This window comes from Kryptolebias marmoratus, linkage group LG22 (genome assembly GCF_001649575.2).
Source record: "Kryptolebias marmoratus isolate JLee-2015 linkage group LG22, ASM164957v2, whole genome shotgun sequence".
NCBI classification, from domain to species: Eukaryota; Metazoa; Chordata; class Actinopteri; order Cyprinodontiformes; family Rivulidae; genus Kryptolebias; species Kryptolebias marmoratus.
In genome coordinates, this window is record NC_051451.1 from 18844395 (window position 1) to 18916483 (window position 72089).

The 72089-nt window shown below is 39.6% G+C and overlaps 1 protein-coding gene across 1 annotated transcript; it reads right to left on the reverse strand.

Annotated features, from left to right (window-relative positions):
- Positions 1-9372: 9372 nt before the first annotated feature.
- Positions 9373-33899, reverse strand: oprm1 (opioid receptor, mu 1). The gene is made up of 6 exons (XM_017427151.3): positions 33444-33899; positions 13443-13798; positions 12992-13167; positions 11654-11832; positions 11169-11352; positions 9373-10915 (listed from the first exon to the last, which is right to left on the reverse strand). Exons 1-6 carry the CDS (start codon positions 33704-33706, stop codon positions 10910-10912), a joined length of 1164 nt encoding a protein of 387 aa, XP_017282640.1. The 5' UTR covers positions 33707-33899; the 3' UTR covers positions 9373-10909.
- Between the last annotated feature and the right edge of the window lie 38190 nt (positions 33900-72089).

Genomic DNA, 72089 nt, shown 5'->3' on the forward strand with positions numbered 1-72089 from the left:
AGATCATGTGTTTCTGAGTGTTCCTTCCGAGAATATTACTTACCTCTGATCCTGTTTGCTCCTTGCCAGTTTTACCTTCATTATGAGGACAACTCGATTGGTTGCTTCCTCTCCTACTCATGATCCTTAAAAACTTGGACCTCCTCAATTCTGACACTGATTGATTTGAGAAAAGTGTTTGCCTGAAACTCACCTGCCTGCCCACTCTCCACCTCCACCTCTCTCTGCTTACCTTCTTGGACTCCTGGAAAACAAACAAGGGTCAAGTTGTGGAAAAAAAAAGTCAAATCTAAGCCTATTACTGTTGATTTTGCAGCATCCGTTCTCTCATCTTGTAAACCTTGTTAATAAAACATGTAGAATTTTTCGCCTTTGCTTGTATGTGCGTGTGTGTGTGGTTCTTGTATCAACACTTTGGAGTCTATCTGCTGCCCATCATTATGACAGCAACATACGTCTCAATGATGGTAGAACTCCTAACTTGTAACTGGGTCCCTTGATGACCGCTGTTCACGACTATTAGCTGTCTCCAAAGCTCACCCTCCATGCAGAAATCTCCCTGATGAGAACACCTTGCTGTGAAGGATAACAGTAATTAAACCGTTCCTGCACCGTGGAGATCTGCATGGATTAAGTTCTTAGTGGAACATACTGGCAGAACCTCCGGGCAGCGAGGTCAAGTCCTGTGGCGCAGAGAAGATGTTGCCCTGATTTCAATGAAGAGAAACTACAAGAGCACCCAGAGGACTGCCTGAATCCTGATTAGTTTCCTCCTTTTTGTGCTTTAATGCACAGCTGGTATGCTTTAAAAAGAGTCTGTACTTGTGTTGTTCTTTTCTTCGTGTTTAATTACACCACTTTTATTTTTCCTAACTTGTGCTGCAATGTTTAATGCATTTTTTTTTCTCATTTTGAGTGAAAGTCTTCTTGCATCCATGGCTAAGTGGAACTTATGTCCGTACACATTTTAATTATTTCCAGATGACAGAGGCTTGGGAGAATTATGAGCACGGATGAAATGATCTTTGCACATTTCTGCCTCTGTGCATCAGACGGTTTAAGCCCTCTGTCTACAGAGAGTTATGTAAGTGTCTCCTTGGCTGTGTTTCTAGCATCTTAGAATAAAATGAGCTCCATAAAAATGCATTGAAATGGCAGAAAACATTTGCACAAGAAAAGCACAAGAATAAAAATTGCAAATATGTTATTAGTCCTCGTATCTTCTCTTGATGCTGCAGAACTGACACAGATGGAGGGATATTATAATGGGAGCTGTAGCTGCAATCTCCCAAATTCCTTTCTGATCATGGCTATTCTTCACAGGTTTGAATTTACATTTTGATTGTATAGTATTATGTAACTCCATTTTCCATCAAGTTCCTTTACAACCTCCATTTTTTAAAGAGGTGAGTCCTGGATGTCCTCCTGAAAAAACTCATTCAAACTTCTAAAATACACCCATATAGGTCGTCCCCCTCAGTCATGTTTCCATATCATCCCACTTCTTCTTCTTCTGAGTTATGTTTCAATTAACACCACTTGTACTGTGGTTGTATCATTTTGTTTGAGATCATGTAGACAGTTCACAATATTTAAATAACTAAACAAAAGTCTAGGCAACTTTCATGGCTGAGATTTTGATTTGTTTCCCCTAACATGCATATTTTATTTCCTATAAGCAGCCAAAATATGAATAACTATGTATGCATGGTACAACAGAAAACAAACAAACAAAAAATAAGAATAATGAGCTGGAAAAATGTCATCTTAATATCTAGTATTTTTCATGGAGCAAAAAAATGTTTTAGAATAAAAATATGTAGAAATGAGTTATTATTCCGGTGCAGTGCAGTTTAATTCAACATGAAAATATGTAATAATTCTCCACATTTATTTTTTTTTTACCTTTATTTCAGTCAAATGGGCCCAAATCTAAAAAGCAATTTAAACTGTTAAAAAAAAATCCACTCTGAATATTTTGTTTTATAAAAAAAAACTGCAGTCATTACACAGCATCCCATTGTTTCCTAATGAATACTGTGTGCCACTTAGTGTTGGTACAATAAAAGCAAATGGGATCATGGTTTTTGATTAATTAGTCATTGTATAAATTTGTGCCTAAAATTCTTCAATAAAGAACAAAATGAGGCAACATTGCTTGAGGCAAACATGGGGTTTCCACTTGTCCCTTTTGGGAGCTTGAGTTTAACAAGCTGCTTTAACATCATCTTTGCACACAAAAAAACTCTGCATGCCAACAGACTAACTCACATATAAATAAAAAAAAACAAAAAAAAAAACAACTGACAACAGAAAACTAATCTCACCAGGAGGGAGCACGAGTGTAGCAAACAAACACTATGACTGGAGAATAATGGAAAGTGAAGGCTAAAAATCAGTTTTTGAATGTTTCAACACCTGCCGAAATATTAAGGGCCACAAAAACATCCCCTGACAGAACATAACTTGAGGAGTAAAACCAGTTTCTCTACAATGCAGTAAATGAAAAGCAGCATCAGTTTTAGACAGTGTTTTCTCCTTCTAAAGATTTAGAAAATTACTTTTTTTTTGTCTGCATTGTAACGAATAAAATGGGTGTGTAAATGCAGCACCGCAGACGTGCTGAATGTAAATATAGTCATCAGAAAGTCCAGCAGGGCTCAGCAAGCAGAGTATTTGGTTTACTCCGTTCGCAGCAGACTCTGAAGATGAGAAAAGTTTATTACAGGTTTGCCGTCTGTAGAATAAAAGGTCACTCATTCACGCTTTTCCATCAAAGGTTCCCTCAACTTTAAAGAATGTGTTGCTGTCTGCGCACTCTGTCAGAAACAAAACAGACGCGGTTTTTATCTCGCCTCCGCAGAGCTCGGCCTCGTGTGAAATAGTAGTTACAGAGGCTTGATAATGAAACTTTGACAGCCTATCTTTTACTGAGCAGAGGTGGGAAGTGCAACGCGAAGCACTGGCGGGAGGACGGGGTAATGAAATCGGATGGATGGATGGGAATATTACCTGACAGGGTGGTGCCGGTGCCCAGCAGTTCTGCTGAGTGAAAGCCTGGTGGAAATACACGGAGTAAGCGATATCTCCTGTGATTTAAACCTGCAAGCGTCCAAGTTGGGGCCCGTTTTTGAACCGCCAGGCGCTGGCTGTGCACAGAAGAGAAGAAATTAAAACAAACTGCACCCTGTTGGCTTGTTACAGCGATGGCTGGTTGCTTGGCTGACAGACAGAGGCAGCTTATTGGTCAGCACTGACCGGGATGAGTTGGATGGCAGGTTTGCAGGACTCAGAGGTCTGCCTCATTCATTCATTTAATGGCACAGACGTTGGAGCAGATGCCTTCCTTCTGCGCCTTCTGTTTTTCTGGCCTTTTCCGCGGGACTTTCACCGCAGTGCCACACCTGAACGTCTGTGTCCACTTCTTCCTGACGTGCTGAGAAGCTCGCCAGCAAAATCTGATGTTCCTCGCAGTTAGATGATGAGGGTCAACAAGCCATTCATCAGGTGTGAAATTGCCTGAGGAAAATACTGCTCTGTAACAGCACGGAGATCCTGAGGTAATAAGGCCTGGAAGACTCAAATTGGATTTGGCACAGTTGTGAACAAAATATATTGCCTTGTTTTAGCCCTTGAAGTTTGGGACTTTATGAAGGATTTGCTCTGATCAGACTGAAGTCTGCGATAACAAACGGTGTGAAACTATCTGAAAGAATAGTCCTGCAAGATCCAATGTGCAGCGTCCCCAGACAGCCGAGACTGATAACTTGGCTTTTCACTCCACAAAGTATGAACTGGGTCCACTGAGGGGTTTTAGCTGTTTCACAGTCTGCTGTGTCACTTTCTCAACTTTTCTTTTTTACCAGTTTTCTGTCAGTCTGCAGTTTTACAGCATCTGATGTTCAGAACATGCAGATATTAAACCTTGAACAAATAATTACCCTATCTTTCAGTGAAAATCAGCTGAAGAAGCTGAAAAGTATAACATGTTTTCATGCAAACTTCTATTTTTTTTTCTTTGTGAACTTCTTTTAGCAGTAAAGCATGTTCCAACGTCCTCACCAAAACCTCCTCTCCACCAGACAGCTCCCTTGACCTATAAAACACGAGGTCACTGTTGATGTTTCCGGTGGATGAGTTTGAGTTTAGCCGAGCTTAGGAGAGCTTCAAGACAAACACTCTGAAGGTGAGCTCTGTCTGACAGGAAGAGGCGACAGTCAACAAACTCTTGATAATAATCACTCTGACAGAACTAATCACGCTGCCAGCTCTAATAAGAAGATGGCTCCTCAACAGTAGCATACATTAAATAACCAAACAACTCTTTTCATGAGTGACAAAAGCTGTTTAACTTTTAATAAAGCAAATCCAGTCCCGGGGTCACAAAGGAAAAGCATGAGGGAGGGAGCATGTCTTTGTTCTTATTGTCACCATTTTATTTCCTCTTCAGCAGTTTGTGATAAGAACACCACCTTTATTAAATGTTATTAAACGCCCGCTGTTAGGCAGCCAGGATTAGACTTATTCATCAAGGCTTAAATTAGCATAAGAATAAGAATAATGTGTTAATGTGAAAGTTGTTTTTTTCTTTTTCTGATTCAATGTTTCCGTGTTAAAAATTTATATTTAGAAGACACAAATATAGAATATGGTAAGGAACATATGTAACCAATTTGAGAGAATCCAGCCTTCCTCTGAGAGGAGACGCTTTCCTCCACTTGACTTTTCAGAGCGGATTTCTCATTAGGAGAAAAAAATCAAAGAAGGACTTGTTTAGCTACTGCTGAAATGCACAATTTATTAAGTAATCAATGAGAACTTGGTCAACTGATGGGTTTTTAATCAATTAAGTACCCATTAAATGATCCTTATAGACAGCTTCTGCAGCCTAATTTACAAAATCCTTCATAGATTTTTTTTTTTCTCTGATATCCAAATCATTTCCAGTGGTGGGCTAATGTCTAATTTATGTCTAATTTATGTAAGCTGAGCAATAAACCTTGATATTTTGCAACATGCAATTAGACACTTTCCGTCAACTGGGAAATGTATCAGATTTATGAAAGAGGAGCTGAATTTTTTACAGGTTAGATCACGATGAAGGTCGAGGCTACAAATGAAAGATGCACAAATATGACTACAGGCCTTGGATTACCTGAAGGAATATATACCGCCTGCCACCTTTTATGCCACAGTAAGATCATCTTATGATGACAAGGGACAGAATTATAGCTATTTTGACCCAAAACCTTGTAAATGGCATTAAATATTATCTCCTGGGATATTGTGAGATACTGTGGCAGTGCTGGGAGAAAACATTCAGGATGACTCTCAGCTGTGACCTCATCAGATCTGAGCCCAGTATCTGCAAGTTGGACTGAGTTATAGCTATTTTTGTGTTTGCTAATGCCATTTAGTTGCATGTGCGAGTTGTCTCCAGTACTCCGGTTCCTCCCACAGTCCAAAAACCTGCAGGTTAGGTTACCTGGAGGATCTGAATTGATCGTAGGAGTGCGTGTTCACCGTTGTTTCTCCTCTCTCCTGCTGGGAGGGATATGAACCAAATCCCACTCCCCCTCCATGACCCTGAACAGGACCGGGCAGGTGCAGAAAATGGATGAATCAGACTGTAAGTAGACTTATGTTACTTATGTATGCAATCTGACTTAAATAGGAAAAAGCAAATTCTTCTGGAAAGCAGCATAAATGCTGTTCTGAACTGGCGCAAAACAAATAAAGTGAACTGATCACACATTATTTTGATGGCCTGCAAACCAGATGCATTATGGGAGTGTATTAATGCTGCAGTGAAAAAGAAAGAAAAAAATAATTCGATATTTATATAATGATTTTAAACAACAAGGATAACGATGTATAAAATCTTGCATCTGGTAAACAATTACTGAGGATTTTAGCTCATAATTCATCTTTTCTTGTGCATCTATGTCACGTTAATAAGTTCATTACCGATTTAAACAAATGTCCCAAACTGCAGACCACTAACACAACCTGCAGGATAATCTTTTCTGATAAGTCTAAACTTTGCCTGCAGATCATTTTACATGAAAGTAAGGTTTTATAAGCACTTAAGGCATAGATTTCCAATTAGTTTATTTCATCAGATCAAACTGGAAGTCCTTTTGAAAAAAAAACAACAAAAAAAACAAATTCTTGTGTATTGAGCGTGCTTAAACAGACAGTGTGTGTGTGTCAGAGTCATTAGTTAGCTGAGCTTTTCTGCAGAGATAAGGCAAGACTTCGTCTGGGGTATCAGTTGAAAGCCAAATACACAGACACAAATACACACTCACACACGGAACTGGTGCAACGCCTTTAAGCTAAAAATCAGCATTCACTAAAAGTCTCATTGTCACAACCGTCGTCTGGAGATAAATTGTAGTTCGGGGAGGAAGGCAATTTAAAGTCCAGGTGGGGACAGGAATAAGAATTTCTCAGATTGCAGGCATAAATTAAATACCTCTGAGATTCAAGTGGCACATTTCTGAGTGAAAAAAGAGCCGCAAGAGAGTGTAATTGCCACATGTTGAGTATAATTGGATTCATTTGATGAAATTGTTATGTGCAACAAAATGCGTCAATCAGTCAATGCATGGGGATTTTAGTCCAACCCCCACCCTGTTCACTATTAGAATAAGAGCCACAAATAAAATGGGACTGTTCAGAAAAAAACCCAACTCGCTGACTTAGTGACCTTTTTCCTGTTAAAAGTCATAGAAAACATCTGAGTCATTTTAAAATTAATGTGCTCCTTTAATCTTGGAAAATCTCTGTTTTTCAGATGATTGCTCTCCTTTCAAGTCCTGTATTTGTATGTTTTCTGTGTGTGCTTCTCTGTTACCAAAATATCTCATGAAGCACAAGTTTTAATGAAACACTCAGGAAGTAATCGTCTGATGTATCCCTACAACCGAGTAACTTTTGGATTCAGCCCGACTCAAGATGGCCAGCACAACTAATGACAAAAAAAGATATAATTCAGTTAATTTAACAGATATTGAGCTGAAATTTAATGTGTTCGAAGCTGAGAGTCATCCCCACACACATACTTTGGATAAGTTAGCTCATAACCAAACGGTTTGACCAAAACGGCTACATTTGAGTCATTTTTTCACATAAGATGCTCTGGTATGACAAACACTGGGTGATACACATTTCTTTAAGGAATTCAAGGTCTTTACTTTTTTGTTTTTTACTAGCCTGCCCTAAAATTCTGAGCTGCTGAGCACGAATCCCAGCCGTCCTCTCTGAGAGATTCAAAACTGCACTGTGTTTATTGTCGAGAGCAGACATTTGTTCAAGCATTCAAAGAAAAAGACAAGACTGCAGTCCAGATGTTTTATTTTTTTTAATATTATTATTTTGAAGCAAGAAAAGCATTAACATTGCATTAACAATGCACCGACAGCTTTAACACAACAGGTACTGCGTTTCAGAACGTTATCCATAACTGAGAAGTAATCGTCTGTACAATAAATTACACAACATGCATGTTCAAGACTCGATCACGCAGTGCAACAAGTCACGGCGCAGCATTTCACTGCCCACAAGAAGCCACGTCTCGCAAAATGGGCGCTGCAGACCGGACACCAGATGCTTCTTTTTTTGTGCCTTTAAACAAATGATAAGCCCATTTTCTGTCTCACTAAGAATAGAAGCAGACAGAACATAATTATTGTCACCGTCACATGCTACACCTCAGCCAGTTTCCTCCTTCGCCTGTCACGCTTTCAGTTGTTGCATCAACGTGACTAAGTCTGATAAATCGTGCAGATTATCCAAACAAAAAAAGTTAAAGCAACTTCTTTTTGCCGACTATTTATATCCACAATGATCAAGTTTACCTGTGAAATACTGAGCCGTAATCACGGCTCTGTTTGGACCATTTTATAAGCTTTATAAGAAATGTTATTTTCTGACAATGGGGGCACATTTCGTCCTGCTGTTCGGAATAAAACTCTTGTGTAAGTGGCTTAAAATAAGCTCCCATCTTCTGCATGTGGCACAAGGTGGGAGCCACATGCACACTTATAAAATTATAAGACTGGCCTGCTGGATTATTGTTTGAGCTTTTCTCTTCGACAATAACTGTGACAACACAAGATAAAAAACTAAAAAGAAATGGTATGACATCTTTGTTTGGATTACTGACTTCTCTTTTCTTTTTCTTTTTTTCTCACCACATCTAATCCAAACAACTTGCCTCGACTGTACTGTACTGTTTAGCGCTTGCATTATGTAAAAGCACGAGGTCAATTAAGCGCTTCAGAAAGATATAGCGTGTAAAGAAATACAAAGAAAAGATCTGAGCATCTGTTCTGGAAAATGATCAGTTATTTCAGACAAGAGAGAAGCTCTCTGAGCTTTTTATGTTTAATAAATTGTACATTCTTGCCGTTACGGGCACTTGACTGTGTTGTTGTCAACCAAGCGGTAAGATTCAAACCCAACAAACGTCTGTAAAACAAAGCAGCACTTCAGGAAAACATGAATAATTGATTTGTGTTCAAGGGCACGACTGTCTTTTTTCTTCACTTACATAGAAAAATATGTTATGAAACAACACAATGCCACAGCAGTCAGGCAGTTTCACACAAAAAAACAAAAAAACAAAATGTTTTCTAGTTTTGGCCAATAACAAAAAGCCTATTTTTAAACTCTGAAGCAATGAAGTAACTAAAAATCAGTCTGGCTTACATTTTAACCTGTTAAATTGCTTTAATTTCCTGATTTCACGCAAGAAGAAGTAATCATGGCCCCCCAGTCGAAGGTGAAGAAAAAGTGATAATGTTTAATAATGTTTCTGCCCCTGTGTGCAAAGCGGTAGTCCGGATCTTTAGCAAAACATGATGGCTGCCACAGCTAATCAATTAAATCAATGAAACAATATTTTTCGTGTTCACTCTTGACGTGAGTAGAGACGTTTGGCCTCTCACGCGTTCCTTGTTGTCTGACATCACACATAGTGCACATATTTGCACAGAAATAAACTGTGAACATATATTTACACATGACACACAGCATGTGACAACTCCTAGCCATATTAAAGCGAAGCAAAAAAAAAAAAACTGCTGTTTTTCTCTTTACTCTGCAGCTGACAGCCTCAAAAACCGAAAAGAACAATAATCAGCTGCTTATTCTTGTGAAATTGTCTGAAAGCGCTGCAACCAAAAATGGACCCATTGTGTGCTCAGAGTGCCGTCAACTTCACTTGTCACTCAAAGAACAAAACGTGCAAGTGAAATTCTCTAAAACGCCCACTTTAAGGTCGCACACGTGTTGATATATATATATATATATATATATATATATATATATATATATATATATATATATATATATATATATACACACACACACACACACTCTTTAGGCTAACAAAGCAGATTTAGTATAACAGCATCTGTGCGCAATAATTTACAGTGATTTTCACGATTTCTCCTTTTGTATCGATAAAAAACAGCAACAGAATAGGTACATTTGAGATAAATACAAGTGTCTTCATAGAGAATTATAAAAAAATACAGATTCACAGATATTTGTGGCGAGCAACGACAACAACAACAACAACAACAACAACAACAGAAGGCATCTTGCACAAAGAGTACACATACAAACATGAAAGCACAGGCAATTTTAAAGATTATAGCAGATGTCAGTCCTGCTTGGCTCTCTTGTCAAATTCTCCAGAGCTGAAATTAGTCCATTTAAACATCATGTAACGACTGTTAGACTGTGGTTAAGCGTACACTGAGGAACGAGTGTCTGCTCCTACGTTAGCGTTCTTGTGCGCGGTACAAACAGGCTCAGGCGTCCCCTCTTGCTGGTTCAGAGCATCCACGGTTTGGCACAGAGATCCACTGTAGTAAACACGAATGATTTCCTGCCTGTACATTCAGAAGTTTGTTAGGGTTTTTGTAAAAACGAGGAACAGACATCCATCCTTTGTTTTTTTGTTTTTTTTTCTTAAACTTCAGGCTTCTGTTCCACAAGTTTTATGAAAAGTTTCATCCAGTTCAAGTTCGATTGGTTAATTAAGGTAAAGTCTAAAGTGAGGCGTGGAAACAATAACTGGGTTGATGAATAGAACAGGGCTGCACGGCAACTCTTGTCATAATTCTGAAGTGGCCAGCGTGGTGCTGCGTAGAGCCGTGATTGGTGCTAAGCGTCGGAGTCAACCCCCGCTGCATTCAGACAGAGGCAGATTGAAAAGCACAGTTGGTGCAAATGACTCAGAATTGCCCCTTCCATTCAGCAGAGTCAAAGCCACAGGGCTTTTGAGCTGTAACAACCGTAAATCCACATTGCCAGCAACTCCAGCTGTTTCCTGACAAGTGAAAATACTTCTTACAGAAGACATCCTGAGGAAATGTGGCAAAGTGGCATGAAGGCGTAAGAACAAAGACAATTAACAGATTTATTTTTTTTTAGCACAATCCAGGAGATAATTAAGGCAAAACAAATAAAACATCATACTACAAGGTTTTAAAGTAATTCTATAAGCCATTTAATTTGTCTGCTTGCTGGCAAATCTTCAAAACTCAAAATTTTAAAACTGGACCCAAATATTGTTACAGTTTAAGGCGAAGCTATGTTAATGACCCTGCTGCTTAATCGTGTAGCAGTTTAAAAACCCGATGATTTGTGCAGCCACGTTTGGTGACCAACAGCAGGTGTGCGGTCTGGCTCGGTGAAAGTAAAGTAGCGGCGCGTCTCGAAAGCGGCCTGTGCTGTTCGGCTCCAGCCGGGTTTCTGGTGCCGCCGTGTTCCCGTGTGGTTTCTGTGCGTGGGATTAAAGCCCCGTGGTGACCTGCGTGAGTTCTGAGTTGAGATCGTCGTTGGTGACGCCACCACAACAGCGCGAGTCCACCGACGACCCCTCCAAGGCTAGTCATACCTGCAGAGGGCGGAGCAAAGAGTGTTTGTGTCAATTCTAGGCTGTTCTGTCAAGTCAACCAAATATTTTGTTTGTTCTTTTATCCATCTAAAAATGTTAGATTTTATTCTGGTGAAAGATGAATTCTTGGGGTTTAGTTTTGGAACAGATACGTTTTATCTACAAGTTATTTGTCAGATCATAGCTGCTAAAATAGCCGAAATTTTGATATCACACACACACACACACACACACACACACACACAGAGACTACCTGCTGATTGGACCTCTCGCCCGTGTTGGCAGTGTTGTGTTCTCGCTGTGGGACTTTGCGGCTGGTGGCTCCGGTCCTGGATGAGTTCTGCATCTCCAGCACTGAGGAACTCGGGGTGCAGAACTCACGGAAACAGCGCTTAAAGTTCTCATCCAGGTAGCCGTAAAGAACCGGGTTCAGACTACTGCAGGAGAACAACGGTAAAAAAAAAAAGGTTAAAGTTATAACAGATTCAGCTGTGTGTGGTGCGGAAAGTGTATTTTCTTTGGACTAGTTTTAAAAATATCTACCAGCAAATTATATAAAAAAAACACTTGATATTATTTGACAACTTTCTTATAATGCATTTATTCCAACTAATCATTTTTTCCTCTTACTCTTTTTTTTATTCGCTAAAAGATTTTCTTGCTTTATCCCATAGCTGAGCAGCGACCTCTCACAATAATATTTAAGACAATAAGTGACAGCCTCTCCTGTGTTTGTACCTGTTGGTGTAGCCCAGGGCGATGCAGAAGTGCCAGGTGATGATGTACAGCATGGAGCTGGGGATGTTGATCAGAGCCGTGATGATGACGAAGACGTGGATGGGAGTCCAGCAGACGATGAAGACAGCGACCACCACCAGGACCATCCGGGTGATTCGACGCAGGTTTCTGTCTTTCTCCTGTAAGGTTTTTTTTTTTAAAAAGGTAAAAGAGTTTAAGACGGAAAGAAAAATATTGTAGAAAGATTATAAAGAAATTGGAGTGGGGAAAAAAACTGCAAAGGAAACAAATTTCACCCTGAATGTCCTTTATTTCTAATGTAAACACACAACATGGTCTTTCTCCTGAATAAAAGCTGTGTTGACCTTGAGCCCAATATGAAACAGATTCACAATCAAGGAACAAAGTGTCTCTTCTAACGTCCATAAAAACACTAAGGTGAAGGACGGAGGGTCGGTGGGACCTGAAATCAAAGTTTGAGTCTCATTTATTACAAGACACCTTTAATTTTTTACTGTTACTCCACTTTGTTTAGCTTTAGCTATCAGAATAGCTAGTTAGATGTCGAAACTAAATGGATAGATTTATCCATCCATCCATTTTCTGCTGCTTATCAGTGGTTTAGGAGGGAAGCCCAGACATTCCAGTTACCCTATGGAAGAAGCTCATTTGAGCAGAATGTATGCAGGATCTTGTTCTTCATCATCACAGGGGAGGTTTGGAACGTACACAATCCTGAGCTTTGCCTTTCAGCTCAGCTCCTTCTTCACCACAACAGACCAGAGCAACACACACATTACTGCAGGTGATCTTACTTTCCTCTACAGTTAAAACTTAAACATTCAATCAGTTTCCAGCTCAAATAAGATCAAAGCTAGAAACATTTTGGTCACTGGACTTTTGAATCTTGTGCATCATCATATAATGAGAATAAAATGTTCTCTATGTACTTTAGGTAGAATGTAAAACACTTTTTCAAGCTGTGGTATTTTTAATCTTTAAATACCATAAATAACATCTCAAGTTTAAATTCTAAATGAACCAGCAGCAGTTTTTACTCACTTAAAGCCGCGAGTCTTTAGCTTGTGATTAAAACTGAACCACAGACTCAGGCCTAAGTTGATTTCTTAAATTGCTACGTCTTGACAGCAAGTAATGAATCTTTTTATTGTAAGTACGCCTGATGCTGCCCCTGATTACGCTTAAAAATAAAATCAATCAGCTTTTACTTATGTGAAATTAAGAGCTATTGAGAGAAAGTATATAAAAGACACTGTAATTTACTTGATTTGCTTCCTATCTGCCAGATAGAGAGAGATTTTTATTTATTTTTCTTACCTGGGAGCCTGACAGCATTCGCACACTCTTCAGCCGCAGGATCATGAGGCCATAGCAGACGGTGATGATGAGGACAGGCATGATGAAGGCAAAGATGAAGACGCAGATCTTCATCAGGGTGTCCCAGTACCAGGAGGGGTGGGGGAAATTGAGCTTGCAGTCAACAAAGTCGGAGTCTGTGAGGATGACACACACACACACACTGAATGCTGACATGTTCACTTAAATATTTATTACATGCAAATTTTACAAAAAGTAATTTTTTACAACCCTCCGCCCTAAAAACGTGGACTCATCACTTATTGGAGGATGATCATTCAGCAGTTTTACGACACAAAATACTGAACTACTCTGGATTTGGCTGCTTAGCACCACCGCCTCGCTGCAAGAAGGCTGCAGGAATAAACAGTAACCTTGTTGACATCACACGCATGTGCACATGTGTGCTTACGCTTATGAGTCACCACAGTGGAGGCCATGAACATGACAGGCAGCCCGATGGCCGAGGACAAAATCCAGTTGCACACGTTGACAATCTTGGCGTTGCGCGGCGTCCTAAAGTCCAGCGCCTTGACAGGGTGGCACACGGCGACGTAGCGGTCAATGCTCATGGTGGTGAGAGTGAAGATGGAGGTGAACATGTTGTAGTAGTCGATGGACATCACCATCTTGCACAGCACGTCACCGAACGGCCAGGTGCCCATCAGGTAGTTGACGCTCTGGAACGGAAGCGTGCTGGTGACCAAGGTGTCTGCCAGCGCCAGGTTGAAGATGTAGATGTTGGTAGCCGTCTTCATTTTGGTGTATCTGGGTAGAAAACACGCAGAAGTTACAGAAAACTTGTCTTTTTAGGGTGCTCACACATAAAACCACCCACTGTTTGTCACATTAGGAATGTATCTTTGTAGTCATTTAGTATTTAATATTTCAACCTTCCTGCAAGAAAGGAAAACTACAGCAACAAAATCAAATCATTCATAAATAATATCTAAAAAAAAAACAAAAAAACTTCAAGGTCTCTACTGAAAACCTTTTTGTGGCTGTAGACACTAAAAGACTGTTTCCTGTTTTCATTCTCAGGTTTGATTTTTTAAAGGAGTAAGTGACACTGCATGAAGACATCAGTAATCAGATTTTTGAAATCCCTTTTCAACACTGAAAAGGCTTTATACTCTTGGAGGACCTATTATAAGGCACATTTAGGTCTAAATATTTGTTTAAGTCTGATTATAAAAAACACAAGAGACACTTAGAAACATGAGCTGATAAAATTGTAAACAAACTGTTAGCAGCATACAATTTTGTAGACTATATGATCAACCTCAAGTGTTTTTCTACTGTTTTACCCCAAAAGTTAACAATGAAAATGGCAAAAAAGGTGAATAAAAACTCTGAATATATAGTTCATTTGTTTTATTTAACACTGTACAGGCTGGCCTAGGTAAAAAAAATCAGGTACAACACATCTTATAGAGTTAAACAAGCAGCTTGAACACAAATAATATTATTACAAGAGTCAGTGAGGTTTAGTTAAAACAATAAACTCAAATAAAAAAGAGAAGTACTGTCGTGATAATGAGTCTGACTATTATTACCAACCCAGAATTTTGTTATATTATAGATGCTCTACCACCAGAATCATAAGCAGGAACAGTGAGATTGTGATGAAGAAAATTTGTTCCAGGATTTAACGTAGACAGTGGTCCTGGGTTCAAGAGAGCCCTGGAGATGGGTCTTAGAGGTCCCAGGTGGAAACTCCCATGGCGGGGAGAACCTCTGAACGCAGCTTGATCCGGACCTGCAGGAAATCCCAGCTGCTCGCAGGAAACATAAGGTCAGTTCCAGCTTCAGGTTGTCCTTGGCAATGATGTCCAAAATGGGTCTTTAGACCAGAAGAGTGTTTGTAGGTGGGAAATAAGGGCTCCATGATTCCTGATAGGCTAGTCTGTAGTTCCAGTGAGTCTGCCTCAGAGCTTGTGTCTATAAGCTAAAGCAGAAATTTCTTTGTCAACCCTGAAAAGCAAATGTTTCAGATAATTAGTTGAATAATAATCCACACATGGTGGTTGCATTCCTTGACGTCAGGGGTGTCAAACTCCAGGCCTCCAGGGGTTCGCTGTCCTGCTACTGTTTCTGCTCCAACACACCTGATTCAAACGGTTTAATTACCTCCTCGCCAAATCATCAAGTTCTCCAGAAGCACGTCCATAAGTCATGAATTTAAAGCAGGTGTCTGAAAGCTAGAAGAGTAGGAGAGTGGACCCCCGAGGAGCGGAGCTTGACACGTGTGCACTACGTGACGCAACAGTTTTGGAAAATCAGAGCATTCGTGGGCCGGGCTAAGCCCCCAGTGTTTTAATGACCTAACAACACACCTCTGTTTAGGTGTTAATCTTCTCCTTGGTTTTCTTTTATTGTGGAAATACCTTTTTATTACACTTCCTTGGCACCTTTTCTTCTACTTTTATTTGCAATAAAAAGTTTGAGAGAATTAAGACTGAAAAAAAAAACCCAGCAGCATGCGAGACACAGAGGCGATCAGAAGTGATTGGAACACCTGAATTCAGTGTTTTGGATGGATGAGGGAATACTTTCACTAATAAAATGTGAATTTCATGAACCAGTGGACAGGTTTTAATGAAACTCTCAGAAAGTAATCTTCTACAACTGATCCACTTTTGGAGTCAGCCCAATTCAAGATGGCCACCAGAGCTAATGAACCTTAGCTAACACAAAAATGTCTATAACTCAGTCAATCTGACAGATACTGAGCTAAATTTGACGTGGCAGTAGCTGAGAGTCATCACATCTTCAACACATCTCTCACAAAATCTCTCAAATCACAGGAGATCTTGAATAATGTCGTAACTATAAAACTATCCAGCATCAGCATAAAAAAAATCGCTTAAAGCTGACATGAAAAGGACAAATGTGTTCCTTCAACGAATGCTAGGCCTTTAATTAACATATGACATAACAAAATAAATAACCACTTTTTGAAGAGAACCAACCCCTTCCACCCAATCCAAAACAAAGCAGCAAAAGAGTAAAAATCTGTAAAAGTCTCTCCATTTATTTACAACCCCAAAATTTCTGTTTACTGTTTATTGTCCAGTCCATCTTCGTAACGCGTATTATACTCAATCATAGGTTTGCAGATCTCCTGATTGAGTCCCCGTTTTGCTCTGTTGAACATACAGTTCAATAAAAATCCAAGTTATACGTTATCTTTGAATCAGCTCTTTGCTCCAGAACAATCAGTCTGACCTCCTGTCTCCCTCAGCGATTTTACCACACGTGATTTCTTTTTTCAACCCTCCTGCCATCAAGTGAACAAGTCGACTGTATTTCCCTAAAATGCCCACTATTCATTTTTATTTACTTTCAGAGCAACCGGGGCACTTTTGCTTTTTCCGCAGAATGACACATAATAAGTCCTTAGAAGCTTCCCTGTTGGAAAGTAATTGAATTTATTTGAAAACACACTCTGACTATGACACATTAAATCTGCCGGGCCTTTCATACATTAAACTCCAACTGTCACTCCGCCGCTGAGATAATTCACATTTAGTCTTGTCGCAGCACACCTCCCAGTCGGTCAAAATCTTCCTAATAACCAGAGACGACAGCTAGTTTGTTAAATTCTGATTAGGCCCAACGCTGACATCTTATTGTGTTATCCTACAGTTTATTTGCGCTGGGACTGGCGAGACGCCTCGCAATGCAGTAGAAGCTGTCTCGCTTGGCTGAACTTGATGAAGCTGGATGAAATTTCCAACATCCCCCTGCTGACTTAAAGACCCTCATAAACACGCCTGCAGATGATGTTTCTCTCGAGTGTTCTCCGTGCAGCTTATGAAGCAAAATGGCCTTGTCTCATGTCTGTTAGTGAGCTTTCAGCGTTACCAGACGCAACAACAATTTTACCAGCTTTTTTTCTGTTCTTATTGCAAGACTGGTGGTGTGGGTTTACTGTTGAGCTTATAAAACACGCACAGAAACACCTTCTGGCTGCTTTTGGGGATCTCGTTGAAGTGAAGTTTTGTTAAAATGAATTCTTTCTTTCCTATCAGCTGCATCTCAGCTGATAGGTTTATTGGAATTTAATGAAACTTTCAGACAGTAGTCATTTCATGTACACCTACAACTGATTAACTTTTGGCATCAACTTAAATCAACACGGCCACTTTGGCCATTCTGAAAATGGCTATAACTCTGTCAGTTTTACAGATATTGAGCTAAGCTTGGTGCAATAGTTGCTAGGAATCATCCTCAACGAATTATCTGAGCCCTATAACGTCCTGCAAGATTTTACAATATTGCATAAGATCATGCATAATGTTATTTAAAGGGTTTGACCAAAACAGGTATAACTCTATCCGTTTTCAGCATAGGATGATTTGAGTTTAAAACTCTGGCATGAAAGGCATTCCTTGAAGGAATCATAGTCCTGCTGTGTTCCTGAATGATGCAAAGTTGCACCAGATTCATTTATGACTTAAATAAATTTGTGTCTGAAACAGAAGTTCTAAACATAAAACACTTTAGGAGTTTAATCAACGCTTGCAGATAAGGATTCCATAGCAAAAAAATAATTAATGCTATGCTAATTTATTTCCCTAGTATAAACCTTTATTTGCCACCTGTTGCCTGTTTCATAATCAGTGAAATTGATCATAAACATTCAACTATAAAATGAGATGCAACGACTGAAAGAAAATCTGTTCGTATATTCACAACTAATTAATGCGTTTTGTAGAATCTCACCGACTGGAGTCGCATCACATTTCAATAAATACATGCTTGTTTCGAATTAGCCGTGAATATTTGCAGGACAGGCTGATATTTCCTGGACAACCGCAGTCTCTCTTCACCTTTAAGGAGTGAGGCATTTACAAAACGGGTGTTAACGCTGGAAAATGGATCACATTACTTTATTACAATAAAAGTTTATATTCTAGCCAGCGGCAATTATTTGATAAGCATTAGTCACTGAGAATCTACTCATTCTGGGAGGTAACTCTGACAGCTCACATAAACAGAAGACAAAACACTGTCTCGTTATACAGACAACAAACATAAATGATTATAACGCTCAAATTAACTCAAAATTCAGATTACACTGAATTACCCAAAAGCACATAATCACTGCGGTGGCAAAATACGTGGAGCGATGAAGAAATAAATAAGATAAAGCATTTCTCTGAGTGAGAAACTGCGCCTCATAACTCTTCATTAACCAACAAGCTCCCATCTGGAGGGATGAGACACCCTCCCGTTCTTCCTGTTTCTCATTCTTTTCTCACAAATGAGAACATGTTTTACAGAGAAAAACTCAAAACACAGATAAGACTCCTTTACTCATCTGATCAGGATACAATGAACCCTCAGGACATTGAAAACAAGCAACAGTGTTTATATACAAAGGCATCAGTGAGGTTAAAAATGATTAGAAAAAATAAGCTATATCCAAGAAGTCATTCCAGAAATCAGTGTGTGGGAGTTTAAGTGAATCTAATAATGTTTCTATTAAAAAATGAACTGATTTCCAAAGCGTACTGCTTCATTTCCATCTTTTCATGTCCTGTGACCTCACAAACAACAGCCTGAAAATAGATTTGTATCAAATAGGACGACCAAAATGTCCCATTTCATTATTCAGAAACTAAAGATAAAAACCGGCACAATTCTTCCTTGGCGAGGTCCATGCCTGATGGGGTTTTTACTCCAGTTCAAACAGAGATTCAGAGTTTGAACATACGAGGGATGACGAAGCAGGAGCCATAATAAACTCTGCCCTCGCGCCGCATCCCCGCTTCATGAAAATAGCAGATAGCACGGAGCCGTTCAAATGTTCCCGTATGTTAACGAGCTGATAGCCGAGTGTTTTCCCGTCTGAATCTTGAGCTTCACCATGGCAACCACTGGGACGGAGCAGATGATCATCACGTCGCTGGAACACATTTCTTTTTATTTAATGCATTAGTGCGGCCAGAAAGCAACCTCAGAATTACAGAAGCAGCGGCAAGAAATGAATTTTATTTCTTCGAAGTCTACAGAGAAAAAAGAAACACACACACACACACACACGAACTGGTTGCACGTTATTTTTTATATTTTTAGAGTGGGGAAGCATTTTATTTTCTCATTACTTGGAGCTGACGAGTGAGTGTACCATCAGCAAGCAAACATAATCTGTGCTCCTGCATAATTTACAAAAGTCTTAATAGATAAATCAGATGTGTTTATTTTTAGTTATTGCCACAAATTAAAGCATTGAGGCTTTTGCTATTGAGTTGAATGAAAAGTAAAATAAATCAAGCAATGATGTAGAAAGTGGAGCAGCTAATGCGTTGCTTATCATCCTCAGCGGACGTCTCTGTTGGGTTTTGCTTTCTTTGTACAACGTTCGATGAGTCAAAGTAATGTTCTTGGAAAGCTGACAGATACTGGAGACATCGGTAAGTTGGCAGACATTAGTCGCCGTATGAGAACCAGACTGATCTTTGATTTGGAACAGGTCTCCAACGAATCAACAGTATTGCTGGCATATTTTCACCAAATGTCAAAACTGAAACCCACACACTTGTGGTGAACAGTTTGGAACAGAAACAGTTGACTTTTTATGGTTTTTATAATGCAGCAATCTAAACACAATTTGTCATTAGCCCCGTGGAGCTGGACCGGGTGTTTGTAGCCTTGTGTGTGATTCACGGGCCGCTGCCGGGTGCAGATAAACCATTAGGTCCACAGCAGAAGACAGGCTGCTGATGCGAGCAGACATCTGGATGCCTCTGGCTCTTGAGCGTACAGTAACACAGTCCATGCTCTCCGCAACGAACAGCATGTGTTCCTGTGATGAACGGTGACAGGATGTTGAGATCTCCTCGTGTTTAAGTCGCGTGGATGTTGTACGTCTCAGTACACACAGACATAAATGAATCCTCAATAAACATATATTCTCTCGTTTATATGGTCATCCTTTTTGGATGAGCCATAGTCGTGGAGAGGAAGGTGTCTGATTCAGCAGCTTGAGGGTCTCATCTTTGATTTTTGTGAACGTTAACCCATGATCTTCAGAGTGCACTGGGGAAGTTCACAGCCGAGTGTGAGATGAGAGTCAGCTCCTCCATATTTGATGTTATAGTTCTCCACCAGAGGAAAGTGGACTTCTCAGTCCAGGTTGGAGATGAGTTACTACCTCAAACAGAGGATTGTAAGTGTTTTGGTGTCTTGTTCATGAGAGATGGCAGGATGGAGATAAACTGGGGATTTGACTGCAGAAATGAGGATGAGGCCCTGGGCTGTTGTTGTGAAAAAGGAGCTAATAGGAAAGACAAAACTCTCGATTTACTTGTTCATCTATGATCCAACCCTCATCTATGGTCATGAGGTATGATCATGACCAAAAGAGCAAAATCCCAGTAAAGCAGAAGTAAAGTGAAGAGCTCTGTCATCCAGGGTGAGTAGAGACGCTGCTCCTCCACATAGAAATGAGTCAGCTGAGGTGGCTGATTAGCAAGCCTCCTGGATGCCTGTTTGGTGGTTTTCAAGGCATGTCCCATTAGCAGGAAACCCTGACTGGAAGGATTATATATCTTTTCTGGCCTGAGAATGCCTCAGGTGAAACGGTTAAAGGGTTGGCAAGGATGCAAGTGTGCAGGCAGGCAGGCATAATCCTAAAAGTGCTTCATTAAATGGACAACAAAACAAGGTGGCAGATGTAACAAACGATCCAAGAAAACTGGACTTGGAGGAACCAGGAGAAATCTGCCAAGTTCTGAGTGAAAACAAGGCGCTTGTGTCTGCTGGGAGGGCTGAGTGCTGGAGATCGTCTGGAAGGAGAGGATGAGAATCAGGTGTAATAAAGGAGTGATCAGGGGAGCTGAGGAAACCATAGTCATGGAAAAACAAAACATGTGAAAGAAAACATACTGAAAATCCACAAACACAAACATAGTGTGAACACGGAACTAGGATAAAATCAAAAAAACAAAATAATGACGGATGGATGAATGTACTGTGAGTAATATGTATAAGGCAGGTTGAAAACTACTGAAATTACCTCTAATTACTTGACTAATTTCTAATAATCAATCTCCAGAATTTCCAAACTAGAAATCTTGACTGCTTCCTGCCTGCAGTGACTCCTCTCCACAGGACAACACCCTCACTGGCTTTTTCTCTGACTGAATCTGTACAGAATTCGCACCACAGATTAGAAAGCTGAAATGGTATGAAAGAGTCAGAATCACATTATCAGTATTTGTAAAAAGCATAATTCTCCCCATTAGTTCTCACTGAAGGTCTACAAGATAAATGGTACTAATCACTGAGGGGTAACTGCTGGAAATCAGTTCAGCACCAACAAATTCAAAGCTGTTGTTTTCGCTCAGAAAAAGATGACACCGGTAATTCAGGAGAAATGCCACAAGTTCTGAATCCAAAACTAACAGGAGTAAGAAAAGTGACATATTTGAACTGTTGTGGTGAGGGAGCTGACTCAAGGTGTTATATTCGGAGTAACCTCAGTCGTGATGATGAACAGAAACAGACAAAAGTCTTTTATTCTGCAAGGTGACTGCGCTTATTTTCAGTAAACAAGAGAAAACTAAAACTCCAAGAACAACTTTGAAAAATACAGAATAAAGTCTCCTGGTTTAGGCAAAGATTAAATTAAAAAGAAGCAACCATGTCAAACCTTTTTTTTTCTTGTATCTTTCTTTAATGAAACCTAACCTTTCCTTTTTTGGGTGTGTTTTTACAGCAAAAATGTATTTTGCTTTTAATTAAAAAAACAACATAAAAAGGTAGAACAGGCCTGGGTCTGAGATATCAAGTAATTCTTTGACAGGAAGAAAATGAACATGTTAAAACATAAGCGTGAGTGAGCGTTGTGTTATTAATGTCCAAACAGAACATCTAATTAGCTTCAAACAAGCAGAAAAGATTTCATATTCTCTGATAGTTTAAGGATTATGAACTGTTGGTTACATTAGCAATAACTTATTTTTACACCAGAAGTTAGATTTGGTCATATTTGAGTGCCTTAAAAGTTCTCAGTCCTCGCCTCAAGATAGCAGCTGTTTGCTAAAATAATAGGTTTATATTTAAGTCTAAATGCCACAAATGTTTTTATGTTGTCAACTTGTTCCCTGTGGTGACAATGATTATTTAAAAAAAGGACAAAGAAACACAAAGAAAGGAATGAAAAGATCTAAATAACTCCATTAAATGGGGTCCTGCTGGAAAAAGGCGTTTGGCTTTAATTAATCTGTAAACACTATCAAATGAACAGGTTTTACTGCTCTTTGAGTTTTATTTGACAAAGCTTGAATAAAGCTGACAAGGAATAAAAACACATAATTCAGCATTTACAGGCAAAGACGAAAAAATCTTTAAAGAACTGTGCTAAAAAGCCGATAATGGATTCTAATCTCGGTCTGAAATTTTGTTTTTAGAAAAATTGACCTGAACCCAAGCAACCTGAAAGAGAATCGTTTATTCTTTACAAAACTCCCAGCTAGTAGTAAAAAATTTGATTACACTAAAGTCCTCGTCTGAAACGATTTTTCTTTGGTCTTTGTGTCGGTGTGGAGGACAGGAAGGTGTTAGCTGATCAATAACCCTGTCACATTGAGCGTTATTTGAGCAGAGAAAGCTCAGCGAGGGCCGGGTCAAAAGAAAACTAACAGGATGTGGTAACTATTATATTCTAAAGCAAAAATATTTGAGCAGGAAGTTTCTGCAGATCAAGAACATGTGGCCCTGGTAAAATTATTCTTCACAGCGACCCTCAGCTTTTAAATCTTATGTTTCTGCTTCCATTTTAAAGTCTCACTTCAGCTTACTTCATTTTTCATCTTACAAAGTATGGTAAATGAGAAAGTTGGCATACATTTGGCAACTCTGCTACTCGCCCACCGCCTTTCATGCCAGAGTTTGAAACCAAGATATCTGGAAAAATGAGGAAATTTTAGCCTTTTGGTCAAATTTTGAGAATAATGCTAAGTATGATCACTTGCGAGATCCCAAGTTATCTTTCAGTGCTTGGGACTACATGTTGGGAATCACTCTCAGCTACTACCACACCAAAATCTAGATCAGTATCTGTAAAATTGAAGTTTAATCAGTTCTGGATGGAGATCCAATGATTACTTTCTGAGCATTTCATTAAAATCTGTCCAGCATTTCTTGAGATATTTTGCTAACAGACAGACACATACATACACAGACACACAGGCAATTACAGTATCGCCCACATTTCTGCAGTGGGCAATAATGGCAGAATTAAAGAACAGAGATTTGTAAGTTTGCGAAGGACTTCAACGTGAGATTTCCTTCTGGGCGTGAAGCTTTGTTCACCATCTCTGGACCAGACTCTTGTGAAGAGTCCCTTTCTAAGAATGACTAAAGGAGCCCAGATTCAGCCTGACAACCCACATTTCCTGAGCTGACGCTGAACATCTGCTGTGACTCACAGAATCACAAAACTGGAAGACAAACAGTAAAGATGAGTAATTATGCATCCAGAAAGCAGAGAGACAAACGGCCTGGCGAGCTGTTTGTCAGACAGATGGACGGACAGCGTTGTGACAGATGTGATGCTGCTCGAGCCGAGGAACAAAGTGGCGCACGAACAAAGGAGCTCACACCCGTATGGAAATCTATTTGAACAGCAAACAACAAAAATATCAGAAAAGAAAGATCTTGACTCTTCCTTCCTCTGTTTGAGACGATTGTGATTATTTTTCCAAACAAATTACATAAATAATCAAAGGCCTGGCATTCCTTGAACAAATGCATACCCCCAGTTGCTTTTTATGCCAGACATTTAAATTAAGATCATGTTATCTTCAAGTCATTTTGGTCCAACCCTCGAACTGACGTTATGATTGATCTGATATGATACTGTGAGATGTGACAGCACCCATCAGAATATGTTGTGACTGACTCTCAACTACTACCACACATAATATTAGCTTAATATCAGAATAATTGACTGAGTTATAGTCATTTTTGTGTTTGCTAGTATTGCTCACGTGTGGCAGCCATCTTAAGTTGCGTCGACTCTAAAAGCTGATCAGTTGTCGATGTACATCCAATGATTTCTTTCTAAGAGTTTCATCACATTCCGTCACTTGGTTCATGAGATATTTTGGTCACACTACTGACAAATGAACACAGACAGGTGAAAATGTTATTACCTCTCGCCTTCTGAGGCAGGCAATAAATATGTCTGTATAAATCTATTGTTCTACAACTTGGGTTTAACTGCTATTGCTTTTTAAAAGCAGTTTCAATGAAAGAATGCAGGTGGTTGTGGTGTTTCTGACATACCTTTCTGATAGTTCAAGGCAGGTGGAAAGCAAAAGAGGAGAGCAGGTAATGTAGGCTTTTTCACACCGCTGACTTTAATCGCAGAGTTTGCAGCCAAGAAGAGACAAAAAAGAGCAGCAAAGGGCATCAGGCCAAGACACAAACTGTCTGCAACACCTGAAGCGCCTTCTCAACCAGCTGAGCTGCTCAGCACTCTCCCCCCCCCCCCNCATTTCTATCCTTTTTATAATTTAATGTCTGGTCACAAGAAAAAAAAAACAATTCACTCACTAAAATGCACACATTGCAGACCCTCCACATGAGCACCAACAGAAACTACAAGTAATAACATCCATCGGCGTTGCGAGGTGACATGTAGGAACACTCCTGATTGAACGCGATCTAAGGAGATCAGTATCTGTGAGAGCAAAGATGAACTGAACTGAAGACAGCTGCAGAAGCATTGAAACGTGATGTTTCTGTGAGTTGATGGCAGTTTTGTGGGGAAATTGGTTTTAAACATGTGAAGCAGCACAATTAATGGGTCATATTATATGACTATATATATAAATTATATAGATATAAGAAAAACTGTCTGAAAGACATACACTTTATCTTGTTAAACCCCTTAACGAACCTTCACAGGGTTGTCTGGTTCACAGAAATGGTGTAAATCACACACACTGCATGCACTCAACAACCTTATGTTCCTCTCATTTGACATTTTCTGTCCATTTGATTGTGAGTCACTCTTGTAGTGGTTTGCCATCTACAGAAATGAAACGATTTAGGGTCAGATCCAGCTTCTTAGTTTGTTGCCTAGAAACACTACTTTTAAAAGACAAAAGACTCTGTTGTTGAGGGTCTCTTTACACCTTTTGCCCCTTTCGGGAGGTGCAAAGGCAAAAAAAAAAAAAATGGAACACAGATGACAAAATGTGACACATTTCACAATTTCTTAGGTCACCTGTTTACTTCATTGTTCTGTCGGGTTGCTGTGATCCAGAGGACCCGAGGTGCAGACTCAAAAACTCGGGTGAAACTCGTAGTGAGGAAACTAAGACTTTAATAAGAAATAAAGCAAAAAGATGATGAAGCTGCAAACACTTACAAAAGGGAAAACACAGGGAGCACATAAAGAAGACGGGTGCTATAAAACTGGAGAACAGAGAGCGAACAGAACGACTGGGAGAGAAGCAGCAAGTATGCTGGGAGGGAGAATTTCTGACAGACTGCAGTCGGGCTAATTAGCAGATGCAGGACAGGTGAGTTTGGTTTGGTTGGGGCTTACAGATCCTGTATAACCAAAGGAAGAACTGCGTCCTAATCCTTGTCACAAAGTCAAGCTCGTTCATTTTGCATGTTGGACTCCGCCAGGGCTGCGCCATGTCACCGATCCTGTTTGTGGTGCTCATGGACAGGATCTCAGGACGCAGTCGTAGAGAGGAGAGTGTCAGGTTGGGATCTCTCCTTTTTAGGGATGATGGGGTTCTGTTGTTGTCCTCAGGCCCTGACCTTCTGCGTGCACTGGGACAGTTCACAGCTGAAAAGAGAGTCAGCTCCTCTAAGTCCAAGGCCATGGTTATAAACCGGGGAAAGGTGGAATGCTCCCTCCGGGTTGAGATGAGTCTCTGCCTCAAGTGGAGCAGCTCAAGTGCATATCTGGGAGTCTTGGTATATCCTCTCTGACCTGGAAGCAGCTTTCGAGGAGCCCCAGGAGAAGATGGAGAATGCTGCTGGGGAGGGAAAGGGTCTCATCTGGGTCTCCCTCCTGGACCTGTTGCTTCCCGACCACGAATAGGAGGTAGAAGATGGCTGAATTTATGGATGGATGGATGAACACATCGAAGGACAGGTGAGTAATAAGCAGAGACAAACATAACTGAACCAAACAATAATCAGTGAAATGGAGAAAACTAAGTAAACTCAAACATACTGAACTCTGAAAAATATCTAAGGATAGGCTATGATTAGTAAACATAAATAAATTTTTAAAAAACCCGCAAAACTCCAGGATTGTGACATTTTTTGCTTACTCATGTTTGACCCTTTGCAAAAAAAAAAAAAGAAATTCACAGAGATGATTAAATTTCCAATCCTGTTGGGACTTAAATCTGCCAGCTTTGATCATAAATGACACATTTTATGGCAAATAAAGATCAGAAGCAGAAAGAATGACTCAGCCTCTTTGTAAAAGAGCCTGCGTCAATCATCGATTATCAAAAAAACCCACCAAATCGTTTTGTTGTTTTTTTTTTCTCTGTTTAATCAATCATGATTCCATCAGTCTTCCACTTCATTCCGACAGAAAATGACCTTATTTATTTTCCCTGACAGCTTCTTGGTATCTACAGCTTAGTCTTTTTTTCTTCCTTTGTTTATTTCCTTTCTTTCCTTCTTTTTATTTTATATGACAAAACACCCCCCAAAAGAACAAACTGAAAAGGTCTAATTTTCCCGGAGTGTCTGATGACATTAGGAAATTCATTACTCGTAAACACACACAAGAGGGACAGCGTGATTAGCTCTCCCTTCTTATAATCATCTCTTTCGTGTGAGTTTAAACTATGTGCTGCTTTGTTGTATGCAGATACACATATTTAGGGAGGAAGACATTATTATTTTTTCTCTCTCTCAAGGCTTCACACTGTGCTGCTTTTCTTCTGCATCTTTGAGTTTTATTGTTGCCAAAAGTGCAAGTCGGCTCCTGGCTCATTTGTGCCAGATGAGTTTGCCGGCACCCTAAAGCAAACAAGGTAATTGCAGTATAAAATCTGCAGCAATTATCGGGCTGTCTGCGCGTCTTCGTTTAGCAGCTCCATGTGTCATACTGAACAGATGTTACAAAACCAAGGTCAGAGAAGGTCTGAGCAGGCTGGCTGCGATGAGGAATAACAGATTCTATTGTGTTGCAGGCTCAGTGCCTCTGACAGTGAAGACGTCTACCATCCACAGAAATGTTCCCAAAGTCGCACCGTCACCCAGCGCAATCAGGCCTGATTCACACCCATCAAAGGCGGGATCTAAATCAAAGTCAATGATCCTGACTGTCTTCCTTTCCTACATTTTGCACACTCACTGAGAGCTCATCTGCATTAATTAGCCTGATGTCATTCTCTTTGATCCCATACGGCCCACCTCCTGCTAATTGGAGTAGTCTGTAAAACAATTTCAATAATTCAGGTGCAACTTATCCAAAACCCCAAATGATTTATACTGGAAGAGGTGTTGGAGATAAAAAAAAAAAACAAAAACAAAAAAAAACTCAGTCCTAAAATTGAAATGCTGAAACAACACTTGAATAGATTTTTTTGACTTGACCATGTACTTTTTTTCCAATTCGAATACGATGAGGACTCACTCTTCTTCTCCTTCAAGACATGTCATTGGTTTGTTAGTGCGAGCTGTTATTTTGACCTTTAACTCTGTTTGAAAATAAGTTATTGCCTGCTGTTGTATGTAAAAGGGCATGTAAAATCCCTCTTGTATTGGTAGCCTTGGTAACCCAGAAAACTGGGCTTTCTAACGTGAAATTAACATCATTAAATGGTGCAGTTTAACCAAAACTAGGCTCTTTCTCCTAACTTATTCAAGTATTTCTGTGCCTAAACCTCACCACATAAAAATTTAGGTTTATTAGTGATGTGAATATGATGGTAAATCCTGCAAACTGAAGGAATAAGTCTATCTAATCATAGCCTCTTCTTTTTTCCTCACTAGAAACACTGCTGTGTGTTATTTCAGCGACACATATAAAGGTACAATAAGATGTTGCCAACAAGACAATATATGTAACACGCAGTTATATATAAATGTATTATATACACTGTTTGGCCTGGGTTGTCACAGAGTCAAATTTTTCTTGAGAACATGACTATTTAGCTGTTAATCTTGTGTTGAAACACACCAAGAAATATGTTCTGTGACAAGAAGGCTTCCCAGTTTTGGCATCTAAAATATTTCTTGTGTTAAACTCGTGCTGCCCCTAGTGAGAGCCTGCATTTGCAGGGGGAAGCTTTCCGCAGACTTTAAGGATAAAATACTCATAAAGCAGAACAACGACCGCCTGAAGCTTTAACAATTCAGGTGCAGATGCGCTGACAGGGTCTCAGCGCGTCTGTCAGCAGCATTAGGAAAACAAGGCACAAACAATCCGTCTGCAGGAGAATAAAACTAATAAATCCAATGCAGCCCGTTACTTTTTACAGGAGTTGTCTGTTAACTCCAAAAACCTTCATCTCTATTATGTTTCAAATAGATAGCACATAAAGGTGTTTAATATTGATTTAATTGGTGAAGTCAGTGGTCACCAACTGGTGGCCCTCGTGCCATATTTAGCCCATAAGTGCATCAAATGTGGCCTGCAAAGTATTGATATTTTAATAAATTATGAGTAATGAAGGAGTCAGTTGTAGTTCAGCTCAGAAAAGGTTAATAATGACAGTCAATTTGCCAATTTGCTTGCTCACAGAACTCTCATCCCATTGGTTCCGCTCTTATTTTGGGTTTGTACAGGACCTGGCTAGAAACGCTGATTAGCAGCTTGAGAAACTGGATGAGGTGCCATCTTTAATTTGGGATTATATGTCAGAATGATCCAAGTTTAAAATGTAAGCAATTTCTGATGACATACAGTAAATGGGCATTAAAAACACTAATAATATCACAAATGGTCAGCTAATTATAGTCTGTAGTTAATTAGTTTTAATAGTTTGAGGTTACATTTCGATCTTGACATCAAAGAGGCCCCAGTCTTTTGGTCAGGTTTTTCGTGCCCTCTCATTGATTTTACATTTTGAGCGCTATAAAAATTCAACCTCCTTTGCACACCCTTACATGCACCACCGTGTAAACAGCCAACCCAATGAGACAGGTACGTCGAGGACGTCCTGCTGAGTGCTTAAATGTGTCAGAGTTTAATTCCTGAATTATAATTATAATAAAATAAAATGCTTTCTTTGATAATTTTGTCAAACTCAAATCTATCGTTTTCACATATTTAGCATTTGTTGTATTAAAAAAAAAAAACATAGTTGCCATTTAAGTAAAGTGACTTACAGGTAAAGTTAGAACTAAAACCGCTCAAACAAAAATAAGAAAACATGGAAAATAGTTAGAAAAATAAAAGAGCATCCTGGCAAAGTTCAACTATGTGTTAGAACAAAGACCGAATTAAAAAAACGTAGTTAACAAAAGCATTGCTAATTAAAGCTGCCACACATTTGCCTGCTTAGAAATAAAACTGGTTCTTGGGCAAATTTCTTTTGAGAACCCCTGCTGTTAGCCTCGTTACAGTAAAAGGCTCTTTCCTAAACAATTCCAGCTATAATCTTTATCGTTTCTCTTCACATGGAAGTATTCTCCTCCAGGATGACGAGATAAGCTCTGAGCATTTTTGTAAAATAATTTCAAACACCCAGGATTTTTGTTGAACATTGCGTCGGCAGATGAGTGACTGCAGGTTGGTTATCTGAGGCTCAACGGGACACCATTGGGTCAGGCAGTGGGAGGTAAGAGAATTCATTAGTGGGGATCTCTTGTTTTAGATTCATGAACCACATGCTGTTAGCTTCCTTTTTAGCTTTGCGTCTGCTATAACTGGGGTCTGATTCTCAAATGTGCACCTGTCTCTTTTGAATACAATATCACTGAGTCACTGAGACACCGCATCACGTGAAAAAGCAACCAACCAGCATGAGACCACACTTGTTGTTAGGGTGGGTGCAGTCCAGGCCAGCAGGTGCAGCTTTTTATTTTTATTCAGTTTTTTTTTATTTATTTATTTTTTTTATTGAGCTTCAGAAATGCTCCAGCTGCTGAATGTGACCAACTAGCCACAGCTGCTCATCAAGCTGGATGCCGGGTGGGGGGATCAGGCATTTGGGGGGAAGCAGTGGACTCATTTAGCAATCATCTGGCTCAAAACACCTCCCAGTGTTGCTATGGCAACAGGAAGCAATCTGCACTAGCGGCGTATTCCTTGTGGGAACCCAACGCAATTGATTTTTTTTTTTTTCTTTTCTCTTTTCCAATTGAGCATGCACCTCTTTGGTCATGTTTGTTTGCTCACCAGAAGTTTGCGGATGTTTGCAGAGGGGCCCCGAGAGAGGCCGCAAATGGACAGAGATAAAAGAGTAAAGAGAGAGAGATGTTTTTATGGCTTTGAGTTTGTCATTACTCAGACTACAAGGAAAGGAGGGGGGTCGTGTGTCTCACATCCACTGCTGCCTCTATTTAATCTGTCCAAACTGCTTTCAAGGCCAAGTCTATAAAACGGGGTTGAAGAGATCAAGAAAATAAGTGAATATCCATCTGTGTGTGCCATTATCTAAATGGTGGTTTACTCTCACTCTGCCAAGAGGGGAAAAAACCAAACAGGATTCAGGAATAGGGAAAATGAGAAGACAGATGAACAACCCTTATGGATGGTGGGTTTATCCTTAGACTCATTAGCTCAGAAAGTTGCAGAAACCAGGACATCTCTTTGGTCATAAACAGACCCCCGGCTGTGTTCAGTCTGGGAAAGTATTATTATTGTTGGAGAAAATGAAGGGGAGCAGGTGGATCATAGCTGCTCAGAACAACAGCCCCTACTTTGTGTCCCGATCTGCTGCGAAAGGAAATGTTATCTAAAGCTCAGCATCTTTCATCTGCATCGCACACAGATGGCTGCCGTCATAAAGACAATGCTGGCGCCTAAGCTCCATTTTAAAAGAGATTTTGCCTCTTTTTGTTCTGCTGTTCATTTGTCTTTTATTTCATTTTGTCGCCTCGAAGGCACAAAGAGCGGATCGATTGTAACCAAGTCATTTGGGTTGGAGAACATCTGGCACATATGTGAGCATTCTTTGGCAAAACGAATGCAGCTCAGGAGGCATTCAGAGACGAGTTAGTTTGGTGAAGGTGCATTCATGTACGAGGAAACAGTGAGCGAAGCTGTGTGGTGTCTTACAGTAAATCAGGACAGAAATGAGGCTCTTCTTCCCTATTCGACCACAGGAAACCCAGCGCCCTCCTGACTGCTCTTCACTCACTCCATCGGACCGATGAAGTGAGTAATTGCAAGCTGAACGGATTAGGGTGAACACCTTCGTACTTTTCTCCCCTGTCCTCTTCCCATCCTTCTCACTTCCTCACTGATCACCATCGATCTTTCTCCACACCGCCCTGCTCTCGTGGTCAGCTCCTTTCCGAGCGCACTTGTCATTTTCCTGCTGCGCTGCTATATCTTCCCCACCGATCTATAATGCCGTTTCTACCTGAAAAAGCTCCGCCGAGCATCGGCTGGGAGAGGGTGGGGGTTGGGGGGTCATTCCATCAGTGGAAATGTCAGCTTTTCATATGCAATTAGAAATCTGTTTATACCAATAAAATCCACTCCCAAGGGGCAGAATATCATTACAAGACTGGATCATTTTTTATTGCAAGCGTGACTTAACTTTACATGAAAGGAAGCATGAAAATGGAACCTTGAAAAACGTGACAGAGTTTTTTTTTTTAACATGTGGCGTGAGAAATGTGAACAGATTAGGCCTGAGAGTGCTCTGTAGATTTCAAAAGGAAATCAGCTAGGAACATGGAGTAGTTTTTAGGAAATTTCTTATTTTTAACACACTTTTTAATTGAACTTTTCACAAGTTTTACATCAGCAATAAACAAACACTCTTCGCCACAGCACTTACCTCCAACACACTGAGTAAGCAGAAGAAAAAAAACGTTATAAGAAATTAAAAAATCTATGTAATCTACACATATATAAACACATATATCCACATCTGTACACACATGTTAAAACCCATCACTGTGGTGCTCAGTTCAGAATGAAGCAGGTTGATTATTTTCAAGTTGAAGAAAATAAAGGACCTCTCTTATCCAGCTTGTATATGTAGCTGGAGCTGCAGATTTTCAATTTAGCAGCATTGGCCTCTTAAGGTAGCAAAGTTGTGAACACTGTTAAGTCCTTTTTAGCAGGAAGGAGAAAATAAAGCAGGCCACAAAGTAGGACAACTCCAAAATATGTGTGAGTAATTTGCTGTGACCTACTGCACTGTACGCAGACGGGATGCTGTCAAATATTTCTGCAAACCTGGCTTTAGAATAGTGAGCTTGATGAAGGATCTGACATTGCATGAAACTGTGCCGAGCACCGGCTGAAGATCTGTGTACCCTCTTTGAAACGCCGCCCCAAACAAAATCTGACACCCACTATCCCAAGTTTGCCTCCTATAGTTTTCAATACAGTGGAGGAGTCTGGAAGATGAACAATATATATATTGAAGAAGTCTCCCCTCTCACTGAGGGGAGAGGTTGTAGAAAGGTTTCAAAATCAAAGGGTTAAAAAGACCCAGAAATTCTGGGGATGAGTTATGGACATAATGTGGAGAGAGCTGCTGAAAAGAAGCAAAAGATGAGTCAACATACAAATCTCTCCAGGTTTTTAGTTTTACTTGCTAGTTTTATCCAAAAAAGATGGATGAAAGTGTGAGAAAGCTCTTCATTTTGTGTATAAAATCTCAGAAGCAGTTGGAGAGGAACACTTTGCTGACCTTCACCCGTGTGTGCCTGTTGCTTGAACATTTCCAACTATTTCATATTGATTTTATTCCAACTTGCATGAGGAGAAAACACTGAACAGTGTCTTCAGACAGTCTCCATCATGGTGCGTAATGTTTTTTGTTCCCATGAGAGTCACGTGGCGCATCTTCAGCGCCAGTTTAGTTATGGCACTGCGGCTCAAAGTGGCAGAAGAATTCATACAGTTCAAAAGTCGCGTTTGTGTTCGTGTTGTTTTCCACAGCAGCGGCTCTTTCCCACCTCTCTCTCTCTCTTTAGTTGTGTTTGCGTTCTGCGCTCTGGAGTCATTTGCTGCGAGGTTGGAGACATTTTACGCACGAGCGGCAGCCGCGCTGAGAGCTGCGCATTTATCAGGTTTTACTTTGCCACGCATAAACAAACACACACATATGCGCACACACACGTAGACACACACCTTTTCGTCCAGTACAGCAACAGGTTAGAGGAGTCTGTTTGAAACGTGTAAAAAGCATAAAATGTGTGCAACAAAGGCGACAAAGAAAGCCCTTTGAGTGTAATAATATCAACATTTCGGAGCTTTTTTGTTGTTATGTCTTACCTGACGATGATGTACATGACCAGCACATTCCCCACCAGCCCCACCATGCACACGATGGAGTAGAGAGCGGTGATGATGATGGCAATAAAAATGGGGTTGGCGTCGTCCTCCAGGCTGCCGGTCAGCCCGGGCTCTCCGCCGCACCGCGTCTCCGAGAAGCTGTTGCCGTTGTCGGTCAGGTTCCGACAGAAGCCGCTGCCGTTGGCGAACAGGGGCAGCTGGATCCGCTGCTCCACGTCCGAGCTGTTGGCTGCGCTCTCCATGGTCCCGGTTCGGGTGTTGTTTCCACGCTGCCTCTGTCAGGTGGCTGTCGGCGAACTGGGGTGGCTGCGATGTCCCGCTGCCTCTGCCTGCCTGTCTGTCTGTCTGCACGTCGCTTCCTCTGGTGCGTTTCAGGCGCGGGTCGAAGCTCAGCTACAGCTTCCAGTGTTGAAGAATGTGGTGGTGGTGGAGGGGGTGGGCGGGTGGCGTTGTGTGGGTGAGTTTACTTACGACCCTCTGGTGGCACAGTAAATCCCGCGCGGGACAGAAGAGACGTTCTTTGAAGCCCTCCTTTTGCTCTTTTCCTTCCTCCTCCCTTCATTTTTCTTTTTGTTTAAAATCTCTCCCATTAAGCTGCTTCTTAATTATTTTCCTTCTTCACGTCCTTCTTTTCTTTTCTTCCTATTTTACATCCTTTATTTTCTCTCTTCTATGACTCTATCCATCAGTCTTTTCTTTCTTCCCTTTCAATTTTCCTTCCTTTTGTCTCTCTCTCTCCTTCCTTCTTTCATTCATTCCTTCCTTCCTTTCTTCCTTCCTTCCTTTCTTTTTTTTCATCCTTTACACTATCCATTCTTCATTCCTCCATCCATCCATCCATCTATCCATCCATCCATCCATTCATATTTTTCTTTCTCTCTTCCTATGTCTTAATTTTCCCTCCCCTTTGTCTCCATCCTTCCTTTCACCTCCATTATTTCATCATTCTGTCTTCCTCTTTTCCAGGCTTTTTACTCTTCTTAACTTTTTACCTTCTTATGCCTCCATCTTTGCTCTCTTTTCTCTCTTCTTCTCCTTCCTTCCCTTGAATCCTGGCTTTCAGTTTTTCTTCCTCTGTGTCCATCCATCCTTTATCCATCATCTCTTCTTATGCCTTAATTGTCCTTGCCCCTCTTCTAAACCTCTACTGTAGTTTTCCATCGTTCCTTCTCCTCCTATATGCATCTGTTCTTAACTTCTACCTTCTACCTTCTTTCTCTTTCTCTGCTTCCATCCCTCCTTTACTGTCTTCTTTAACCTTTCCTTTTTCCTTCTCTCTTTTTTGTGCCCCTTCTTCCACCTATTTCCTGCACATCCATTCTTATTTTCCCTTTATGCTTGCACCTTTCATCATTTTTCTGTCTTCCTATGTTATTCCTTGCATCCTTCTCCCTTTTCTTCCATCTTTAATTCCTTCTGTGCTTCCATCTCTTATAACTCTCATCAGACACATTCACTCCTTCATTCTCATCTTTGTTTTGTTCCTTTCTTCTCTCACAGTTTTTACTGTTTTGCTCTCATTTGTCCCATTTTCCATGTTTCCTCCTTTCAGGTTCCCTTGAGAGTTTGTATCCGTCTAGTATTTGCTTTATCGTGAACTTCATGCTCATGCAGTCTGCATCGGAGGACGTGTTTGTGTCAAGCTCAGAGGCTTTAATGTTAGCTGTACCTTTTATGAGACACACATATTCACTCGTGTTTTATTGAATATGTGCTTACATTTTCTTTTACTGGTCTGGGTTATTGTCCCTTAAAAGTAGAATGGGACTGTGGGGAATGGTTAACAGATGCCATAAAATCGCAGACTCATCCCTTAATGATTGTCATCACATTTATAAAGTGAGGTCCTTCATAAAGGACCAGTCAATCTGACTCCACCGTATTTCCACTCCTGACAGGTGGAAGATGCATAAAGATAAAATGCAGGACTCATTTGTCTCTGCTGTCACTGAGCTTATAAAGAACTGTGATTTTTTTATTACTATGATTATTTTAATATTGTTTTTTATTGTATTGTCATTTGCACTGTTTGTTGGAACTAAGTGCTGGTTTTCATTATTTTCGTGAGTGGGCACTGCTGGCTGCTCAAAACTTTGCTCCCCGAAGGCAATAAGTGTTTCTTAAAAAGTTCTTAGTGTGCTCTTTTTGCTCATTTGTTTTCAGCACCTTCCTCTTTTCCTCACTTTTTGTTCTTTTCACTTTATTTCTTCCTGGTTCTGTTATTTCTCTGTCCTTCCTTCTGGTTTCTTTTTGTTGCATTTATCTATAAGCTGTACCTTCAGAAGCAAAAATATCTTGAATTTACAATGTACATATCATTACAACTAACAATACAGAAAGGGCACAGTTTGATGGAAACCTTGGGGAATGAAACAACACTTGTCGCCTGGCTGACAGCTGAGGGATTATTTGCAAAGCTGTCATCAAAGCATCTTAATAATCCTTCTCTCTTTGATTTCTGTTTTCTGCCCTATTCTAATAAGAGAGCCAGGAGAGGGAACATAACTCAACATAATCCAATAGGGATTGATTTTAATCAAGTTAATGCCCCTGCTTGTATCATTATAGCTCTCGAGTGGCAGAAAATGGGCAAAGATCATTTACAAAACGTGCTGCAAGGAAACTTTTCAGCATGCATATTACTAGTACTGAAAGTCGCGGTTGGACAGCTGTCTTTAACAGCTGCTTTGGTCAACAAAATCTGCACGGCTTAAAAAAATGTTTGGTGGTGTTGCTTTTTAGGTGAAAGTATTTCCAAATTGGACTTTAAACACGAATAACCTCACAGGTCTCCCAGGTGTTTGCAGAGGCCTTTGCAGAACGACCACTTGCTGCAGGTTTGGACCTTTTGATAAATGTGCTGCTTTGTGTTTGAATCACTGGAGTCACGGGGAAGCAAGGACAGTAACTCCAGTGCAAATGACTCCAAGCCTGGAGTTTTCTGAAACCCATTTGTCTAAAACTCTTAGACAAGGGGCAGAGAGTCCATCACATTTTTAGCAGCCATCCAGAATATAATCTTATACTGTTCTTGACCTTTGAAAATCAAAATATAACCATACATTTTTTTATAAATTCATAGTTGTGGTTTACATACGAGCTAGAACCTTTAACGTTTTCTATCGCTGCCAAAAACCAAAGGCTGAGGATAATGGGAAGTTTGTCGGTGTCTGTCTATTAACCAAAATATCCAATAAACCACAAAGCTAACTTTAGTGATACTTGCCGAATATCCATCCATTTATCTATTTTTTTACCTGCTTTTTTCCTTTCTGGGTCTCGGGGGAGCTGGTGTCTGTCTCCAGCAGCTGTGTGAGAGACACAGGACACCCTGGACAGTTCACAAGTCCATCACAGGACGAAGAGACGACTGAGACAGATGAGCATATCGTATCAAATAACATTTTTCTGAATTGACCAAAACTGCTACAACTCCATCATTTCTCAACATAAGATGATTTCAGTTTAAAACACTGGCATACATTCCTTCAGGAGCTTTAATTGTAACATTATTCACAATGATTAAACTTCTCTCACACACAAACACCTTTATATCTATGAGAGGCAGGCCTCTGCACCTTTCCAGCTGAAATAAATCTCCCTCAGTGACCAGAAGGCTTCTTTTGAGCTCACGGCTGAGTAACCTTTAAATACAGTCAACCTTCACTCTGACAGAGTTTTGTGCTGATAGGTATAATTCTTTGGGGCAAGTCTTTTTTTTTTTACCAAGAGGTGCTGACTGTAAATATAAAAAAGGATAGATGGGGGCTATTTTTTTTAAAGTATATGAGCACCCTTGTATTTCAGCTGGATGAGTAGCTGCGTTTTAAACCAAGGCCGAGTCCTGACTGCAGCCTCAGGTGAGATTTCAACTAAGGCCTTAAGCTCTTTGTCATTCTGACTCTTTCCTAACAACTTTCTGTCGAACAAAGGCCCCTAAAATAATGAAATCCACTGAAAAAAAATGGAAACAATTTGTTGTGAGAGTCTTCTTTTCCACCCTTTGTCAAATATCACTGTGGACAAAACAGCCCAGCTTAGTTTTCTTTGTAAACTTTTATTCAGATGAAAGAAGGTCGAGGTGTTTAATAAAACCGAACCAATGTCAGATAATTGTCAAGACTGTTGTAAATTTTGTGACTCCTCCATAACGGAGACAATTTAAAAGTGTAATTCAGAACGTGTAGAAACCAAATGAAGGAAGGAACAGGGCTCATTGCTGCTGGATCAGTACTGAACGTCACTTTCAGGCCCTGAAAACTATTTTCTGTTCATAAAACTCCTTCCCTTCAGCTGCTTTATTACAGTTTAACCACATGCTGTGGATATTTTTTTGTACGTTTTCTAATTTGAACTCATTATATTCTATTATTCCGTCCCAAAGCCTTGATATTTTTCTAACTCTGTTATACAAATGTTCTTATTTCTCATTTTTCCTTTTTGTTTGTACCTCATACGTAGCATAGCTCACTGGAACCAATTAACATATTTTGCACCACTGTGTGCTGAATGACTCTTAAAATAATTTCATAGCGATTTCCATTTTAACTTTCAGTTCACATGGCTGGATTTTTGTTGTTGACCTTTCACCTTCATCCGCTCGTGGATGTTTGCACGAACTCTCTTTTGATTTTGTGCAAGTGTCTGCATCTCTTTCAGCTCTGATTCACACATTCTGTTCAGAGCCTCTCGAGTTATTTCTATGTAAAATGCTGTGAAATATTATAAATTCCCTAAAGGTTTGCTGCCTTATTTGTGCATCTTCTGTAGGGGATTTTTTTCCCTGTTGTCATGGTGATGATGAATGCTATATTGCACAGAAAAACAGTACCTTCAGGCTCGACAGGTGGTTGTTAAACCACCATTTGTTTCCTGTCAGGAGAACAGGCATGCACTTCAGCTGCCTGCACCAATAAAGTCTGCAATGCCTGCATGGCGTGCAATTCAATCAGGATATTTTTTCCCCAACAACCACATGAAATAAATACTTATGCTGTCAGTTTCTCATCGCCTGATTTATCAAAAAAGCGCTTAGACTGAATTCCAATAACGTTCTGAGAGAGACAGACAGGTGCACTTTTTCAAGCAGTTATTTAGAACACATAGGAACAAATGTCTGATTTTTCTTTTGTTTGTTTGTTTTTGTTTTGTTTTTGGCTAAAAATGTGTCCAACACATACAAGAAAGACAATAAATGTGCAGTCAGAGTGTATGAATCTGTTAGAAGACATATAAAGCAATAATCTAGTTGTCACAGGACACAGTGTACAGTCTCACTCGCTTCCGCAGCCAGTTTTCAAAAACGATTTGATGGAAATCTGTTTGACTCCATGGGGGAGGCACGTATGGCTTAAAAAAAAAAAAAGACATTTTACCCATTTTAAGGAGAGAGAGTGCCCTGGAGTCTCTTGACGTTCTACTTTGTGCTCATCTCATCCAAAACACGCCTCATTTGTGTGCATTAAACCCAGGAAACTTTCCAACACAGACTTTGTTTGTACTAATTAACATGTCTTTAAATGGTGGATTAAAACCTGTGCAGGATCAGGAAAAACAAAAACTCATCTTGTCTCACAGGTCTGATTGGATGTGAGACTCAATGCACTGTGGAACAATAAATAATAACTGTATCAGTTGACCAGAATGTTGATTTAAGTATTCGTGTAGTCATATATTTGCTATTATGCTGTTTTTGAAAAATAGTTCACAACATTTGTATTATGATGCAATGATTTTCTGGCCTCTGTCTTTAATGACAGTGAAAAACCGACCGACTCTAAATGTAGATTTCCCTCCTTGTCATGTTGATGCTCATGTTTGGAACATTGTGGAGCTCTGCCGCTGGATGTCAGAGGTTTGTTTCGCAGTTTCGCTCCAGAATACTTTGTTTGTGACATTTGATTCCAGAGTTTATTATGCTTTATGCAAAATGATGGACTAAAGGTCAATTGTTGCATTTTGTATCTATAGTAGAGATGGCAAACAAAATGTTTAAACAAGGGAAATGCTGGAATAAATGCAAGACCTCTGATAGAGGCAAGTGTCTGGATTATATGGGATTACCTTCATGTGGGATAAACATCACCTCCCTGATTGTCATTGTATAGTTGGCACACTGCTGAAGCCGACCCATGAATCAATATTTTACCAGACTTGCTCTTATTTGCTCTTTTTAGAGTCTGAGTGTATCAGACTCTTTATTGATCCCCCATAGGAGACTGCATGTATATTTGCCTTGTTGAATTTGAGAAAATATGTTTTATCTGCAGAAATTTTATGTAAATTGAGGCATGAATCCAGAGAGTCTGAGCCCTGCATAGCTAATGTTTAATTATCTCAAATGAGTGTTTGGCATTCAAATAAACGCTCAAATTAAAGCGAGTTTGCACCAATAAAGCGTCATGGTGAACATTTTTTCTTCATGCGTAGAATAGATTATGAACATCAACAAACAGGAGAAGAAAAATAAACTTTTTTTGCCAGCAGATTAATTCAGCTTAATTGTAATCAGCTTCTCCGGAAAGATCTGATCTAAATAAATGTGCCTAAGTTCAGACAAACCAGCAAACAGAGTTTAATCATGACTGACATCGGGCCTAACTTTATTTAACTTCATAAAACAATGAAGTGTTTCATATTTTGAGCTGCTGGTGAGATGTAAACACTGAGCTTCGACTGACTAGCTCAACTGCAACTGAGGAAGTACAAAAGTACAGTAAATGTTGGAATTCCTGCCTTTCCAGCCTCTCCTCCCTGCTTTTCCCCCCTCTTTACTTCCCCTCCAGGTGGAGCTGTGGGCAAGCTGAGTAGCTGAGTTGTCCAATTAACACCTACATCCAATCACGCTCATCAGCACCTTCTTAGACTCCAATCAGACCAGAAGTCAGTGCCCAATCACATTTTTACTCCTTGTGGTCATTTGTGGCCAACATTCATATTATTTGTGATTTACCCAAAAACCTACAAGAGAAAACTTTCTTCTACTTACCTGGGGTTTTTTGGTCCTTCCCAGTGCTCCTCTCTCGTTCACCTGACGGCTGGATCTTGTCTTCTAAGTAACTTCATCCCCGTAAGTTCCTCTTGTTTTCTGATGGCTCCCCAAACCACATGATCGCCTACAAATTACCCTTGGAGACTTACCTGCCTGCCCACTCTGAGTCTACAATTCCCTCTTCAATCTATTCGGACTCCTGAAATTCACCTCCATTTTGCACCTGAAATAAAACCAAGAACAAGTAAGTTTATTTATACTTATGTAAATACCCGTGGAAGTCATATCAACTACAAGGATTGATGCGTATCTCCTTCCAGTGAACCTGTCAGATCTGACACTTCATCTCCTGTTGCACAATTGTATGTATTCTGTAAATAAACGCCTTTGAATTTTTATCCTCTGTCAGCTCTAAAGACTCTTTTTGCTGCCCTCCTTTATGACAGGAAGTTTTAATTATGCAGTACACCTACAATGGATCTTTAAAGAAATGCTCTCTGACACTGTCCCTTATTCTTTAATGGAAGCGAGCTGTGAGTGTTGTTAGAGTTCCCCTGACACCATTTCCTGTGATTACTTTATGTCGGAACACCACCTCTGCGATGCTTCCAGCTAATCTAAACAAAGGAAACACAGGTGCTTATTTGTTCCTGAGAAGAAGCCGCCTACTTCAGCCTGTGCACAAATTTTGTCTTCAGCGGAGCACAAATTGTCAAACAAAACCAGGCTTACTTCGTTTGACAATGAGGTGCAGCCCGGAGAGACTGTCCGTTACTCTCCATCAGTGTTGATCTTCCAGTAAAACCATGCAGTAAACCTTCTTTATTTATTCTCTGTTTCCGCTTCTTTTGAAAAAGCGTGGCTCAGTTGGACCGAGCTGTTCACTTTGATTCCTTTAATTTGCAGTCCAATTCAATTAGCCTCATCTGAAGGAGTTCAGGTTATTTTTACAGTTTAATTACCTTCCCTTCTACTTCGTCTTTTACCCGCTGAAGGGTTTTGTTGGTGAGTTTTTTTCTACTGAAACTGGAAGGTTGGGTTGACAATAGCCAGATCAGAAAGTAACAAGGAATTTAGTGTCTTTGGACTATTTCAGGACTATTCTTGGCTTTTTTTTTTAAGTTCATGCCAGAGAGCAGTGGAAAGGTTGCATTCTTAACTTGCCAGTAATATAATTACATAATCATAACATCAGAACAACATTTATCTTTTATTTAGAAATGTGATTTTTAATTTTTAATCTTCAGGCATTTCCGGCACCGATGCTCCTCCTCCTGCGAACTACGGCGCAGAAGGTGGCAGCTGCCACCACAGTCTGAAAAAAGATCTGCAACATTTTACTGCAAACATTAAACTTTTCTCCAAAAACAGAGCCAGCTCAAACACGCTGGTGTTGGTGTTCCATTCCAGCCTGTTGCTCAAACACACACTCAAGTATCTGTAATTGTTCATAATCTCCATTTTGTCACCCAGGATGTTGATGGGCTTGGCAGGAAATCTAATTCTACCAAAGTCAACCATCAAACCATTGGTCTTGGTCATGTATGTATGTAACAGTTCAGCCTACATTCAATGTGTTGCAAAAATCACAACTTCTTTCCACATATTCTTTCTTTTTCGTCAGCTGAGAGCTTTTGGTGGCATTCATGGTGTTTTTCCTCGAGTGGGCCACTGTGACAAAAAAACTGAATCATACCCATTTAGAATCCCCCCCCCCCAGAAAAAACCCCCAGCAGTGCCACTTTAAACACAAATTCATGTGTACTCGAACCAAGAACAGACTGCACAGTCTTTGTGTCTGAGACAATGGTCAATGTGTCATATTAGATAACAGTATCCAGGCATCAAATCTTCCTGTGGCTCTGCTGGTGGCAAAATGACCAATGAGAGCTCGGTTATTGACTGATCACAGCGAGCCATGACCTGCATGATGTTTAGAAGACGGATATTAGGAATGTAAGCAGAGCTATACGGGCTGTGCTGCGCTTAGATCAGTGTGTGATTGTATATGCGGAATTGCTTAGCACCACCAGCCTGACGTAGACATTGCCAAATAGCCTCCTGTAAAGACAAATTAAATTTCAGCATTGTGGTATTTTTTTTTCTTTTAAATCAGAAGGCATGAAAAAGCCCTGGCTCTTGATGATTAAAACACTAAATATGATTCATGTCAAAAAGGCTTAATCGTTTTTCTAACACTCTTGGAATCTCGAAGATTACCTAAAGCACGACAAGTCGCATCCGTCTCCTCACGCAGCTCCCTGAGAGGAATGTTTATCAGCCGCCTCAAACAGAGACGAGAATGTTGAAAACATTTGTTGGTTTCCGTCTTAAGCTTGAGGACATATTCACTCTGCAGCACTTTACTCTCCACTTGTCATTTTTATACGCTTCTTTCATTTCATTAGGCTGATACTCGTAACGTGTTGCATAACTCTGCTGAGCATTTCACAGGTAACTTCTATTAATTTACTGTAGTTTAATTTTACAATAATGCTGCTGTGTTTAACTTAGTTCAGTAATTTTAAAAAGACCTATAGTAACATGCTACATACTACATTGAAATAATTTACTAAATCTAATCATTTATAAAATATGACTTTATTGCTTTGATGCCATGAAATCAGAAAACAGAAATTAAGATGTTTAATCTAAAACTTTGGAGTTGTGTCATATGATTCCATATGCATTTAATAATAAGGTATTTAAATCTCAATAATAGCCTTTACAGTAAGTATATCAAAGAAATCAACTCACTGTGACATTGGATTATTATACTTTAAATAAAAAGATTTGAACTTTATCAGATTGAAATCTGCTGATCCGCATTTTATTTTGAAAGGTCATTGGATAAGCCTTGTGTCGTGATGTGAGCTATGATGTGAACAGCTCCTATCTATTTTTCGCTCTACTTTCCGTGGAAATAAAATCTCCTGGTTTCCCTCTTATAAGCCAGAAAAGTCATTTTTATGTACTGGCATGTGTTTCTATTACAATTCAAAGAATCTGCTCCAAAAAAATACATTTAGAATCACGGTGGAATGTGTTTTCTGTTGACCGAGAGCTCGGAAATGTTCTCATCAACCACGCTGCCTCTAAAGGTTAATATCTCATCTTTGGAGCCTGGAAGTCCAATCCCAAACATTTTCTTGTATCACAGCAGAGGCTGACACTGCTCCGTAACACAAAGGCTACAAAAACACAACAAGATGTTCTGCCTTGGGAATATAAGTCAGTGTTCTTCTTTAAATGATTCTGTAAAGCAATGCAGGGACAAGTGCTCACTTTGAAGCCGCTTGTGGTGATGTTATTAGAAAGCTCGGCTTGTAAAAGTCACTGTGCTGCCGCTCTCCCTCTCTGAATTAATTATTCGTGATAAAAGCTGTTTTTTTTTGTTTTTTTTTCTTGAAAGCAAGTGCTGAGTTTCATTTTGAGGAAATGGTTTTTTACAATTTTCGGCCCTTTTGGTTTCAGCACTCAAATGAAAATGCAATTGAGAACTCAAAAGCATTTTGTAGATGCATATCAAATTATTACTTTCTGAGAGAGTCATGAAAATCTGTCCCGTGGTTCAAGGTATATTTTGTTAAGCCTACAGACAAACACACGCATTGCCTTTGGCAGCAGGCGATACCAAATTGTCGACTGATGGAAAACTGAGAGGAAACCTCTGTTTGCAACTTGAATAGGAGGGGTATTTATTTGATTTAAACCATCTTCAACTCGATGATTGAGTGAGTTTCAAGCGTTGAGTGATCATAACCAGGCCTGCGGCTGACTGAATGTCCAATTAGAAATCCTCCTCTGCACAACAGAGAAGAATTCAGCAGTTGTTTTTGTGAAGTCACTCAGCAGTAAAACTCTTGGGTTTTATTTGCAGACTGCATCTTAAATTCTCAAGCCTTCACTTTAATGATTTATAGCGTCTCATTCTTACTCACGACTCCTCAGTTACTGTATTTGGCCTCTCTGAGGCCCACATAGAGTTATGTAAGTATATGAGCTTTTACTAAACAAACTGAGTACTAAATTAAACGTTCAGCCTAATATGGATGATTAAGATCATTCTAAAGTCCACACAGCTGGACTGAAAATAATAAGGAAACAAGCTGAGCTGTGAGGCGCTCCAGGGATGATTTAGACCTGAGATCAGAGTTCTCTTTAACTGAACTGAGCTGTTTGCCTTCCAGCTCCAAAGAAAAGACCAACATTAGGTTGCTCTAACTTTAGTTCCTCTCACCTCAGGGATTCTGTGTTGGTTCTTCACAAAATAAATCAGATACTGTGGTGCTGGACCCCAGCAGGTCTGCAAATATACCGTCCTCGAACAATCAAAGCGCGAGATTCTTAACTTGCAACTCGGTCAAACTGAAATCGGATCATTTTAGGCTGGTTTGCAGCTTTTCCAATGCAGTTTCTGCTGCCATGTTTTATTTCTGCCTTTTGTTCCTTTTCACAATGTTGCTTAACTTCATTTTCAAGGAAAGCTAGGCCTTTAATTTAAACAGGTTTCCTTAAACCTTCTGGCTTCAAGGAGGATGCCTTACCGTTACCAAGAGGTAATAGGTGGCGGCCAAACACACAGCTGGAGGGTATGATTGACTTTTTTCGGAGACAATAGGAGCTCAAAGCTTGTTTTTGTCCACAGTCAAAATGACCTGAGCAGCTCCTGTAAGTAAGAAGAGTTCGGGAAAACAAGTGGTGCAGACAGACAGACTGATGAAGCCAAAATCAATACAGGGTAGAAACTTCAGAGGACTTCTAATAAGGCAAAACAACAAGTTGTTTCTTTTTTTTTTCTCTTATTCTTCACAACATTTCAAATTTTTGTTCCATCTCCCTTAAAGCATTATTCTAAGATAACTCTTATTCTTTAGGTTTTGAAGTAGCTGCTCAGAAGTCGGATTTCTCGCCCGCCTGAACAACCTGAAAGGTGTCTCATTCCCTGAAAACAACAACAAAAACAATTTCCTCCGCCTTGTGTTCCACTGAATCTTTGATCTGAAGCTTTTGCTTAAAAATAATAAGTTTCACCTGACGTTACCAACCCACAAGCAGTGTCTCACTCAGGATAACACGCAGCACCAGTCCCTACATGGTGGCATTTTTTTTTTGCATTTCAAAACAATAATCGCTCATTTTGTCACAGTTAGGCAAAGATATTGTGTTCAAATATGCAGTTATTTTAAAGTCCAAATGCAAAAATAATAGGAAAAAAAGCTGTGCTGCAAATTGTGACAATCTCACGAACTGCCTCCAGCTCTGCTGTGGGCGTCGAGAGCACTTGGAAATCAAAATATTATTGATAAAAATGGGCGAGAGATACAAAAAAATGTGTCTTTATACCAAAGAAATAACAACTTGTAAATCTGTATTTAATATTTATAAATTATGCATGATTTAAACCACCAAAATATTTGCTGAATATGTTACTGTGCTTTGCTTTAAGACATAAATGATTTATTCCAGGTTAAAGTGTTTATTGTCTCTAACATGGTCTATGACTCTTTATATTCTCATTCCTCATTCCGCAAGTTTGCCGTTATTTTTATTATTATTATTATCCAGTTTCCAGACAGCAATAAACTTAATGACAGCTTTAAAAAGTCTAGTCTGACAGGCACACATTGAAGAGACCACACATTTACACATCCACACCTTCATTCGCTGTTTGCATGTTTTATTCAAGTTCAAATTTTCTTGTAAATGCAAAGCATCATCTGTCCATTTCAGACAGTCAGAACTTTACAATTTCTGCCGTCTTTGACTCCAGACGTGATCACAGACCTTCTGCAGCTGCTAAATTTAATGACACTTAATAGGTTTCATTTAATAACCTTTAGTGTGGTTTGTGACTTCCTCCCAGACACTCAGGGTCTGCAGAGCAGGAAGGATGCTATTAATTAGCATCAGCTTATTATGATCTCATAGCTTTATTAATTCAGTTTTACTTTGTTGTCAGGCTTTGGAAGACAAGAACCTCAGATTACACGAAGCCCAGAGGGAGTCGGGATTTTCCTGCATTGGCTAACGGTGCAGGCTCACGGATGATAAACCATTTTTAAAAATGGTTTTGAAAAAGAAGAACTTTTTACCCACTGGCTAAGACCTGGGTTGTTGATGGCTTTCATGTGTTTTTTGGCAAATATTGAAGCTTTCTCCAGTGTTTATTCACTTAACAAGCACTTGTGATAAGATTATATAATAAAATAGATGAAAAAATGCAGTTCGAAATAAAGGTTAAAAATAAGAGTTTCGGTACATTTCTTAGCCTTGCTTCACTCTTCAGCTGGCCAAGTGAAGGAGCCTCTCATTGCATGTTACAGCAATGAAATTAGGTTGTTTTCGTCCAGATTGTGCTCAAATCTATTTTCCCCAACGATCTTTAACGTCCTTGTTAGAAGCAAACCTTCAGTATTTTTCATTCCAGGTACACTTGTTTATTCTTTTAAAATCCTGTTAATTACCAGGCTTCAAGTAAAATACAAGAACTTCCAATAAAACTACAAAAAAAAAAGCATCCTATTTTATTTATTTACCGCAGCATCAAACCTTGCTGGTCCACTTAAGCTCCAATTTAATGGAAATTCTTTTCATGTTGTTAATATTGTTTGTACTCAAAGCAGTGCTTCCTTTAAAGCATTCTGGTGCATTTGTGTGTTTGTAATAAAATCAAAAAATATTTTGTTTGTGCGGTGATGATTTTTTGCTCTTACGAAACTCGTGTTATATAACCTACCTGTGACTGTTCATGTTGTTCTTTGTAAACAGCTTCTGATTAATTTTTAGTTCTTGGAAATAAAAAAAAAGCTTAACTTTGATAGACTCGATTTGTCCCTGAATCAATATGGTTTATCCTTTAGTGATCCAAGGATAAACCATAATAATGCTTAGATAAAGAGATTAAAAAGCACTTTTTGTGAGTTGCACCAGAGAAACTATTACAGTTAATAAAAATGAGGGGATAAGATTGAAGCTGCTGAGAAGTAGACTCTACTTTCATCCAAGTTGAAGTCTGAAAAAAAGTCCCCTCCCCCCTTCCTCTCATTTAACAAGAGAATAAGTAGCTTTTTGTCAACTTTAACCATGTAGCAGGTCAGAAACAGCACGGTGTTACGACCAGAGTGGTTCAAACTTTAAACTTTGCTTAGAGAAAAAACAATTTCAGGGCTTCAGAAAACAATAAGTTGTGACTTCAATCAGAAAACCATTTAACCAATAACCTCCTTTCTTCTCACACGTCTCTTCACAGTGATTGAAATTACTGCTGTGGCCAGCAGACCGTGACAAGGAACAATGCTCGAGCAAAGGACTGGCGAGGAGTCTGTAGGAAGGTCTAATTTACTTCAGTGTACTGGATATTTGAGCCCTCTACACCTGGTATAGTTTCTGAAAAAGAACGCACAAGAAGAAAAAAAACACAAAACACTTGGTTGATATAGTCTGGTTGAGTTAAAGGTCTATCATTCCTTGAAGGAACGCATATCGCCCTCCACCTTTCATGGCAGACATTAAAAATAAGATTACCTTATGCTGAAAAGAGAGGTTCCTGAGATGTTTCGCTAACAGACAGCATTGTTTACAAAAACTGCACTGCGCAGATGGATAGAATCTAAATATGTAGCTGCTTTTATTACTTGTTTACAGCTCTTGTTTGTGACACCAGTTGGATGCTGTCTAATTGCCTAATAGACGCTAAAAGACACCACAGCTTAGTCTCTCTGGAAGAAGTTGCAGCAACACTTTCCTGCCAACTCGTCTTCCTTGATGGCCAGACTCTTCTAAATGAGCAGTGTATTTTTTTTTCCTTCTTTGCTACGAAGGGACAGATAAATTAACACTCTAACTTTTGCAATCTGCAGATTGCTTTTCACCAGCCTGGTGGTTTCCTCCTGCACGTTTCAGGCCTAATTTACTGTCTAGAAGCGTTATAATAAGGCTCCTGTTTCTCACTGTCACCAATCACCCTGGGACAGCGAAGACACAATTAAACCCCACATGAATTTCATTTCTCTTTCACAGCGATGTGCCCTCTGTAACTATTTTTGAATGTTTGGAAAGAAGCAAATGTCAGAAACACAAATTCTCCCTGTTAGTGCTCAGCGTGTCAGACAGAGGCGAGGCTGGAGCACCGGTAATAAACTTAGGTTGCGACACCCGCGCCGTGGCTGACTTCAAACATTTACACATTTGCAACAAGCAAAGATGCTGCCGTGATGTGAAACTGTTTGTTTGGAAGACCACAAAACATTGCAATGCAGTTTTTGTGTAGTGCTGGACAGGATGAGGTTAGAGTCGATACCTGAGATTGGAACAAGTGCAGAAAAGACTTCTGACAAATTAGAGATAGAGAATGAGTCTGACATGCCCAAGTGAGCAGAGGTACTGTCTGAAACTGATCAGGCTGTGCTTTACAGTGTGAAGTTTCGCATCAAGGGGCCCTGAAGAGCCTCCCTCCTGTCACTGGTGTTCAGCTCTAGGGGAACTTTTGGCTCATCGACGACAGGAAGGTGGTTACCGTGGTGGAGCAGATGTGTTACCACGGATTGGGAAATTGACACAAAAAAAAGATCGGCCCCAACAACTCAAAGCTGTCAGACCTGGACAGAGAGACGCGTAGGATGGTGGAGAAGCCAATAAATGACGTGAGACAGAAATCAATGGGTGTGCCTGCATCTAAGCAGCAGAAGAAACAAGACGTCCTCAAAGAGGCCATGGCTGAGCACTCTGAGGTGGATTTCTCTGAAGCTAAATTCAGCTGGGACTCACCGTCGGCAGCAGCACCTGCACAGCCGACATCTCGTTCATTTGTTTTTGACTCATTAAAATCGTTCCCGCTCACACCCTTATGGAACACGGTTCTATTGATTCCCATGTCCTAAATCCACAGATTCAGGTGAAAGGTTTGCTTGATAAACATAAAGGCAACATTGTCTCTCTGTTTGTGATTTTCATATTTAAAGGTGTTATTTAATGAACTAAAAACAAGTTAGAATCTGTAAAATGATATTCTTGATGGTTATGCATGTGTGGAACAGGTTTATGTTTGCAAAACAAAAAAAAATCTATGTGAAAAAAGTAATTTATCCCTGATTGGTTTCGGTTTTGTCCTCAAAGAGCCAGTCTTTCTTTTAATACTTTAACGTAGACTTGATCAAAAGTTCTCCAGGCTTTCTGAAGATCTTTCTGTATGCGTGCAGGAGACTCGTGCTAAAATGCTAATCAAGACCATCGCTGACACCATCAGAGCGAAACTAAATTCTTTCGCTTGGCCAGATGTCAAAATATTCCTCCATCTTTGAGAAAAATCAGCGGTAAACACAATGTTCCGTGAGGACCGTTAATCAGCTGAAGGGCATCATAAAAACATGCATAACACTGTAAAACAGTTTCCATTTAAAGCCATTTTCTGCTCCTCGAGCTGCTGCCAAGTTCTACAAAGAAACACTAAAGTGCCTTTATCAACAAAGCATTGATCATAGAGCCTGACAACTCTTCGTAACACACTTTAATCAGCTTTAAGCACACTGAAACTGGGAATTATTTATTAGTAAGTCGATGTCTCTTCTGAAATTATTCATCCACTTGTTGGATCCAGGGGTTGATTATATAAATAGACAGAATCTATAGCTGGCAACTAGTTTGTTTTAGTTTATTTTTACTTTCTCTGACTTCACACCAGCTGTGCTGAACAAACAGGTAACTGACTTGTGTCCCTGCTGCTTAGGACAAAATTTAAAAACAGGAATATTGTGGAACAAGATCCTGATTAAAAAAGGAACCAAACATTGTTTGAAGAATTTCTTACTTTTGTAACTACCAGCCTTTATTTGTTTACTTACTTATTTTAGTAAAAGAGTGTGATTTCCTCTCCAATGAGAGTGATATTTTCCTAAAACGCCTTCCAGCAAAGTCACACTTACAATAAAGCATTCAGCGGAGCCAAATGGTGCTTTCCCTTCACCTAATTGAATTTACGGTGTTTGTATTAGTGCCACTGCAAGAAGCATTTCTGCCTAATGAGCGTCTATGGGTCTAAACAGATCAATACAGCAGTAAAGAGCTGGAACACATCCAACCTGCCAAACAAACCACAAAACATTTTACTTTGTGTATATTAATGTAACGTGTCAGAGCAGGTAAACACATTTACCTGAGGCATAAACTACTTTTATGTAGCTGCAGATTTATTTTTTCTGTCAAAGACTAATTAAGGATTGATCAGGACACAAATAGTCATCTAAAATGACTACAAATTGTTTGTATATATTTGTATATATTTAAAATTAATCAGAACCAGTGAAACCAGTACAATTCTTAGCACTTTTCAAAGAAGCCAAACTTTACAGCTCACTGACAAAATGAGCGTTTGAATTGTGCAACAAACATAATAAGAAGCTTAAACATAAATATTTTGAAAATGAAACTTTAAAGAGTAAAGTTTATTGAACATTTTTATACTTTTTGAGTTTATCAGGTGTGGCTCATTGAGATTTATTATAACGAGACACAGGACCGGAAGACAGAAGTTGAAGCCATGAAGGACGAGCGCCCCCTAGAGGCTGGCTGCAGTGCTGCTTTGAAGCCCCAACCCTTTATGTAAACGAATAGGACATTTTCCTGACTAAAAACCAAAAATATGTTTCAGAAAACATTTTTCATGTGCTGATTTCTGTTGATTCATGTAGTTCTTATCTCGCTGCTGAGCTCAAATGTGCATTTTTCAGTTTGTTGAGTTTTAATCCCCCTAAGTCCCCATGGTTCATTTACTTTAGTGTAGTTATATTTCTGTTATTCCTACAATTTAATCAAATTACTTGGTTAAAATCATGGCCGTAATGTGCTGTAGTGGCTCTTGTTTTTTATTGTGTTCTTCTTGGAATTTAAGACTTCTGGTAGTATAAGAGTGATTTTTATTGTTGGAAGTGTTTAAACTGGTGATAGCTTGGGGCTGCTGCTTCCTTTTCAGAAGGACAGGGTTTTTTTTTTGTTTGTTTGTTTGTTTTTTACTTTTTATGGGTTAGTTTTGACCCTGATGTCTTTTTGATTTTGGTTTATTAACTAAACTGACATTTATTTATTTACTTCCCAGGTTTATGACCGTTTCCCTTTGGTAATAAAAACAACAAACTGAATTTGTCTCTTCATTCCCGGGGCTTTATTTGTTACTTCTCCCATCAGAAATAAGTTTTCTTTCCATTTTAAAGATGATCAGGGTGATAAGCCCTGTTGACACGTCTCAGTCATTCCTGAAATCACATTTTAATCTTCAGCTGTAGAGAAAATTACTGCAGTTGTGCCACCCTTACTGAAAACTGAACACGTGCGTGTGGTTTGATGTCTGCCTGTGGCTGCTGTTATCATGATTTTTAATATTTAGTTTGTATTTGTTTCATTCAGGGTGTCTGTTTTCCATCTCTGGTCTGGCTGCGTTTTTGGTCATCAGTTACTCTTGGGGTAAATCTGATCCGGTTCATTTGCTGGCTCATTTCCAACTGTGTTTGCCTGCTGTTTGGTGCTGGCAGACTGTGTACTGGGAGTTAATAATAGCTCAATATTAATAATATAATAGGTCAATAGCGTTCAGACCAGCTGCTGCTGAAAACAGAAAAATCTGACCACATACAACGTCCTCGTGTACAACCCAGATGTTGACGTCATACTTACACATGCTCCGATTAAGTTATCAATGTGCTTTGCCACCCTTCAGTTTGATTGTAGTACAACTGGTTGCACAGCACGTCTCTTTCTTGTATCTAATCGTTTTTCCGCAGCACATCTTGGCTGAGGCTCAACACAACTTTGTGATGTCAGCCGATAATACTACTGGCTGCTCTGATAAATGAAAACCCTTCAGGTGATGAACCGTCGCCACGTGGGTTATTGCTCCGACAGCATCCTTTTCAATTTGATGTTTGCGTATCCGTGGAAACAAGCCTCTCCCACTCGTCCATGCACATCTCATCCTCCACTGACGTGTCGAGCTTCGATCAGACTTGAGGAAGGGCATGCCACGAAGGAGAGAAATTTGACGAAAATTGTAAAAATAAGATGTTTTCCTTTTGCCTTCCTGTGAAGACATTCACACACACACACACAGCATGACTGGATAGCTTTACTCCTGGAGGGGTTGCAGCCAGCAGTGCAAAGATCTTGATCTATGTCTCAAAGCGGAGTGTGGACCAAAAACAGATGCAGGATTCACAAAGGGGAGAGAGAGCAAATTCCACACAGAAGGTCTATATCTGAGATTTTGACCTTTGTGCTATGAGGCAACACTAACCAGCACACTGTCGTACACTGACTCATTTTATTTTATTTTCCCTGGTCTATTCCTGTTCCTGCAGAAACTGAAGCACCAAAAATATTTTCCATATACATCATGAAAATTATTATTATTATTACATTCACCCTCCTATTGCATTTTCTTTAAATAAAAGAGAAAAAAGCTGTTTCTTATATCTGGCTGATATGAGATTCTGTGTTTCTGTGCACACCGGACATCTGAACAGACAGCAGAAATCTGGACAAGTCTTGTTAAATTTTAGGTGTTTTCTTCAACGTTATCCCATCTGTGATGCTCCCGGTCAAAAACGGCCGAATGTGTGAGACGGCAGCAGATGGACATCATCTGTTTTCCACACCCTTAGATGCATTTGGTTTTGAGTGGATGAACACAGCTTATCTTCGTGGGAATCGTTCGATAACAGAATCTTTTCCTCATGGAAATTTTTCCTTAACAGAATCTTCCGCTGCAAGAATCTTGGTCTAACACAATCTTTCCCTCACGTGAATTGTTTCATAACAATATTTTCTCCTCCACATCTTTCCCAAAACTTTTTTTTTCAAGGAATCTTTCCCTCACCAGAATATTTCCCTAACGTAATCTTTCCCCTTCAAGAATCCTATTTTAACAGACCCTCACGTGAATTGTTCCATAACAGAATTTTTTTCTCCACCAAATTCCTCCTAACAAAATTTTGTCCTCATGGAATCTTTTCCAAACAAAACCTTCCCCTTACAGGAATCTTTCCCTAACAGAATTCACATACACTTACAACCTTCCCTAAATGAATCTAAACACCTGTTGCAATCTCCCAAACAAATGCAGATGGTTTCCATCATATATGGAACTTTCCTCCGGTAAATAAAAGTTTTCTGGGAGCCATCAGTCAACACAATGACCACATGATGGTCAAACATAAATAAACATATATGTAAATATGTATTATCATGGTTTTATAATCAGATATTTTCGAGTGGTCAACGAAAAAAAAAAGTTCACAAGGAATTAACACAACAGAAGGGTTAAACAATATGATTAATGCTCTGCATTTGCTAAAAGTACTTGTAAAATGTGTTCATGCTTGTCTTGCTTTTTACTTGTTAAATATTCAGTTTAGTTCTAGCGAAAACTTTAACCAGCTCTATTTCTCTTTACTCCTGAGAGCTGACCTCCACGTGGCAAACATGAAGTTCAAATTAAATTAAATTTAAAGTCCGATAAGAGATATAAATGAAACCTTTTCCATTTATAGATGCGGTTTTTGTCCACAGTCATCGGAGAGGTCTGTGCACTTAACTCTAATTGAATTGCGTTACGGGAAATGCAATCAGTTAATGTCACACCGACCTTCCTTTCTTCCCTCAAAATTGGTGTTTTAGTTGGAAATAAAACTTATATTTTTATGCGTGGAAAACTCTCTCTCTCATTACTCTATTAGAGTAGGAAACAGTGGGACTACTTTCTCCAAATCAAACTAGCATTCCTTGAAGGAAGGCTGCCTTACATGATAAAGTAGGAAAACAAGATCTCACGCGATCTGTCCGTCTCGGACTATAAGTTGGGAATGACTCCGAGCTATTACCACACCAGATATTTGCTCAGCGTTTGCAAAATTGACTGCGTTGGAGCCAAACTCTGTGTTTACCAAAGCTGATTAGCTGTAGTGGCAATCTTGACTTGGGGTAATTCCAAAATTTAATCAGTTAATGATTTTTTCCTGTGGTAAATTAAATATTTTGCTAGGACACAAATGAACCCTTGCATGTGCACACACACACACACACACACACACACACACACACCGGAGATGATTGCCTACCTTTCAGGGCAGCAGGAGATGATAATAAACTGCTGGTACAGTAGTAGTCTAGGGAGTAATCAATAGAAACCACTCATCACGTCAGTGAAGTAGCAGCCTATTTTCAATTTATTTTAGTCACATGTCTCATTATCATGATGCAATCAGTAATATTTCCTTATAAACTTCTCTTGAATTGTCTCTTAATGTAGGTTTCAAGCACAAGTTGGACCACTTTGAGCATGGACACGCCCTGTGTCACAGACAAGGCATGACATTGACATTGACCCCAGATAACGCCGCTTCAGTTCAGATCAAGACTTTAACCGTTCCTGATTTGTGTTTTCACTCCGCTTGGACATTTGACTGCTGCATGCCTGTTAGTGTTGGACGTTGATGTTCTGGCGCAGACGGCTCACTTTCTGTGCCTTTTCCATTTGAATTTGTGGCTGAATCAAAATGTTTGACATTGTGTATCATTTAAGGACAGCCTGCCTGAGAGTCTACTGGGGCACAGCTGGTTAAAAGTATGTGCATGCTGCAGCTGAAGAGAGATGCCCCAGTTGTCAGGGTGTGGTTACAGCCACTACCAGGTGCTCCTGACTTCTGCCACATTATCATTTCATGTAAATCACCCAGTGCCGTTCAGAGCCTAACACGTTTGTGCCACCGCAGCGCCTCCATGATTCACAGATGATTTTTGAAGGTGGTGTGGTGTGATTCATCAGGCGAAGAATTCCAAATCTTTATCTTTCTTTTCAAAGAAGCCATTTCAAAGCCACTCCAGCTTTTTTAGGGCTATGTTTAACCCAGAGGCTTGTTATTCGTGTTCACCTTGTGTTTGCTTTCATGAAAATTTCCCTTTCTTGTGAGATGAATAATGAAGTCTCCAGCAAAGTGTTGGCGGGATGATGAGAAGGTGTTTTTCCTCTCTCTGGACACGTGCGCTTTTTACTTTGCCAAACTTTTTTCTTTTTATTTTGTACTTTGTCTTGTTTTGTTTCTTTTCACAGAACGCGTCGAGCTACTGATGTGGACACTTCTAATGCTCCTTTCCTCGGATGAGTCTCCTTGGTGTGTTAGTATTGTTTTTGCACTGAGAGCTCCTTTGATTGCGGTGCATAGCAACAGCTTCCAAATGTGCATGTAACATTTGAAGCCAAGTGCTTACCGTCTCCCTGTTTAAATGGGAAAAGACAGACGGAGGGAGTAACCTCTGAGATCCCAATACGGTAAACAGCTTTTCAGCCAATTGACCTACTGCATCAAACTCACAGGCGAGCGTAATTTCTTTTAACTGTTAGATGCCAGTTGTCTCAGATAGAAACCTGAGGTCTGCACGTCGAGCCACTTTAACTTTATGTTATTGTAAAATCAATAAGATTAGTAAAAAACAAAACAACTAAAACACTGTCAGTGTTAAAATATTTCCAAAGATGCAGCTTTGCATTTTTACCTCGTGCTGCCGAAAGTGGACAATAATGTTTTTGCCAAAGTCTGTCTGTCAGCAAATTATCTCATGAACAACTGGACAGATTTTATTGAAACTCTCAGAAATTCATCACCGGATGTACGTCTTCAGCTGATTAACTTTTGGAGATGATTGCCACAACTGATAGATCTCTAGAAACATAAAAGTAGCAATTACTCTGTCAGTTTTAGAGAGCTTGACCGAAGCATTTGGTGTGGTAGTTGCTGAGACAGATTACCGACACATATGCTCAGCACTAACAGATTGTGCACGATCTTTGCCATTATCTGTTTGGAGTCAACTCTGTCGGACTGTTAGCAAAATATCACGTGAACCACTGGACAGACTTTAATGAAACTTTTTTTTTACATTTTTCTCAAGATAGCTGCAAATCCATCAGGTCTCAATGTGAGATAATCTTATCCTAAAACTCCTTTTAAAAAAATAGCTGACAATATGTGTTCCTTTAATCAATGCTACGCCTTTAATTCTTTATTAGCACTTTATGATTTATTCATGTTAATGAAGCTGCTGACTCAGCTAATGTCTGTGAAATGTGTTTGACTTTTTGCTTAGTTTTAACCGGTGTGCTTTCAGGTGTTTAACTTTGTAATCAACCTTCCATGCTTTGAGCTGAGGTTTCTCCGTTTTTGCTTAAAAGATGAGCATCCAGAAGCACAAAATCACCGGAAATGTGGGGCGTTCTGGGAGAAGACAGACATGTCTGACATTTTCAAATATTATCGCAGTTTTCTAACCTGATGCATGTTTATGTTCCAAAAAAATCTGTTTGCAGCAACATTTCCTGTTCTGATATTCAGGTTTACATAGCGTGTTGCTCATCAAATAGTTTTTTAAAAAAACCCTTTGGAGGTGATCTCAGGCCATTTTTGCATGCAGTCCTTTAACTCATAGATGTAATGCAGCGCTGTAAAATCTTTTGATTGCTGCAGTAAAGCAGCTGACCGTTTTAATTTGAATTCATTTCTGTTTGTAGTGACGTACGTTGCAAACAAAGCAGGCACTGAATCAGAAGCTGAGGGCAGAAAAGTGTCCAGAACAGCTTAAGGTCAGTGTGATTCACTGTTTGCACTGAGAGGGACAGCTTTTTTCTCTAATTTGGCTCGTATTACAGGCCAGCCCCATCAGCCGCTACTAATAAATGAACAGACATTTAGTGCAAAACAGCTATGACATTGTGTCTCGGGGAAGAAATGGGAGAAGATGTGGAAAAAAGAAGAGAGATGGCATTGAAGCAGAAAAACTACAAATAAAATATGATGGACAGTGAAGAGAGATGTTTCAACAAGCTCTAATGCTTCTTTCCTGACTCACAGAGCAATGCTTTTTTTATATGAACAACCAGCATCCCTTCACAGATACAACCATTAGTGCACACACACACATACTGTGTTCCAGGAAAATAGCTTCAAGGAGTCTCTCCTAATAACCCACACAGCTAAGTGAGGAAAGAAATAACCCCTGAAGGATGCTGAGTCATCTTATTGAAACACACGAACACAACGAGCATCAGTCTCTGCCACCGCTGTTGTTGATGTTTAATCAAAACCTTTTTTGCCAAAGCAGCTCAGTCTGAGAGATTTTCATCAATGTCCCCGCACAATTATTTCCTAATGCACATTTACACCCTCTGCAATAAAACACCTCCATTCTCAGAACAAATGGCACCAATAACAGCCTGGCAGGCAGCTTGCTTTACGACCCTCGCAGGATTTAAGAATATTCAAGTCAGAGCTCATAAATTATTAATAACAGAGAAGTGCTTTTCATTGATACTATTTACATACGAGTTGTTTACAGTGTGTAGTGTGAATGTGGCGTTGCAGAAACCCTGGAAAAAGTGGCTGTGGGGAAATCCAAAAGGAGTCCACAAGACGTCTCTGTGATCTGGTTTCCTTGTGGGTTAGGTCTGTCCCTCTTTCTTTGTCTCCTCATTTAACCTCAACTTGACTTTTGTCTTGAGACAGAGAACACCATCTGCCAAACTCTCGCGTCCTCTTCATCTCTGAAAACGGTTCTGGCTGACCGTCTGTGGCTGCTGTCGAGCAGCAAAGTGAATTTGTTACGATCAGATGGCTTCTTGACGGAGCTCCTCAAAGGACAAGATTCATTTCGGATGCTTTCAGAGCCTAAAACTTAGGCACGCTTTGCAGTAGTTGTGTGAATGTTGGTTCATTTTTTATTTTATTTTATTATTTTTTACAATATAACTACTTCTGTATACTTAGTGCTACTTTAGCCGTTCATGTAGCAAAACCTTCAGCTCATTCAGGAGATGGGTGTTCTGACTTTTGGTTTTTGTAACTTCTATGATTTTGAAAATATTTAACATTTTCCCCATAGAAACACACTGAAATCTCTGCAGTTCTCTTTGAAATCTTCTTCAGTGTGCTTGCTCTATTTAGGTCTTCTTATGCTACTTTTCATTTTCAGCCAATGCTTTGCTACTTTTAGCTTTCAGCTACCGTTCCGTTGGTTTTAGCTTCTCGCTAGCTTTTGCAATTTTAAACTTTAAAACTTTTGCTGCTTTTTAACTAGCATTTTGCACCTTTTAGCTTGAACAACTAAGTTTCTGCTTCTGCAAAGTCACTCAGCACTCAGCATTCACTGCACTTTTTCGCAGAAATTGCAGCTCCTCTAGTCTGAATAATACTTCAGCACAGGTACTTTTTCCTCTTCGGTCTGAAAACACTTAAAATTCAGACGAGCATAAGTTTGGTGCCAAACTGAAGACTGAGGCTGCACAATATTAAAAAAAATAAACCTGCAAAACAAAATGTCACAGTTGAAAATGTTAACAATAGTTTTTAACAATCACAGATAAGGATAAGGATAAGCTGCACTTTTTGGACCTCTCCACCTCTTGCAGCGTCCTCCTCCTACTTTAGCGCCTCAGATACCATCATTCATCCATCTGACTGGCCTCATTTATTATTGACATTTATCATCGCTTACCATTTGTTGCAGTCCCTAAAAATCCTTGGTAATACTGTCATTGCACACATTGATATTTTTGACATGGTGAGCAGCTCCTTCTTCTTTTAATGACTAACAGTTAAAGGCAACAGCTTAACATAAATCCTGTACATAAGTACATCACACACAGATATACCATTAAAGCGGGTTAATTGCTGGGCATGTAAATGTGGCAGGGGTTCATTTTATAAACAGCTGTCCGACTGGTAATGTGGATGAGTTTTACCCACGACTATGATGAGCTATAATCATCATCACAAAGCAGCTCCTTAATGGAAATGCGTCCACTGATCACTGATTGGTGGCCGCAGGAGCAAATAAATAAAGAAATAACAGATTTTCTCAGACAGACAATGAGGTTCTCATGCAGGAAGTCTGCACAGCACTTGATCTCTCCCCCCCCTCTTCTAAAATTGGTTGATTATTTAAGCAGGGCAAGTGCATCCATCATTTAGTGCTACGCACCAGGAATAATTGTATACTTTTAAAGCCGTCATAAAAATTGATTCACACATTACTAAAATTGTGGAAAATCAGTGGTATCGATTTGAGACGAAACCTTTTATTTAAGTCTTTAGTTTAAATAAGCGCCTCGTCGAGAGTCTGATTTAGGCTCTTTATTTCCAGACTTTTTAAGACATAAATTTATTTGGAGGTGTTGCAGACTCACACTGATATGTGCTCCAAATCCGTTCATCATCCGTTGTCTTCAACCCAGGAGTCTCTATCTTTTTTGTTTTGTTATTTCTTTTTCATTCTACTGGGGGGAAACAACAATAAAACCTAAAACATCTGCAAGAGAGACTAGGAGCTTATTTATGAGAAAATTGTTCTTTTGCAGAAAGGAGATTCAAATTGTGGGGAGGTTTTTTTGTTTGTTTGTTTGTTTGTTTCCCTCCCCTGTGCATCACACAAAATTTTAACTTATTTACTAGAGTCAAACTGTTTTTCTGACCTTGTTTCTTTTAGTTGAGTTGTTCCTTTAAAAGCGGTGATTTCAGAAAGCTTGAAGTTGTGTGGAGACCACCCTCCTCTTCCCCCTGCTTCACAATGAAAACATGAATACTTTTAAATTACAGGTTGGCTTATTTTCTCCATGGAAACCAATTAAAATCCTCAAAATATGTCATTTTTTCAGGATCTCCTAGAATCTCTCCAGAATTGGGTTTAAGTTTGGCTCCTGCTTCTCGCCTCTAAAGCGAGGTGATCTGCTTCTCTGGATGTTGGATTCATTTTTTTTCCCTCTATTAATGCCCTCCGCCGAGGGAGAAAGGGTGGCATCGTTTTTGTTCATTCTTCGTGTCATGTTAGCAAAAAAAATAAAAAATCTTGTGAACCTTGAGGGCTGTTAAAGAAACTTTCAGGAAGTAATCATCAGGGTCAACCCAATTCAAGCCAACTGACCTTAGCGACACAAAAATGGCTTTAACTCAGTCAGCTCCAGATACTGAGCTAAAATGTAGTGCATTAGCAGCAGAATACCCCCCAACACATGCTCAGAGACATTGTGTAATATTTGTGCTTAAAACCTTGGTATTAACTGGTGGCATCAGCTGCTTGTTAGCAAAATATCTCATCAGCTAGAGGAGGGACGTTAATAAAACCCTCAGAATATAATCACTGGATGTGCATTTACAAGTAATAACCTTTTTGGGAGTTAACCAAGATCAAGGTGGCTGCCACAGCTAATCAACTTTGTTTGGTGTGGCAGTAGCTGAGACTCAGCCACAACACGTACTCTGAGCTCTAACACATCTCAGGAGAACTCTCAATATTGCAAGAGATCGTCATTTAAAAGGCTGGACCAAAATCTGTTCTTTCTCATCATCCGATGACGTCAGTCTCAGACTCCGGCATGAAGGCGGCAGACGATATGTATTCCTTCCAGGGATGCGAGGAGGTTAATTTCCTCTGTGTCTGCCTCCGTTTCTGCCATTAGGTGCTGCTCGACTTTATTGTGCCGTTTATCATTTTGTCTTTCAGACATCCTAACAGAATAAAAGTCGTTTGTTGGTCTGATATTTGATAACTGTGCTGACTGATGTGTAAACCTGTGCAGACTGTTGTACAGTTGCAGTTATTACCCTCAGGTAAATCTGTGCAAATTAGTGAAACAGCTCTTCATCTTCCTCCAAAAGGATCGGCATATAATGTTGTAATTGCAGATCTGTTAGCATGTAAACGCAGCCTAATCTGGCACCACTTGTTTACTCCCACTGGAAGGCTGCTGCTTCTTTTTTTTTGTTTTTGCTGTTCTCCTAATTATCCTCCATCGAGGTAATTGTTTTCCTCCCGAGTGCAAATATGATGCATCTCTTTTTTTTCCGTCTCACAGAACAGACGAAAAAAGATGTTTCGGGTTTGTTTTGGAACCTAAGCGCCATCTGAATCTGACTGATCTTTGTCATCTTCCCCACAGTCTGAATGATTCATGAGGCTCAATAAAACTGGAGTTTCTGTTACAGAGACTGATTGATTTGCCATTTACGGCAAAGAAAACAAACACATTTGAAGTTGGGATTTATGGGAAACACAAAACCATTTAAATACGCAACAGGTTCTTCAAATTAAAGGCCTAGCATTCCTGGAAGGAATGCATATCACTCAATGCATTTATGCCAGGGTTTAGGAATAAGATCACATTATGATGTAGTTGTAGTTGTTCTGGTGAATCTCATGCAATACCGCAAGTTGTCACACTCAGAGTATGTGATGTGAACAACTCCCAGCTATTACCACATCTAATTTTAACTCAGTATCTGTAAAACCGACTGATTTATAGCCATTTCTGCATTGTCTAAGGTTAATTAGCTGTGGCAGCCATCTTGAATCAGGAGAACCCCAAAAGCTGATCAGGTATAGATGTACATCCAGTGATTACTTTCTGACAGTTTCATTAAACTCTTTACAGTGGTTCTGGAGATATTTTGCTAAATGACAAAAAGCAGTGATTACAATGCTTCAAGGCAAGTTTTTAAAAACAGACCTCGTGCAATCAGTCAGCACTTGCAATATGTACTGGAGATGAGTCTGAGCTACAATAATATTAAATCTGAGTATTTATTTATTTTTATTTGGTTTTGTAGGATCAGTTAGCTACAGCAGCCATCTTAATTCCAAAAGTTAATCAGATGCAGAGGCACATCCAGTGATTACTTTGGGTTTCATTAAAGTTCATCCAGTGGTTCAGATGTTTCGCTAATGGTACAGACAAACAAACACACACAGAGACTCGGGCGGAAACGTTGTCACCCTTTTGTCTTCAGCTGTGGGTGATAATTACTCATTTCTGCACCGAGGTAAGACCTTATTGGTTAATTAGGTATAAGTCCCTCCATCACAATGAGGTTACCAGGCAATGTTCGGAGAAAAACCACGCTGAGTTTCACTAATGCAATAATCAAAACCTGATGTTTACATTCCTGCTTCTGTAAAGATTAAACAAACAAAAGCAGCACGCCAATATCTTGACAAAATGGCGATGGTTCTGATTAATCCTCTGCTCCCACTGTTTATGTGAAGCCCTCCAGATCACCACAGCAAACAGACACATGAAAGAGGGACAGAGGCTTAGCTCGCATTAACTTCGGCCTCCGGTTCCCTAAATTTTCTCGCTGTGGATAATAATTCAGACTCTCGGCTGAAACGTCACACTGCCCTGTTCTGAAGTTTCCCTTCAAGAGCTAAAGAACAAAAACCAGGAGTCAAGCACAGCGCTTCGAAAGAAAAGAGAACCGAGAAGTGCAATTTTTCAAGGTGACACTAACTTTTTCCCACCATGTAGGAGTAAAGACACTAAATCACAAGTCCTCCAGAGAATAAGCTTTACAGTCACTGATCTGCAGGCTTTAATGCTCATATAGATGATGATTGCTTCAAGCTTTTGCTGCTTCTTAACCAAAAAAGGGTTTTACTTGCTGCGTCTGCATTTCAGCAGAGCAAAATATGTCAACTTAAGACCAAAGGTTTTGTTTGCCCACCTTTATGAACTTGTCAGGACCAAACTATTTCTCATTTACTATGTCCCAGAACATCAAATCCTAGCAGTGAAAAAGGCCGTTTGTTTTACAGCCCAGTAAAAACACACCTTCGTTTCTCTCTCAGTGTCACATTCGGTCTCTTACTCGGAGGTACAGAAGGTGGAGGCAGAGTTGATACAAAAGGCTGCTGGCTGCCTCAAGTTTCCCTCCCGAAGAAGGAAATGAGTTTGTTAAACATTTAAAGACGTGTCGGAGCGGATGAAGAACCCTGGGCCTCAGCTCGGGCTCCCAGCAGAACGTCGGTCTGTCAATCTGCCGACAGCCTCGCCACGGGAGATTCCTCAAGGTTGCACCTCTCTGCTCCGAGAGGGCCGAGAGGAGCTTCATCCCTCCGGTTTTAATTAGGCTTTTTAATTATAGAGCAGCGACGGGAGCTGCTGTAGCACTCGAGCAAAGGTGGAAGTGAAGGGAATCTGTGTGTCAACGACACCCTCAACATGCAGTATGTTAAACAAGCTCAAATATATTTAAAACCAAAAGTTAGCCGTCATTAATTATTCAAGGATTCATATCTTCCGTTTATCGTCAAGGGATGAATTCATAAATAATACAAAAAGAATAAAAAACAATAGATAATGCTTCCAGACTAAGAGCAGAAGTGACTGATTGGATGTGAATAGAAAACTGGAGTGATATTTTCTTCTGATTTGATCAGTTTGAGTCAAACTTTCTTTGAACCAGACTTGCTGCGAGAATTATTGTTTGTTATTAATAACTCAGTCATGTAAAAATTTGTCCCATTTGAATTCTTTTGAATTACCAGACATCAGGTTGGAAGAAGCTTTGATGCACTGTTTTTAAGTGGCGCGTTTTGTAACTTCTGTTTCTTATTTCCCCATAGTTGTTTAATTCTTCTCAGGGTCACGGCGGGGAAGAAGGTGGCAGATTTATTTGTCTCAGCGCCGTCTCAGATTTGCTGCAGAGAGTCTGGGAGATAGTTTGATTCTCCGGCTTCACGTTGACACAAATCTCCTCGGGCAAAACGCCGAACCTCCCTTTGATTTGGACGTTATCGTCGTGTGGGAACGACAGAGGAATGGATAAGGCCGGTTTGTGTGAATGAATAAATGAACATTATTTGGAAGACTAAGTCCTCTGCGTTCGATGGAGAATGCAGCTTTGTTGTTTATTAAAATTTAATGTGTTACTCTCCGTTTCGAGCACCGTGTTGAAGCGCTTGTCGTGTTTGCCAGCCCTCTATTTTGTTAGGAATTCTTTAATATTAAACACATGCTGGTGAACAAAAGCTTAAACGTTTAACTGCAGCAGACATGCAGATAGTCATCCACCACCTTCTCCCACCCGTTTGACACTAAATACTGTATTGCATTTGTCTAAAAGAATAATTAAGTGTTGCAGCCCTGTGCGAATGCAAACTGTTTGCAACATATATTCTAAATGTTTTGTAAAAGATAAACAAGCTATCTTTTAACTTTGTGAAATGACAGAAAATGTTATTTTGGCAGCTAATCCTTCTGACTATTTACTGTGAGCAAAAATGCAGATAACCAGGTATAATCTTAAAAGGTGTATTAAAACAAAAAACAAAGAAATAGGCAAGTAGAAGCAAAAATTTAAAAAGGTGCAAACAGGATCAGTGCCAGGATGTACACTGCAATGATTACTTATATATGAAGAGCTGACAAAGGCTGAATAAAACCAAGAGGCTTGTTTAGGCTGGGAGGGGCGATGACTGAGGAAAAGGTGAGCTGATGACAGGTGGAACACAGGTGTATGGAGCTGAACAACAAGGAGAGCTGAGAACATGAAACCAAATATCTAAAATACTGAATATATTTCCACTTGAGTAGTGCATTGTTGGCTCGATGCCACAGGTCCAGTTTGTCCCTTGTGTCTCCTCCCTGTAATCACCTGTGCTCTGCTGTAAGTTTCTTGCTGCATCATCAGAGTTTTGTTTTCGGAGCTCCTTGTCTCAGCCTGCATTTCGGGTTCAAACCTGACAATCGCTAACTGATGAGCAAGAAAATAAAGGGTCCAAAACACAAATTATACTAACACAAACACTAGAACGTCCAGATCATATAAGTCAATTTTGCCAATATATTCTGATGTAGTTGTAGCTGAGACATCCCCATCTCATATTCTGATCTTTCATAAAACTTTGACAATTAATGCAGCAGCATGCCTTCCTTCAAAGAATGCCACTTTCATTTTGAAAGGTTATTTTACGGTACCTTGAGCTTGAAATTCATGACTTCAGACTTATAAATAAATGAAGCTTTTGTGCCACTTTAAAACTTAGAGTTCAGCTTCTGTTCCACTGCCTTTACTGCCAGTGTTTAGCTTTCATCATAGAGCCTCAACCTGCATTATTATTATTATTATCTCATAAACAGAAAGAAGAACAATTAGTGTCTCGACTGTCGGTGTGCGTCCTTTAACGCTGGACTCTGGCACTGCACCGGGGTCACTCCTGCCACAAAAACACACCTCCAGCTGAGAGTTTGTTGCTGTGAAGTGTGTGTCATTGGCAGAACCGCAGAGAAAATCTGGACCCAAGTTCTCCCACAATCTAGCACTCTTTTGTGCTCCTGTGTGAAAATACCTTCAATGAGAAAAGAAGAGCCGCCCGATCCTGTTAACAAAAAAAAGTACTTTTTTATTGTGTAAGAGAAAATATCTTCTCACAATCTTTTGAAAGGCAACGTTGTCTATACATATTTTTTCAATTAAAGAACAAAAGATAGAAAAACAAATCAGAAATGTGGATGTCTGAGACTCACTGTTGAAAAGACAAAGTTCTCATGGACGAGTGAAAAGACGATAAGAGCCTTAATAGCTGTAAAAAAATGATTGATGCAAGGTTATAAAAGCTCCTCTCACTGCCAGACAAAAGTGAAACAAGAGGAAAGATGTGCAGAAAAATTCAATAAGAGATACAGTGTGATAAAAGAACAAACAAGTGAAGTGGGTGAATAAATGAAGTAAATACAAAGGAAGGACAGGTAGTAAATAAGAGCTATGAGTACCGAGAAGGTTTATACCAAGAGCAAATGTTCATTTTCCTGGAAAGATACTCTGAAACCTGTTGGACATAAATGTACAAGGCAATCGATTTTAGCATTTTTATGACTTTATCTTTATTATATTTGCACACAAACAGCAGTATGTGACAGCAATAAAAAATGTTAAAACTCTGTGCAGGAGCAGCTAGGAGCAGATAAGACTCATAAAAACACCTCTTACCTAACCCCCAATACACCCTAATATATTATAAATTATTTAATGAGGGGAAAAAGAAACAAATAAAAATGTGTAACAAAGATATAAACATAATGAAAACCATTTTAAAAGTGCAAATACTTTGCTAGTTAACAAAAAAAGAAAACTTCTATGCTGGATTTAAATAAAAGTGACTGAAATGAAAGTTGAATATGAGTGAATTTGTTTTTGAAAAGATGTGGAAAAATGTTCTTAAAAAGCAGTCGGGAAATGAACATATATGAAAACACAAATATATGGTAGTAGATCTCAACATATACTTCAAGTGATCAAAGATTGTAATAAAATATCACCGTTTTACCTGAAACTTTGTGACCAAAAAGGTTGAAACTCTGTCTTTTTTTAAAGACAAAAGGATCTCAGTTTTAAACTCTGGCATGAAAAGCGACAGTCATTATCCATTCCCTCAAGCAACACTTAATTTAAAAATAATTTCATCACTTCCTATAAATCCTAGAAGTTGCGTATGTGTTTGTTTTGTTCGAGTCGTGCATTCCTTCATACCCGCCATCTGTTCTCTGGTTTGTTGTTTTTTTAGGTCCTTTTTGCTCCCCCTGAACACCAGACCTTGGTCTGTGAATCATCAAACTTCTCCCTCAGTCTGCTTTCATTTGTTTCTTACTCTCCTGAGTTGTTGTTTTTTTTATATGTAATTCAAATTTTTCTTTCTGCTGCTGCTGTTTTGAGTTTCCTATCTCCTCCGTCAGAATGGTTTGGTTTGACTTCTTTATAAAAAAAGTGACAGTTTGATTGTGCATTTCTCTAACCTAACAGGACATACTGCTGCCTGACCTGATCTGACATGACTTGTCAACGTGAGCACTTTATCACAGTGTCAGCTCATTATAAAGCAAATTGAAATCGGTGTCCTGTCAGTCCTGAAAGCCTGTAAGGTTTTGCTGCTGTGTTAACATCCTCCTGTAGCAAAGTGCTGTATTTATAAGTGCGGACCTGGTGGCCTGTGTGGTGCTGATGTTAAAAATACAGTGCGATTACGCTGGTACTTCCTGTTAGTCTAATGGACGGACAGGTAAGTTTGGACAGAGCGCTCCTTCGGGAGGAGGTCAGGGGGTGCAGGGGGTATAAACCCTGAACATGCAGTCAGCAGTGTTTGTGCAATTACCCTTATGAGCAGACAGGGAAAGGAGAAGCTCAGCACCACACTGCCCTTAGCAAAAAGTATAGAATCACCTCTCTTGGACAGTGTGGATTTCATTCAATAGCTGGATATTCCACATTGTAAAATATACCTAAAATAATATATATATTTTTTACAACTCAAGTAGAGAAAGGAATGAGGAATCACTGAAGTCACTGGGTTGTCCTTTCTTTCCAAAAATTTTTTAAAAAGTATAGATAATGACTTCCACTGTCCTGGTCCTGCATCTTGACATGTTACCTCATATTATTGCGGACTGTAGGAAATGGTTTTCTGCTCCAATCCAGAATCATGGTTCATTCTGTTTTATATCCACTCCTCCACAATGCTTCACTGACACTCTTTAACACACCGTAACCTTGATCATCTGTTTGCGTTTTAATGATAGTTTACGTTAGCATCTCCGGTGCGTGGTTTCATTTACTTTTTACATGTAAGCCACTAACTCTCTCTTCCTTTGATGCTTCAGCTTTTTGTTCTGACGGATAAATTTGTTGGTACCCTCACAGATCATTGAAAAGTGAGTCACTTAAAAGCAATTGCCTAATGGATATCTGCATGCCTTTAGTATGAGACAGAGTAATCGAAAAAAACTAGTTCAGACAGATTTCTCTGCACAATTAAATAGACGGTTAATCTTTGCTTTCTAGTCATGTTTCAGACAAAGTGTTTGCCTCTCATTAGTATCACAGGGAGATTCAAGCTTTTCCGTCAGACATTCAGCCTATTTACCTCTCCTGAAGCCGTCATAACCAAAGAGAGGAAGAGAAGCTTGTGTAACTTCGGCTTCATTTGACCCAAAGGCCATGGGAAGGTTAAAAGAAACAAGCAGCCACTGGGTAGTTTGGTATCGTTGTTTGGACCACGCGGAACATGAAGCAGAGAAAGCAAAGTTAAGAGCTACTGACCACAGCTGCCTATATTATTAAAAACTATAAGGTTGGTTCATGGGACTGTAGCCAACCTTCAAGAACATGACCGCAAGAGGAAATGCAGCCCCAGGTTCATCAGATGAATGTAAAACTAAGGAACGCATCCAAAACCATTCAAGCTGAACTCTAAAGTTAAGCTTTGATGCATTCTGATTGCATAATTTGCTGTATTTTGAATTATTTCGTGGAAGAAAACCCTGGATGGCGACAAAAAAATAAACAAAACAAACAAACAAAAACCTGTGACATGAATTCACCTAAATGAGGGCTGAAGAGCCCAGAGGTTTGTGGGACTGATGAGCCAAAACTGGAGCATCACATAAGCAGTTCCTTTGAATACTGTGGAAGGAATTTCTCTGTGTTTATACAGAAAGTTTCATTTAGTGTGTTGTTTTTCGGTTTATTGTGTATTTTCTTTTTGCTGTTTCCCCGCTGTGTTTTGACCCAAATTTCAAACAGCCGGCTGGGTACGGCCACCATCCAGACTGTGCTCTTTTTTTTTTTTTTTTTTGTGCTTGGAGCAGTAAATTTGTGAAACAAATCAATAAACTTTGTTCTCCCTGTGCTTCGCTGAGTCGGCCATGTTTGGACCCTGGAGCACCTCGAGCTTGCTTTCAATTATTTCTTGATCAAAACTCAATTATTCATGTAACATTAGCGTCATGGCTGTGCTTTATACGTCAGAGAAAACACCTCTTGACTCGATTCTCTTCCTTTTAATTAATGTTTGAATTACTGCCCGGAGACTTCCTCTCTTTTGTTTCTCCACTTCGAGCTGTAGGTTTTACTGCGGATGAGGCTTTCAAAGCTCAATCTGATCCTCCACCACCCTAATTTTTACTGCGGGTGGATCTATAGGGGAAAAGGTCTGTACTCAGGTGATTTACGATGCTATTTTTCTCCGTTTTTCTCTGTAGGACTGAGCCTATTCTGCCTGAATCACTCACTGTACGTCTCTCAGATGTTGTGCAAAAACTCAAAGCCTCATCTGTATTTCCCTCACGGTCATGGTCTGTTTTATATCTGGTTTCCTCCAGGAAAAAAAACAAAACCCTGTAGGTATGATATATGTTGTGATTAATTCAGGCAGGAGAGCTGGAGGAGAGCAAAAAGATGAATGAACTGCAGTTTATATGCAATAAAGATAACAGTTAAGACTCAGGGTCTGCACTTTTTAGTAAGTTGTTGATTTAAAACTCTCCTAAAAACCTATTTGGAAGATTCAGATTTCAATTAGTTTTGCTGCAATGTTTAAGAAACATCTCAGTCAAATGTGAAAGGACTACTTCCAGGTCTTTTCATGAATATTTATGCGGCGCAGTCTCGTGGCAACAGCTCATGAAGTGTTCAAAGCTCAAACTTTAATTTCTGTCAGGAAAAGTGTCAAAGTTTCCAAAGACGTCATGCAAAGATAAAAAGGGGAAAATAAAGTACACAGGGAAGTGTGTTTTAGAATGCAAAGTATGACAACATAGCTTACAAAGGAGGAGAAATTGAACATTTTTTTTTTATCTCAAATGATTATCTTTCAGATTCAGTAATCAGCCTGGAGAAGGTGGGAGGCGTATCACTGAATGCAATAACTGCTGGCGAATAATCTCAAGTGCCTCTTTGCAGACTCGACAGATGATGAATTTCGAGCACACGCTCCGCAGGAGCGACCGTGAATTATTTAATGCGCTTAAAAGAACGACTGACGGAGAGTTTTAGAAGAAGTGGGGCGAAGGCTGCCAGAAACAGACCAGATGGTGATGTGTGTGCAAGAGTGGAAGAGCAGAAGCCAAACTTTCTTCTGTCGTTTCCATTTTATTAAAAGATTAAGGAACGCATATCACCCGCCACCTTTCATACTAAAAAGGATGAAAGGTCAAACCTTAACCTTATGCACAATCCTATACGATGTTGCAAGATCTGTTAGCGCTCGAAGTATGTGTTTTTGAACAACTCTCAGCTACCACAACACCAAATTTTAGCTCAATACCCATAAAACTGACTAAACTATAAGCCCTTTCAGCAGTCTGTGATAATTATCAAAACTGAAAACTGATATGAAGAAAAAGAATGACTCGTGAGCCACACCGAACAGTTTGTCTGTCAAACAAACGCAGGGTGAAACTTGAACAAACTCGGGCCAAAAGAGCTGCAAACGGAATCAGGTTTTGTGGAGAATTTTACTTCTGATGACAGCAACAGAACAAATGGAGACAGCTAACAGGAGGAAAAATAAAATAAAAAAAACACCTCCGTGGCATAGCTGTGATAAATGAGACGTGTAAATCTGTACTTTGGATTTATAAGCTGCGCGCTCAGCATTAAATCATCTGAACTCAGCAGACATTTAATTGAAGACAAAACCTAAATATTCAGGATAAAGCAGAGGGATTTGCTCAGCCGATCTGACACACATCATTTTTTACATTTTACTGATGTAAAATCAATCCTGAGAGCAGGAATGTTGTAGAGAGTCCATGATATAAATGTAAAGGTCAACATCGATTATCATGTTTCGGTTCATGCTGTTGACATTTGAGCAAATTCTCAACTGATGTTTGTTTGCCAAATGTCCATTTTTGTGTTTGCTAAGGTCACTTAGCTGTGGCGGCCATCTTTTACCAGAGCTTTAAGGTGGTGGTCTTCAGTTACAAGCTTTTTATGTGTAAAAATAATTGTTTTAATGATGGGAAAACTAAATTAAATCCCTGTTTTCATCATGTTCAGTATATCGGGCTGTTTTCATCTCATTGCTGCTGAAGGTGAAGGCAAAAATGTTTTTGCTAAAGTGAGTGCGTGTGTATGTGTGTGTGTGTGTTTGTCTGTTGTATTAATAAAATATCTCATGAACCAGTGGATAAAGTTTAATGAAACTCTTAGAGAGTAATCACTGGATGTACATTTACAACTGATTAAAGTTGGTCTCCAAAGCTACATGATCTTAGCCAACAGAAATGGTGATAATTCAGCCACTTTTACAGATATTGAGCTAAAACTTGTTGTGGTAGCAGCTGAGATTCATCCTCAGCACATACTCTAACCAACAGATTGTGTAAGAACTGGTGATGACATTTGTGCTTAAGTTTATTTTCAAGATTTGATTAAAATAGCTGGAACTTTGTCATCCTAAGATGATATTAGCTTAAACCTCTGGCATTAAAGGCAGCAAGGAATATTCATTCCCTCAAGGAAGGCTCAGCTTTTATTTTTAGAGGTTCCATTTTATTATGTTCTTGTCATGACATTGTTTTGATCGTACCTCGGTTCTTTGGAGCCGTGTTTTTTTTTTTATTGCTAATCTACGTAGGTGAAAAATGCGGTCCATTTACTCGGCTTGATAAGAACTAACTAAAACACACGGCTGCACTGGGTTGAGCTCGGTCAATTAGAGCCCAAACTGACCTTTGAGCTGAAGATGCGATGCCCGGAGCTGTCTTTTATGTGCCTCTGCGGGGATTTTGTCTACAAGTCACGTTGCCAGCAGTGGGCTTTGGAACACATCCAAGTAAAAGGCTGCACCTAATTTCAGGCTACAATCTGTTTGAACCTTTTCAGTGGCTGAGAGTAGCAACTTTTAGAGAAATGTGTCCAATTAAGTAAGAAACGCCATCTAATCCCAGACAAAGAGTTACTTTCAGCAAATCAGTGTTTCAGCTGTAACATAAAAAACTGTGGAACTTCACCTCCACAGAAGCTCATTGAAACCTTCAACTTTTC

What these genes read in the sequence shown, in the direction of transcription:
- oprm1 (XM_017427151.3), bottom strand. Translation starts at nt 33,706, where the DNA reads ATGGAGAGCGCAGCCAACAGCTCGGACGTGGAGCAGCGGATCCAGCTG. An exon ending in GAATGCTGTCAGGCTCCCAG is followed by an intron (nt 11,833 to 12,991) that starts GTAAGAAAAATA and finishes AAAACCTTACAG; the next exon opens with GAGAAAGACAGAAACCTGCG. An exon ending in GCCCTGGGCTACACCAACAG is followed by an intron (nt 11,353 to 11,653) that starts GTACAAACACAG and finishes GTTCTCCTGCAG; the next exon opens with TAGTCTGAACCCGGTTCTTT.